Below are 72,089 nucleotides of genomic sequence, written 5' to 3'. Positions count from 1 at the left end.
ATAGCCACAAATGGATGTTATGACATGAATACTTCATCTCCATGATAGAAAGAAGAAGACGTCAGATAACGTGAGTCAGATACAGCTTCTCTCTCTCTGTCTCTTTGGTCGCTAATTTCATCTCTGATGGTTAAATGTCTCTGTGTGGCTGTTGTGTGAATTTATCTCCTTAACAAGAATGCAGCAGAGATCATATAGTGTGTTGTGGGTAGTTTGCTTGTTGAAGTTACAGTGAGATGTCTGGACTCACTCGTTCATTTGGAATTGATCTTGTTTTTAATTGAGTGGTTGTTCAGTCACCTGTTGATGTTGTGTGATTAGTGAATGAGTGTGCAGGAGGTCTGGCTGTTTGTTGTGACAATTTCTTCAGTTCGTTTTGAAGCTGAGTCTATATTGATTAATAAGCTTAAAGTAACTAGAATAACAAGAGTTAACATGTCAGCTTTGTAGATTATATTTTGAATGTGATGCACATAATTAAGAGTGTGTAGGTCATGTATTTGATACATGCATTAATACTTTCTGATGTGAACCCACACTTTTAGATCTGTGAATATTTTTAGTGTTCAGTCTTTCTAGTATTCAGCACTGATCTGTTCCTGTATCACATTATAAGCTTTGTGGTACTTTATATATTTCTGTATACTAAGAAAATACACAGGAAACACCTGTAAATCATGTGATATGTTGTCTGTTTTTGATGAGAACATAAATCCGTTGTCACAATAAAACAAACTATAAAATTAAAGAAGCAGCCTTTTCACCATTCAGGGGTTTATGTTTTTGAAAGCAAATTGTTTTATTGGCATATAAAATTGCCAACGATGTAGTATGATGCAATTTGTTGGTTTTCCTCCTGTCCTCCCCAGTTTTTTGAGTCACCAGCCACCACTGGTGTGGAACCAGACAAATGAAACCAGACACAAAGGAAATAAGTTTGTAGGAGCTTACAGCTGCCTGTATGAAAATACTCAGATATGAGCAGAAACAGAGGAGAGATAAGAAGTTAGGCCACCTCCGGCGTCATGGCAACAATAATCACCACAGAGTTAGAGATATAAAATGTAACTATTCTTCATTAAAATGCTAGACCTATGTTATATATTTTGTTCAGTTGTGTACTTGTTTCCAACAATTTTCAAAGGTACCCCTCTACTAAAGAGTATACACACACAAGATGCATGTGTCGGCCTTGTCTGCCACAATGGTGTCTACCAAAGAGTACATGTGTGCAAAATGATATGCTGACGTTGTGGTTGTCCATCAGAAAAAGTCATAAATTGACTTTTATTCAGTTTAAGCGACATTTTTACAATAAACTTAGATCTTGGTTGTTTTTAACTATCTCATATAAACAAGCTGAGCAAACGTTAGCAACAGACATCTACTGCTTTATTTAGTGTTTTTACTGGTTTTAATAACCAGTGTCTGTTTGTTCTGGAGAGGAAGGGATGTCTGTGGATAATTTGGCTCCCGGTAAAAATCTCCTGAGCGATGAACACTGAAGGAATCCTAACCAGAAAAAGCTGATTGTTTAACAATGAAGACACCAACTCCTATGATCTCATGCTACTTCACAGCGTTGCCAAACTCCATCTTTTGACATTGTTTTGACTGAGAGACCCAGAGTGGCAGAAATTACATATTGTGTGTTTAAGGCAAGCAGCAACCTCCGGGGCTGAAAAATGGAGCCAATGCGGAAGTGCCAAAAACTGCAGTTCCTTGAATGGCCACTTGAGGCTCCAAAAGCGAGTCAATCCCCATAGACCCCCGTGTTAAAATGCCCAACTTTACAGCAGAAATAAACATGTTTACAGCCTGGTACAAAAAATTGTTCTGGTCTCTAAAGCTAATTTCCTCTTTCATGACAACTGTACGGGGGGTGAATTTTTTTACAACTCACCCATTTAAATTTTATTAAGCCGTAAAGTTATACATAATGAAGGACATGGCTGCTTTGAGTGACAGGTCCGCCAGCAGCTAGCTGGCTTGTTTCAGCCATTCGGCCCGCCTCTTTGCCCATTTTTGATTGGCTGAGAGTTAGGCAGAGTCATGTACTGCCAAGATGGTGATGGCCGGAGCGGCTCACTTTGAGCTTCAAAACCGCTCTTCAGAAACCAATGGGTGAGGTCACGGTAACTACGTCCATATTTTTATATAGTCTATGATTCTATCTAATAGCCAGCAGGGGGCGACTCCACTGGCTGCAAAAAGAAGTCAGATTGTATGGAAGTCTACAAGAAAATGACCCTACTTCTCTCTTGATTTATTACCTCAGTAAACTGTTTCCTAATGAGTTTATGGTCTCAATTGCGAGTTTCAAGTCTTCTTCAATACAGCATGATGATCATTTTGTAAATTATGGTCCCATTTAATTTAAATTTGATGATAAAGCAGGGTTTGCTTTAGGGCATGTCTACGTTGTGATTGACAAGTCGCTACCACAGCGACAACATCGCTTCCGTAACGTAACCATTGTGTATAGGCGTAGCTGCTGCTATTTCACAGTGTTTTCAGTTCACTAAAGTTAACTGAACATTGTGGTCACCTAAAAACTCTTGTTTAGCATTTGGTTTTAATAAAAGACTCATCAATGAGTCAGATGATCAGTTTTTCCGGTGAGTACATTTTGTTTTAACAGTTTTAGGCCTGTTTTTTGATAGCGAAAATTAGCATTAGCATGATCACTATTAACCATAGATTGTAAATGCACCGTGCTAACAGAGCTAGCAGCTAATGGTATGGTCAGTTCAACCCTCTCGTCCAAATATGGTCACTTCTGGCTCCAAAAATCAAACATGGCGACGGCCAAATCCAAGATGGCGATGGTCAAATCGCTACATTTGAGGCTTCAAATCAACAGTATTTTTTTTACAGTCTATGGTTTAAGGTCAGGGGACGATCGTAGTTATGCTTTTTTTTGAAAAATGTCCCAACTTGTGGTTGGAAACAGGAAACCAACAGCGTCTCCTGTGGCAAAGTCCACTGTTGGGTTAACGCCTCCATCCACCCTCCTCTGAATGAGGAAATCTGTTCACATATATATATGTAGTCATCTGAACTGCACCACTGCTCCGCCTCACCATTACCACAACCACTAGATGGCAGCTGTCTCCCAAACTAACTATAGGTCGTTTTTGGGTGACTAACATTATGACCTGTTGTGTCGTTTTTCTTGGGAGGACAGTCTCATTTGAACAGTAAACCTGTCTCCTGCTCACACACACACACACACACACACACATCTTCTTTTTCATCTTATTAATGCTTTCAGTTTGGTTTGTTTGGGAGACTCATCACAGAAATGGATGTCTTTCATCATCAGCCAAAAATGCAGTCTGTCTAAGCAATTAGCTTCGTCCCCAAAGGTTTGATCTGACTAATTGAGCTGGCAGACAAACATGTACGGTTATTTCAGACCAGAGTGTACAGTACAGTATGTGCCTCACATCTAGGACTTCTCAGATTTTTCCAATATAGGTATTTGATTATTTTCTGTGCAGAAAAATCAGCGTCTGTCATCCTGCTGACAAGACTCTTAATGATTTATCTCAGACTGACAGCAGAACTTATAGATTTAACAGAGCACACACATAAGTTTGTTTTTTCATTACATTTTTATTCTATTTCAATCATTTTACCACATTGGAAAGTCAACCTACAGACCTGACATGTGGCCTATATGACCTCCTGCCCATTTTTTAATTTGTTCCATTTCTTGTTTCACCCCCTAACTTCCTGTTGCTATTGCTGGCCATAGTAAATACAAGTAAGAAGTCTAAGTCCTGGGAACTCGCATCCACATATTTGAGGAGGTCATGTGACCTGACGCCACCACATCTAGCACAGATATCAGGTTAAAAAGACAATCTGTGTTCAGCATCAACTAGCTTACAGCCAGCTTCCTTTCTGTTGCAGCAGCAGCTCATTTCAAGAGCTGAACAGTCTGATGATGCAGGTTATTAAGTTTTTAACATTATTTATATTCTCATCAGTGATCATTAAACCAGCTGATTTTTACATTGTTGGACTGGAAGCAGATTTATCAACATCAATTCAAACTTTTCACACATATATGTCATATATCTCCCTGCACTGGCTCCTAGTGGCAGTTTGTATCAAGTTCAAAGCTTTGATGCTCACCTTCAAGGCGACTAATGGGATATCACCCTCCTACATTGAGTCACTCATCAGGCTGTACGTCTCCTCTTGTCCGCTCCGGTCTGCAAAATGAATGACGTCTGGTGAAACCACCCCTGCCTGGTATGAAATCACGATCCAGACTCTTCTGGTTTGTGCTTCTGTGATGGTGGAATAGACTACCCAGCTCCACACGGTCTGCCGACTCGGCTGGTGCATTCAAGAAACGCCTGAAAACTCAGCTCTTCTGCAAACATCTCAACACGTGAGCCCCTTTAACCTTTTAGCACTTTATTGATTGTTGCACTACTTTCTTGTTTATGGTATTTATTATGTACTTGTCTACTACTAATTAAAAAAGTCTAGTATCTGATGTTGCAGTTAAATATCTGATGTTGCAGTAAAATATCTATTACAGTAAAATATCTGATGTTACAGTAAAATATCTGCTGTTGCAGTAAAATATCTGTTGTTACAGTAAAATATCTGATGTTACAGTAAAATATCTGATGTTGCAGTAAAATATCTGTTGTTACAGTAAAATATCTGCTGTTACAGTAAAATATCTATTACAGTAAAATATCTGCTATTACAGTAAAATATCTGCTGTTACAGTAAAATATCTGTTGTTACAGTAAAATATCTGCTATTACAGTAAAATATCTGATGTTGCAGTAAAATATCTGTTGTTACAGTAAAATATCTGCTGTTGCAGTAAAATATCTGATGTTACAGTAAAATATCTGCTATTACAGTAAAATATCTGTTGTTACAGTAAAATATCCATTGTTGCAGTAAAATATCTGTTGTTACAGTAAAATATCTGATGTTACAGTAAAATATCTGCTATTACAGTAAAATATCTGTTGTTACAGTAAAATATCTGCTATTACAGTAAAATATCTGTTGTTACAATAAAATATCTGTTGTTACAGTAAAATATCTGCTATTACAGTAAAATATCTGTTGTTACAATAAAATATCTGTTGTTACAGTAAAATATCTGCTATTACAGTAAAATATCTGTTGTTACAATAAAATATCTGTTGTTACAGTAAAATATCTGCTATTACAGTAAAATATCTGCTGTTGCAGTAAAATATCTGTTGTTACAATAAAATATCTGTTGTTACAGTAAAATATCTGCTATTACAGTAAAATATCTGTTGTTACAGTAAAATATCTGATGTTACAGTAAAATATCTGCTATTACAGTAAAATATCTGTTGTTACAGTAAAATATCTATTGTTACAGTAAAATATCTGCTATTACAGTAAAATATCTGTTGTTACAATAAAATATCTGTTGTTACAGTAAAATATCTGCTATTACAGTAAAATATCTGTTGTTACAATAAAATATCTGATGTTACAGTAAAATATCTGCTATTACAGTAAAATATCTGCTGTTGCAGTAAAATATCTGTTGTTACAATAAAATATCTGTTGTTACAGTAAAATATCTATTGTTGCAGTAAAATATCTGTTGTTACAGTAAAATATCTGATGTTACAGTAAAATATCTGCTATTACAGTAAAATATCTGTTGTTACAGTAAAATATCTATTGTTACAGTAAAATATCTGCTATTACAGTAAAATATCTGTTGTTACAATAAAATATCTGTTGTTACAGTAAAATATCTGCTGTTGCAGTAAAATATCTGTTGTTACAATAAAATATCTGTTGTTACAGTAAAATATCTGCTATTACAGTAAAATATCTGTTGTTACAGTAAAATATCTGCTGTTACAGTAAAGTATCTGCTGTTGCAGTAAAATATCTGTTGTTACAGTAAAATATCTGCTGTTACAGTAAAATATCCGCTATTACAGTAAAATATCTGCTATTGCTGTAAAATATCTGTTGTTACAGTAAAATATCTGCTGTAACAGTAAAATATCTGTTATTACAGTAAAATGTCTGTTGTTACAGTAAAATATCTGCTATTACAGTAAAATATCTGATGTTACAGTAAAATATCTGATGTTGCCGTAAAATATCTGATGTTGCAGTAAAATATCTGATATTTCTTGTACATCAAAGATAACAGGCGTGTTTATTGAGTTTCATTTATTTGATTTTTAAAAAATTTTTAAAAAAATTTTGTTCTTTTAAAACTTTGGCTCAGGATCACTTATCTGCTGTTTTATACACTATTAAACAGAAATTACATTTCACATCAGCTTCTGGACAAACAGAAACCAAATATACCCACATAACTAATACGTTAATAACTATAACTAATAAAGTTTTGATTATAGAAGGCATTTTAATCATTATATCATATTTACTCACTATAAAGGACCAGGAACATATTCCCAGAACAAAAACCTTTTTCACAACATCACCTAACAAGTTTTTAACAGCCATACAACCAGAGTCGGCGGGGTTGGTTTTCTAATCTGTAACAGCGCCACCTACAGGCAGAAATAACATCATCATTTATGTGTAATCTGAACGACTCATCATTACAACCAGTTCTAACATATTTCTGTCAACTGCTTCATCTGGTTGATCCTAGAGGGCTTTGATCTTTGAACTCAGGCCTCTCTAGTGACTCGAGGACAGACTAATGGTTGGCTTCCACATATATCAGCTATTAGCTCGCCTGTTCAGAGCTTGTTTATTTCACCTTCTCCTTTCACACATCATTGTCTCGTCCCCCTGAAATGTGAATCACTAGATGCTGTACTCCATACTGGAGAGTATTATCTTGAATAACAAGTTTTACTGTGATGGAATTTAACATTTTACAAAGATTTCCTGTAGTACATCAGAATGAGAGTGTTTGATGTGAAAAGTTTAAACGTTCTCAATATCTCATAGCCTCCGTTCAGATTGCAGATTAAATATCAAAGAAGATAAATTGTTTGAATCATATGAGGAAAAAATTTGGAAAATGTCTCAAGACCTGAGAACCACAAAGGAGCAAATAAGTGAGAATGTGGACAGATTAATTCATTCTTATTGTGCAGAATAATGTCAAACAGTTATGGATGAAAGTTCAGTAAAAAACAAAGATCATTTATTAAGGAAGTGATTTTATTCAGTATATGATTCAACATGGAACATATGAATATTACTAAGAACAATAAAGCTAAGAACATAAAACACAACCTCAGCTTTAAGTTTTAAACTAAAACCCAAAAACATCAACAGCACAGCCAAACTGACTGGAAAACACATCAACTCTACTGGTTTCTAAAAACAGTAAACAGTACTGGAAGGAAGATGTCTGCCAGTTGGTTTGATGATCTTCAATAAGAGTCATTAAAAATGTTTTCCAGTCATTCAAAAGCAATACACAGTGATGAGCAGGAGACAATATGGGTAAATATCTGAGTAGAAGAAGAGCAACCAGAGAATAAAACAAAACTACAACTACATGCAAGTTATGGAGGAAAAGCTAAAAATAAAACTCACGTGAGCGAACGCTACCGAGGTCGACATTTTTCCACCGATGTTCTTATTAAGATCTGAAAATCTTGTTTATTGTGATAATGTTTGTAGAGGGATCCCACGATGTTGAGATATTTTCGGTTTTGTGTATTTTACAGGTTTCTCTTCAAGCTACATTTGATCTTTGTTTCCTGTCAAGGGCCGTGTTGTTGTTCAGGATGAACCAGTCAGGACAGAGTTCAGAGAGTAGACGTCGGCTCGTATCAGGTGAGTCAGAGACTGATGATATTTAGGTGTTGTATATTTACAAATGGTGGAGTTTCATGTTGGAGTCCAGCGGTTTGTAGCTGTATAGAAGAGGCAGAGATACTCTTCATCAGTGGTTCAACACAGCAGCTGCAGACGTCATATCGTCAGTAAATCACTACCAGGACAGATGCAAGCGGAGATCACTGAAAGCGCCTCAACATCTTCCTGGTTCCTTCATCCACTTCACTTGCCATCTTTTCCAGCTTCTGGACCTTCTCTGTGTCTCCTCTCTCCTTCATCCTCTCAATCAGCATATCAACAGATATTAATATCAGATATTTTACTGCAACATCAGATATTTTACACTCCTTCATCTGACCTTTAACATACTTAAACAAACTGCACGTGCTGCATTTAAAGCAGTTAAAACCCTAAAAACATAATGAACTTTGCCGACATAACGTAAAGACTGAACCACAAACTAATGAAAATGAATCTGCAGCAAATTCTGACTGATAACGACAACGTCAAACATTTCTCAGATCGTTATGAAGCCCATAAATCAACAAGGCTTCAATTTAATCCTGTATGAAGCGTAAAACACAAGGACATGATCTGAGTGTCTAAATGAAGGTAAAACTGACCAAAGAACTGATCGAGAGTTCAAAGGAAACTGTGTTTCTCTTAGATTTGATATTTATTAATTGGTTTATTATCAGAGACAGCGCTCATTAATCAACATGCACATGCTGCGGCAATTAAAATACAGGAGTAACGTTTAAATATGCAACAAGACAACGATTAAAACATCTAAACAAGACTCATTTAAATAAGCAGAATAAATGTGATGTCACTTTTCATCGTGTTGGTCTCAGTATGACAAAAGCCTCTAGAGATTCATATTCCCAGATGAACCCACCACCCCTCCCTCTTAGCTTTTTTTAAGCTAACATTAATGTCAACTGGACCTAAATTAGTCCTTCAGGAGTGCTGGCTAAACACTACATTATCTTTAGCTTGCAGCTGATTAAAGGGCAGGTTCACAATGTTTCCAGTGTGTCTTAAACCAGCAGTCAGGTGTCCATATGAACAGTGAAAGAGGTTTTTCTCGGTGTAATCATTCCTCTTGTTCATACTGGATATTAAAAGATCCTTCAAATGTGCTTTCAATGGAAGTGATGGAGGATAAAATCCACAGTGTGTCCACACAGTCATTTAAAAGTCTCTGTGAAGCTTATATTCAGCTTCAGCAGTCTGAGTTAGTCATATCAAGTGGATATCTGACACATTTACAGTCTTTTTAGCATCAAATTCCCTCTTTGTGTTTCCTCGGACAGTGTTTCCCTGTTGAGCTGCAGGTGGAAGTATAGTAACAAAAAGAGGAACTTTAACACTAAAAAGACTGTAACGTTGAAAGATATCTACTTGATTTGACTCATTTGGACGTTGAAGCTTCATATTAGCATCAGATAAACTTTTAAATACATTTTTGCACAGAAGGAGGACTGTGGATTTTGTCCTCCATCACTTCCATTGTAAGGTCATTATGAAGGGATCTTCTAATGGTCAGTATGAACAGGAGGAATGATTACAGCAAGAAAAACAGCTTTAATGTTCATTTGGGATCCTGATTGTTGTTTTAAGACACACTTGGAAAATTGTGAACTCGTCCTTTATCGTTATCACATCACATTCTTTCAAATTCATATTCATTCAGACCAATGTATCTATATGTTTATTCATAAATACTAATAATAACAAAAATAAAGGAGATTCTTATTTTCTATTAAGATTGTCAGTTGTGAGAAACAGAACAAGTTGGTGCGAGAAATAATTTAAGTCGTACCAGTTGACCGTTAACCTTTCCTCCTAAATATAATCAAACAATGATCTGCAGATCAGTTTCCCGATTAATCGTTTTCTCTATAAAATGTCAGAAGACTGAGAGAAATGCCCGTTATAACTTCTTACAGCACAAAGTCTCAACAACAAAATCCAAATAAATTCAGTTTACTATCATGAAAGACACAAAAAAATTGCTGAAATCTTCACATTTCAGCAATTTTTTAGCTTTCTTGCTCAAAAAATGACTAAAACCATTATTCAATTATCAAAATAGCTGCAGATGAATTTTCCGTCAATCAACTGATCGAAATGCGGATCATAAAATATTTTGTTTACGATCACAGAAGCAGCAAATCCTCACGTTTGAGAATTTGAAACCAGCAAATGTTTTGTAGCTTAAAAATGCTTAAAATGATTATTTGATTATCAAAAGTAGTTACATTTACCAGTTTTCTGTCGATCTACTGACCGATTAATCAACTAATCACTGCGTTACAGAAGTTATTATTTTAGTATAACGTTTCATCTTCCATGTGAATCAGTGAGCTGCATCTGTAGCAGTACGAATCATAGATCTAATTATGATTTTTCCCATATTTGATCTGTTTTTCTTTACTATCTATGGTGACATCACTCGAGGCAGTTCATCAGATTTCACAAAGCTCCCTCCAGACACACAGAAGGCTTTATACTAATTTTCACACCTTTAAATATAGTTAATTTGTGGTCTGGAGTTCAGAGGTGAAGGTTTCCTAGAGTGCTGTCATGATCATAATAAAGCAGGAGGAGAGACAATGTGCTGATATTTATCAGGGATTTCAGTTTGAATGGGTCTTCTATAACCTGCGGGCGTTTTTATTGGCCATTTAAAAACAGGTAAAAGGATCTTTATCGGAGCACAAGCGGCAGTCTATAAAATCTTCTGACAGGACCCATTTGGATGACATTAAAATAACGAGCAGTAAAAAGTCCCCACCTTCACCCGCGCGACCTGTCTGACCCGCAGAGGCCCGGCTGTCATCTCACCGATCCACATTCGGTCGGTGGAGTCGAGTCTCTGCTTGTTTCTGCAGGTAAATCAGTCCGAGCGGAGCTGAAAAGGTTGAAAACAGAGACTCACCGGTGAAGAGATAAAATGTTAAACACAAATAGGTCACACACTGTTACTGTTGCTATTCTCAGCTCACACACACACACACTGTATACTACTCTAGGTCACCTCATCCAGTGATTTAGTGAAAACAGGCAGAACAAACAGTTTTTTAGCTTTAGTCAGATTCTACTGTACGCAGCAGCTCTGCATATTTCCTCTGTTTTTTACTCCCACTCGTGCGATTGGCTGGTTATTTAAAGCAGCTGTTGACCTGTCGTCTGCCTCTGTGTCATCCTACAGTGAAGTCTGCTTTATGAGATTTACTTATGAGATAAATTCAAGATTTGTAGGACTCATTTAAAGTTCAAATGAAGTTTATATCTAAAACTATGTGGAAGCAGTAAATGTTCAAAAAGGTGTGGGTTCGCTCACACTCTCCATTCAAATATATGAGCTGCAGTTACTTATTGTCTCTACACACCTGACAGCACACATGTCAATCAAACTTTCACCAGGTCATGTGAGTTAAAAGTCTTTACTTTTCTAAAAAAATAAACTTGGAAATTAATTTGTTTTACACACAAACTCATCAAAAGTTTTCGATTTACTAATTGAAATTCAAGTGAATGGGCCCAAAACCTGCATGATTTTGATGACACAGGTGTGAGCAAGACAGACATGTCTCAACCTGCAGAAAATTCTCATCCTGTCAATCAAACTTTCAAAATAAAAGCACACCACACTTGTAAGAAATACCCCTCATTTTTAAAAAGTAAAATGATCTGATCCCGACGGGCCAGAGTGCGAGGTCCCGACCAACGCTGCTTACAGCTTTAATTTGATTTAATGTTGTAAAGCAGTTTGAAATCTCTGGTTTTGATAAGTGTTATATGAATAAACTGAGACCTTTCAAACAATTAATTTACTATTAAAGTCCTGTTCCACTCAAGAATGTGCTTCTCTTCTTGTTCCTTCAGTTGGATGTTTGAGTTTGACACTAAAAGTTAGTTTTCACGTTCATCTGCTGAAGGTTGAAAGTTTCTCTCTGAGCTCACTGATAAATCTGAGTTTAAAGGTTGAATCTAACAAGCAGGATTTGTGACGTCACAACTCGTTTGGAGCCAATCGTGGTCCAGAATTCAACTTATACAAGTGTGACGTGGAAACTTGAAACACTGAGAATGAACTTTACAGTGAAGGAGGAGAGAGCAGTTAAACTTGTAGAAATTAATTAATTCATTAATATTTGCATGTTCTTAGATTCTTAGATATTATTTATCTTAGATAGATATTTGAAGAGGGAGAAGGAGGAGATGTCATTTTAAGGATTTTATCAAGATATTTGAACTTTTTTGTGGTAAAACCATCTTAGAAACAGATTATTATTCAAAGCAGACTATTTTTTTTTACAAATCTTAACACATGTTTGGATCTTTGAAGTTAAAGTTTGTCTGCTGTAAAGATACAATAACAAACTTTACTGTGTTTTCCTTTATAAAGTTTAGTTTCAGTTTAATTTATTTATTTGCACAAATAACAAGACAAACACACAGAAAACATAAAGCATGAAAGGAGTAAAAATGATTGTAATATTGAGATTTTTTAAAAAATCCTTCAAAATAAAATTTAAAGACATCTTAACAAAATTAAAGTTTATCAAAGGAGGAAAAAAACACATTCGCATGAAATAATAATGAGATCTAAATGTTACAGCAATCAATCATCATATATACTGTATGTACTTCACTAGTGATTGCACAATAGTTTTGTAAGATAAGTTTATTTTTATTGCTTTTTTAAATTACATCTTATTCTCTTTATTGTCTATTTTATTTTATTTATTCATCTTCATTCATCTTCATCTCATTGCCATGTGCACTGGAGCATAATAACAATAATAACAATAATAATAATAATAACAAGAAGAAGAAGAAGAAGAAGAAGAGACACTTTACAGAAGTAGAAAGAATCATAAACAAAACAAAAAAAAACAACAACAAACTAAAAGCAGAAGGAAGCAGACGACATTAATCACATATTAAAGCAATTCTTTAAAGGTGAGAATAATCAAGAATAGTTACACAAATGAAACAAATTACCATAAAAAGCCAGAAGATAAAAATTAGTTTTAGGATGTGAAAATAAAGAAAACAACTTGAACCATGAGCCTCTAAGATATTACCTTTACCTGTTATTACCCTATAAGAATGTTTTTAACATGACAAATATATAAAGTTACAAACAGATATTTTACCACATCAACTGTAGGAGGTTCAGACTCATCGGAGGAATAAACAAGCAACAAACGTTTCCCCAAAAATTTATATTTAATTTATTTAGGTCTAATGTCCCTTTATTAGCATTAAGGAGAAGAAGGGATGGATAAGAATTTTTATTCAGATGGAAGATTATATTCATTTTCATGGAGATATGGACCCAAAAAGAATTAATTACAATTATATTAATTTATGCACAATGAGACCTGGGAATTGAATTTGCTGAATACTGAAGATGTAACGTGGAGCATATAAAAAACCTTAAACTGTGTTTCACGTAGACACATACAGATAAATACAGAATTAATTGAGTTTATGGCTTTATTCCAATCATCTTCATTCAAATCAATTTCCAACTGTCTTTTTTTCCATCTTAACTCTTATTTCCTTTATGTTAAATGTTTTTAACACTTTAGCACTTTGAGATTCACTCTGAATGAAAAGTGAAGTACAAATTGAATGCATTATTATTAGTAGTAGTAGTAGTAGTAGTAGTACAATGCAATACTGGAAGATGTATGTTTTGTTTAAATATTTTTTTTTAATTATATATATGGAGTCAGCCACTCTCTTATCTTTTTAAAAATAATTATTTAATAATAATAATAATAATAATAATAATAATAATAATAATAATAATGATGATGATGATGATGATATTTTTTATATTATTCCTGTTTACACGTGTTTTACTTCATATTGTCTCTTAATTTCAATTGTGGTAGAAAAAATTTTTTATTTTTAAACCGGAAAGCGGAACAAAACCGGAAGCACGCGTCGATGACGTCGTAACGTGGAAAACAAAAACAAATCGTGGTGTTGCGACATCTGTGTTGTTGTGTTTCGCGGTGTTTGTCCTGTTTTCTGCGTTTTAAAGCCTCCACATCGTCTCCAGTCTGCGTGTTCATGGTGAGAATTCACATGTTTATTAATGTCGAAGTAAAAACTGACCTGCAGCCGCGTTTATGGCGCTTTTCTTATCTGCTGCTAACGTGCGTTAGCTACCTGGAGCTAACGTCACAACAGTCATGTTTGTCTCTGTCCTCCGGCTCAGGTTGTCCTTCGGGTCCGGCTGCAGCTGTAGTTTACCGGTAACAGCTCGGTGACGGTGACGGTAGTTTGAGCAGCCATGGCTCAGCAGAGAGGAGTCAACAGCCTGCAGTTCAACCAGGACCAGAGTGAGTTTCAGCTACAGACATCCAACTAATGTAACGTCTCTTTATCTGCTTCAGTCTGACTCAAACCAAACGAGGCTTTTATATAACATTTCTAGAATAATAAAACCATTAAAACATAAGATATTTACAACACTAAGTTTTTTCCAACTGGTGCAAATTACATTCATGGTGAAAGGTTAAAGGGCAAGTTCACAATTTTTAAGTGTGTCTTAAACCAACAGTCAGGAGCCCAAATGAACAGTGAACCTTGCTGTAATCATTCCTCTGAAGCTAATATGAAGCTTCAGCGTCCAAATGAGTCAAATCAAGTAGATATCTTTCAACGTTACAGTCTTTTTAGTGCCAAAGTTCCTCTTTTTGTTACTATACTTCCACCTGCAGCTCAACAGGGAAACACTGTCCGAGGAAACACAAAGAGGGAATTTGATGCTAAAAAGACTGTAAATATGTCAGATATCCACTTGATATGACTAACTCAGACTGCTGAAGCTGAGTATAAGCTTCATAGAGACTTTAAAATGACTGTGTGGACACACTGTGGATTTTGGCCTCCATCACTTCCATTGAAAGCACATTTGAAGGATCTTTTAATATCCAGTATGAACAGGAGGAATGATTACAGCGAGGAAAACCTCTTTCACTGTTCATATGGACACCTGACTGCTGGTTTAAGACACACTGGAAAAACTATGAACATGTTTAAAGTTTACGGGAGATCCGCTCTATAAACCTGTGGCTTCTTGACCTCTCCTGTCACATCTGTTTTATTTCTATTATCTGGTTTTTATGCTGTTATTTTATTATTACAACCTGTTATTATTAGCAGTGGAAACATCTAGAGCTTTAATGCAGCAGTGTGCTGTGAGGACAGTGTTTACACCTGCTTCCTCCTTTGTTTTTATGGCATTTTTCTTCATTATCATTGTTACATATCTTTGCTTTCTTCCCTTCCAACTTTTCCTCATAAGGCTGTTTCTGCTGTGCGATGGAGACGGGGGTCAGGATTTACAACGTGGAGCCCCTGATGGAGAAGGGTCACCTGGGTGAGTAAACGTACCGTGACTGACTGTCTGTTTAAAGGCTAGCTGAATGCTAATGAGACTTTATTTGTGTGTGTTTGTGTTTTTACAGATCATGAGCAGGTAGGCAGCGTGGCTCAGTGCTCCATGCTGCATCGATCCAACCTGCTGGCCGTCGTCGGAGGAGGCGTCAATCCCAAATTCTCAGAAATATCTGGTGAGTTTAGATGAAGTCACTTATTACCATAAAAGCTCAACATTAGAGTTTCCCAGCATCGTACCATTATGAAGAATTATTTTTCCTCATACTCTCTGGTTTACAGTTACTATATTGATAATCGATTCATCGTTTTGAGTCATTTTTTAAGAGAAAAAGTCCAAATTCTTTGATTCCAGCTTCTTAAATGTGAATATTTTCTGGTTTCTTTAGTTCTCTGTGACAGTAAACTAAATATCGTTTGGGTTGTGGACAAAACAAGACATTTCCTGACATTTATAGACACCAAACAACTAATTGATTAAACGAGAAAACGCTGAAAACAAGTTGCAGCTCTACTCAGGTTTGAGACTTTTCTTGTGAAATGCTGAATGTTTTAATCTTTTCATGTGTCTGTAAATCATTCAGTTTAAACAATCTGAAGAGGAAAATTCCCAGGTTGTCCATTGTTTTAGAGTCCTTGAGCAAGACACCGAGTCCCAAATTGTTCCTAAATGTACGTTCATGCGTCGTTTTAGACCAAAGTGTCTGTCAGATTAATGTGTAACGTAATATTTAACTTTTATTCAACTCAAACATGACACAAACTAAATATTGTTCATTTTTATACTTTGGCACATTTGTTACAAACATTCAAGCATCGAACAAACCAATTAAAATTACAAAAATGATTAAAAGAAAATATCTCACAAAGCTGAAGAGGAGCTGTGTGCAGACGCCTTCATCAAGAACTGACGACACACCAGAAAATACACATTTCTTCTTCTACAAGCTTTTGAATGTTTTTTTTTCTCTTCTTCTCCGAGCTTTATTTCAATTCCAACATTTTTATTTCCCACCATTATTAGTTTGTACGCCTTTATTAGATAGCAACAGTAGAGAGATGACAGGAAGTGAGCGGGGGGGGGGGGGGGGGGGGGATATATGTGGAAGGACATACAACACATGGCAACCAATAAATGACACTAGAAACACAAAGATTAGCCGATGAATCAATGAAACGATCAGGAGAAAATTGATCTACTTTGATAATCCATCAACGGAGGAGTTGCTGCTGTTATTTGTCATGTAGGATAGTGAGATGAATATTTTCGGGTTTTTAACTGTTAGTCAGAGAAAAACAAGGAATTTGAAGATGTTGTCTTTAAATTATAACGGCCATTTTTCTATATTTTCTAACATTTTCTAGACTCTTCAATTAATCGAGAAAATAATAACAGTGGATGATGAAATAAGCCCGACTATGTAAAGAATGTCCCTGGTTGTCATGGTTACTGTTTTCAAGTGCTCGTCGTCTCACTGCTGACGTTTGATTCGGATCTTTTTTTTCTTTCTGTGTGAAACAAACATCTTCATATTTCATATTTTCTTTGATCTCAGTGCTGATCTGGGACGATGCTCGGGAGTCTCGGGACCCCAAAGACAAGCTGGTGCTGGAGTTCACCTTCACCAAACCTGTTCTAGCTGTTCGCATGAGGCATGACAAGTGAGTCCACTTTGTCTCTGTGCAGCTACATGAAATAATAAATATCACTGAAGTATAATAAATATAATTGTTGTGTTTTTTTTTGTTTTCCAGGGTCATCATTGTGTTAAAAAACAGGATCTATGTTTACAGTTTTCCAGAGAATCCTGTCAAACTGTTTGAGTTTGACACCAGAGATAACCCTAAAGGTCAGGCTTCCTTCTCTTCTTCTCTTTGTTTGTCTTCTTCTGCTTTTTTAATAAACGTAACTCTAATGTGTCGCAGGTCTGTGTGATTTGTGTCCCAGTCTGGAGAAACAGCTGCTGGTCTTTCCAGGTCATAAATGCGGAAGCCTGCAGCTGGTCGTAAGTCACAAACAAACAGAGCTTCTATTTTAAAGAAAACATCTCTGTAATTTAAAGTAATAAACTTGATTTTTTTCTTTAGGACTTGTCCAACACTAAACCTGGTACATCATCAGCTCCTTTCACCATCAACGCCCATCAGAGCGAGATCGCCTGCGTGGCTCTGAATCAGCCCGGCAGCGTGGCGGCTTCCGCCTCTCGTAAAGGAACTCTCATCCGTCTGTTCGACACGACGACCAGAGACAAACTGGTGGAGCTGCGTAGAGGAACCGACCCGGCCACCCTCTACTGGTACAGTCTGACCGGCTGATGTATGACTGTGTGTGCTTTAAGGCGTCAGTATGCCCCGACAGTAAGAGCAGTAAATCATGATCTCCCCCTTTGTTCTCGAGCCTGGACCGAAGCATTTAACAACTAATGCTTGTTCTCCACTCGAAAACATGTTTTTCCTTCTTCTTCTTGCAGTTGGATGTTTGTTCTTCTTCTCTGTGCAGAATGATGGATGTGTTTGTTTCTCTGTGTTCACCTTAAATCTGTGACATCACAACCAGTTTGGAGCCAATCGTGGTCCAGTATGCGATTTATAACAGTGGAAACTCGAAGCCTCCGTTGCGCACAAACGCAGGAAAAGTTGATAAATCAACAATATTTACAGATTCAGAGATTCTGGATTTTAATGAGGGTGAAGGAGATGTTATATTAAGAATTTTTAACTAGTTAACTGAACTTTTTTGGGGGGGGAAAAACCATATCTGACACAAATTATTAATCCAAGCAGAGGATTTTTTTTTACCTCCTAAAACATGTCTAGAGGGGATCTTTAAAATTTATAAATGTAGTTTTTTTTTTCTCTCAGTTTCAGCTCCATCCAGGAGTTTTTTTTTTCTGAACCTTAAAACTGAAGTTTTCCCAAAACAGTCTCCAGAGTGAATAAATCTTCATCTTGTCAGAACAACGTTGAGATCATAAAATAATCATACGATCAGTTCAGCGGTTTGAGATCGACCGCTGGTTAAAATGTAGTATTAAAGAGCTGCGATCGTATCACCGCTTCTTATTCTTTCACTTGTCTGACAACCGAAGCACAAAAAAATTAGTTTGTGTATTTGACTGAATTATAACACAGTGATGACGGAGAAGCAACTTTCTCTAATCTGGTCACTAATTATAAATGTTATTAAGCTGGTCTTCTTGATCATGAGATAATGATTAATGATGATGTTTGTTGTTGTTGTTCGTCAACTGAAAAGAGAACAAAGAAGAAGAGATGCAGCTGTTTTAATATCGTTCAACATTTTAAAACTAACTGTGATTGTGAGAATTAGAGCTGCGACGATTAATTGATTAGTCAATAATTGTTTTGAACAATTGTTTAAATCATTTGTTACAGCTCGCCAGGGGAAAGAAAAGCAACATAAAACCAGAATGTTGACTGGTTAAACAGTCGTTTATTGCTGGGAAGGCCAAACTACTAACTGAGGGAGAGGAGCCGAAAAAAAACCAATAAAACCAAATGTAGTGACTTGATTTCAACTGGGCTGTTACCCAGATATGTAATTGACGCGTCGTCATGTAGTAAATCAAACATCTTCCGACTTGTGTTAAGATGTATTTATTTACCACCGTGTACCAATAAAGCCTTTGCTATACACACACTTACACCTATAACTTGCATGAAAACAAACCAAAAAAAGGCTTAAAGATTAGCCTTTAAAAAAACGGTGTGCTTCTCCCGGTAAGCAGCACACCTGAGGAGTAATCTCCTCTTCTACATATGCATTTCCATATCCTGCTGTCCAATACGCCACCTAGTGTGGCAACCAGGGAATGACCTTAACACACACATAGATACAAATGGCTGATACAGCAAAAGAGTAGGGACAGAGTGCACAGTGAACTCAGCAGTCACACATTTCTCTGTTTTGTGTCTTCAGGTTATGCTAACCCATTGTTGCTAACTTTGGAGCTAACCGCCTTTACTTTTCCAGCATTTGGGGAAAACAACAGACGTGACTTTTTAGCATTAATTAACTGACAGACTGTAGTCTGTACTGTACATTTACTCCCAGACTGACAACTTACTACTAACCTTTTCCTCTGCTCCGCTCACATCCACCGTGACTTCTCTGCTCCTCGCTCTTTCCCGCTCGCTACGCAAACATACTCCTTAACGGAGCCGCGCGACCAGTGGTTTCCCAGGCAACGACACAGAGGTTGGCTCACGTAACGGAACAGCGCTGCTCAGAGACTCCCAAACGCTGTCGATTTCCGAATGACTGGATATTCATTCGGAAATCAAATATTTAAAAATATATTTTTTGGCCTGGCGGGGGTTCTCGTTGTGTCATTATGGAGAAACACAGATTCAGTAAACGTTCAGTAACCGTTGAGTACAGTTAGACCCAGCAGTCTCCGTTAGGTTGGGCGAGTTCAAAGTTGTGAAAACAACGGGGGTGTTTTGAATACACCCCCGTTGTTTTCACAGGTAATTTGTTAGTCTGTCCCCCCCGCCGCAGGAAATAATGGATTAATCCTGGAAAGCTGTTGATGCAGCACTTTTCTCCTTATGAAAACAACACAGAGATTATTCGACCAATGAGAATTTAGTCAGACGAGAGCATATCGACCAACTAATCGACCAGCAGACTACAGCCCTACTAAACTTACTAACACAAAGAAAACAACAAAAATAACACCTCACTCTCTATGTCTAGTTCTAAGCGGCTTATAAAATATCACACCAATTTTCATACAACAACAACAACAAGAGGCACTCTGGCGGCTGTTCCCTGAGTCCCAGCCGCCCCCGACTAGCGGGCCGGCCAGACATTTATTTTTCTATTCGGCACACACGGATCGAAGCCTCACGATTGGAGGGCTGGCTTGGGCAGGGGGCCGCTCCAATCAGGAGGAGACTTGACATGACAGGACAGGAAAAGGACACTAAAGAGAATGACACACAGACACACACACAAGGCTGTTTGTTGCAGCCGTAACACATTTTTCAGGCAAAAGTGTCAAAACATTTTTCTGGTTCCAGTTTCTCAGATGTGATGATTTCTTCTTTTCCTTCTATATCTTAAAGTTTTGGTTTGTTAATCAGACGAGACGAGCGAATTGAAGACGTCAGGGTGTTCTCAAATAAAGTGTGAATGCAATTCTTATTACTCAGATTAATAAATAATGAAAGTCATTAGCTCCAGTGCAGCTCTAGTGAGAAGCAGCACGCCTCCATATTGTCTAGTGGAGAAACACTCACAGTTTGGTCTCTGACAGCATCTCTTTCTGCTTTGTTTATTGTTTTCCAGCATCAACTTCAGTCACGACTCCTCCTTCCTTTGCGCCTCCAGCGATAAAGGAACAGTTCACATCTTTGCACTCAAAGACACCAAACTGAACCGCCGCTCAGCGTAAGAACCACTTCTACAAATCAGCTGCTTTTACCCCCACTGGGACTCTTCTTCTTTAACATTCTGCCGGTCTAATGTGTCTCTTTATTCCTCTTCCTGTTGCAGGTTGGCGCGTGTCGGGAAGGTGGGCCCTGTGATTGGTCAGTATGTGGACAGCCAGTGGTCGTTGGCCAGCTTCACCGTGCCTGCTGAGTGTGCCTGTATCTGCGCTTTCGGAAAGAACACGTCCAAGAACGTCAACTCAGTCATCGGTGAGGAAACGATTTGTTTTCTAGTGAAGTTTGTCGTCTTCACACTTGGGTCGAGACTGAATTATTTGTCTCTGGGTTGATGTGATGGCTTTCTTATATCATGTTATTACTTTATTTTGAAATAGTATTATTTATAGGGATGCACGATATTGGGTTTTTTGCCAATATGCAGATATTTCCAACTCATTGTGGCCGATTGCAGATGCCAATATATGCACATTTATTTTTTCCAGCTGGCTGAGGAGACTATTATACATGCAGGCATAGATTGTACTAAGTATGATCAAGAAAGACAATATATGAAGGAAGAACTGAGGAAGACTGGAGTTCAGGAGCTCAGCATTAAAACTTTAATGAACCTGCAGAGTGGGAGCAGCAGTAGAGTTTTCATTGAGTTTATTAGACAGACAGGATTAATGTGTAGGATTTAATCTCTGGTCCACACTCCGGAGCAGAAGGTGGCGGTAATGCACCTGATACGCTGGTCGCCAACCACCGTTATAAACCAAAAAGGAGAAGTTTTTCTTTTTTCCAAACAGAGTGATACATCCTGTCAGCCGAGGTGTTTCCTATCTGTGCAGCCGAACATAGCAGCTCCTCGACGGACTGTCTCACCCTGAAGGTCCCGGTGTTTCCTCGCAGGCTGCACTTCACTCAGCTGCCCGTCAGATCAGCTGCTTCTTCCCACTTTAACCTGAATAACAAACCCAGGGCTCGGTACTCCGGTTGGATCCAAATGGAGAACCATGTGGATCCAACCGGAGCACCGAGCCCTGTCGGGGTGAAACAGTCCGTCAATGGGAAGCACAGTCAGGCGGCGGAGGAGAAGACGACATATCGGTCTCTCATAATTGGCAGAATTTGCCGATGCCGATATTTCGATGACGTGCCGATAATGTTGTGCACTATTTAGTAAATTCTCAAATATTAGCTGAGGCTTTTATTTAAGACGCAGGTCTTCATTTGAAACAAGTTTATATTCGAGACAAACCTTTAGTTTGATTTTCTCCCTGTTTTATAAATGTATTTATTCATATTTCAACAGATCTTTCTGTTTTAATTTGCTGTTGACATAAATGAAACAGCACTTTGTTTTATCACTTGTTTCATTAAATTGATTATCGTGTTGATTTCCGCAGCCAGAGTCACATCGTTCACTCCATCGACAGAAAAATAATCAGCCTCTATTTCGATAATTGATTCATCTTTTCAGTCATTTTTCTAGCAAACGTTATCTGACTTCAGCTTCTCAGTTGTGAGAATTTGCTGCTACTCAAAACTGAATTTGATCTAATCGTCAATCTTTGCTATTTTATGAAATATCAGATCATTTTGACTCTGTGAATCTATTCAAATAAGACAATCTGAGAAGTTTAGAGGTCAAAACTTATCTTCAAGGTTGTGAAACACTGATAGAAAACTGTTTATCTTCAGGTTTTGGTCAAAAGAAGCAATTTAATGACATCGTTTTTGTGTCTGAGGAAGTTTAATGTTCCTTTTTAACTATTTTCTGACATTTTATAGACTTGATAGTAGAACTGATAATGATAATAATCATTGGTAGCAGCCTGACTTGATGAAACGCACCACTTCCTGCGCAGACGTGTCACATTGAAAACCTTTTTAACGCATTAAAGGATGACGACCTCCCTCTCAGATCTCAGAGCTTTAATGTGAAGCATCTGAGTGTTGAGCTTCACTGATGCAGGAAAAAAAAAACTGTAAAGTAGAAGCGACTGGAAATGATTAGAGAATAAAAACAGTGTTTGTGTTAAAGTGTTTTCAGCAAAGTGATGAAGATGACTCACTGTTAATCACTTTAGACTTTAATAAAAATCTCCTTTTGTTTTCTCTTCTTCAACTGAAAATCTATAAAGTCTGTTTGACGCCAAATTATCTTTTAGTAACGTTGCCCGAACAAAAGTTTTTCATTCTTTCCTAATTACTCTTATTGTTCTACTGTCAGTTTCCTTTTTTTCTTATTAAATTGTAATCAGCATGTTTTTGTCCCACAAAGACGTGATGACAATGTGTCCTTCATATTGTTTATTCACACCAGTCGAGTCAGTGTTCCTGCTTTAAAAAACACAAAGATGATATTTAACGAAGGCTGCAACTAACTGACTAAATTATCGATTAGTCGTTTGGTCCATAAAATGTCAGAAAAAGGTGAAAAATGTTGTTTCCCAAAAGCAGAAGACGACGTCCTCAAACGTCTTGTTTTGTCCAAAGATATTCAGTTTACTATCATAGACGACTAAAGAAACTGGAAAATATTCACATTTAAGAAGCTGGAATCAGAGAATTTGGACATTTTCTTCTCAAAAATGACTCCAAATGATTAATCAGTTATCAAAACAGTTGGCGGTTAATTTAATAGCTGGCAACTAATCGATTAACTGACTAAAGGTCTTTGCACACCAAGTCCGTTTTTTTCATCCGACATTGTCACACCTTAAAAAATTAATACGACATCATGTTGTGTCAATCACGTTTACACACCGACTCTGAAAGTTTCGTCCGTCATTTAAGTTTTCGGAGCAGGTTCAATTTTCTGCATTTTTTTGCATCCGTCAAAACCACAGACTGTATAAAAATATGGTCGTAGTTACCGTGACGTCACTCGTTGGTTTCTGAAGAGCGGTTTTGAAGCTCAAAGCGAGCCGCTCTGGACGTCGCCATCTTGGCAGTGCGTGACGCTGCCTAACTCCCAGCCACTCAAAAATGGGGCAAAGAGGCGGGCCGAATGGCTGAAACAAGCCACCTAGCGGCTGGCGGACCTGTCACTCAAAGCAGCCATGTCCTTCATTATGCAGAACTTTATGGCTTAATAAAATTTAAACAGGTGAGTTATAAAAAAATTCACCCCCCGTACACTTTAATTTGCTTTAGAGACCAAAACCGTTGTTTGTACCAGACTGTAAACATGTTTATTTCTGCTGTAAAGTTGGGCATTTTAACATGGGGGTCTATGGGGATTGACTCGCTTTTGGAGCCTCAAGTGGCCGTTCAAGGAACTGCAGTTTTTGGCTTCATTTTTCAGCCCCGGAGGTTGCCGCTTGGTCAAAAGCCTTTACAGAGTCGTTTGACCACTCAGAGCCACCGTACACGCAAACAACACAGCCTGGAAACACTGATACTATCAGCTCCAGCAGAGAAGTTACACACAGACTGATCACAGGACGACTATTGATCAGGATCTTGTCTGTATGTTGCAGCGTTTTGAGGCTGTGCCCTGAATATCTGCTGATCCAGTCGAAAGGCCGATCATTTTGTCTCATATTGCGAATTTTTGCAGCGAATGTAGTAATAAAATGCATCGGACTCAGTGTGCAAGGTTTCTGTGCGTAACGATTTTTGTCAGATGACGGATTAAAAAAAGGCATACGAAAAAACGGACTTGGTGCACAAAGACTATAAGCTTTACATTGAATTTTTGCTTCTTTCTCTTCTCGTCCTGCAGCCATCTGTGTGGACGGGACCTTCCATAAGTACGTGTTCACTCCTGACGGAAACTGCAACCGAGAAGCCTTCGACGTGTATCTGGATATATGTGATGACGACGACTTCTGAGGCTGCCGCGGAGAGAGAGAGAGAGAAAGCGGTGGAGAAACATCATCTGGAAGGACAAAGTCAGACGTAAGAACAAGGAGGAAATGTGACGACGATGATGTTGAAGAAGAAGAAGAATGATGAAAACGACTGATGGGTTAATGTTTATTGTTGGTGTTCTGGAGGCAGACGGGCCTGTGTTCAGAGAATCAGAGAGACACGTTTTATAAAGTCCTTTGTCTTTGTAATCAGTTGTATCTACAGTATGTAGCAGTGTGAATAAAAATAAAGTTTTCTATTAGCCTACATGAGTCCGACTGGTCGATTTATGTGACAAATACACTTAAACCTCAGAAGTAGTTTGCTGTATTTATGAGACGTTACCTGTTGAAGTCGAATTGAAATTCATTTTTAACTTCTTTAATTTCTTAGTCTTCTTACTACTAGCATAGTCAGCTAGTGATAAGCTCCTTAGCCTTCAAGCTAGTTAGCCAGACATGCTAACGTTAGCATCTTAGACAAACACACTGCAGTTCCTTGAATGGCCACTTGAGGCTCCAAAAGCGAGTCAATCCCCATAGACCCCCATTATGTTATGCATAATGAAGGACCTGGCTGCTTTGAGCGACAGGTCCGCCAGCCGTTAGCTGGCTTGTTTCAGCCATTTGCCCATTTTTGATTGGCTGGGAGTTAGGCAGCGTCACGCACTGCCAAGATGGCGACGGCCGGAGCGGCTCACTTTGTGCTTCAAAACTGCTCCTCAGAAACCAACGAGTGACGTCATGGTAACTACGTCCATATTTTTATACAGTCTATGGTTTAATCTTCTTCTTACACTTTTGCTTTTTGGTTTTAGAAAGGCGAAACAAAACTACACCATATGATTAAATGAGGACATTAATTTACCTTTTTCTCTATATGAATTAATCCATCACGTGTTTTATGATGTTTCCTAGAATCTTTAATATTTTCTGATATTTTTATGATTTTTTAAGCTCTTATTATAACCCTGTGCTGCAGATCTCATTTTTCCAACGCTGTAATTGGACCATCTCAGTTTGGGGGAAGAGATTTAGCAAACAGTAAATGATCATGATTATAGCTGGAGAATATAAACACTCACACAACACACACACAGTAGATAGCGATGAGTATACACACCAGCATTCATAATAATAAACATGCACCTGGGAGCATGTGATGCTTGGCAGATCACATTCACAGACACTCATTACCAGCTGTGGACAAATCTGTTGTTTGTTTTGTCATCCAAACAAATGTTCCATGAAGATCAAGTTTTGTCTGTTATTGCTTGTTTTATTTGGTCTGAGTGACGCTGATACTGATGCGTTTACAGAGAAAAACACTCTTTAACCAGCGGAGGAAGAATTACTCAGTAAAGTAAAAATACTCTATTACAAGTAAAATGCTGCATGAAAATCGCCTACACTAAAAGTACATAAGTATTATGAGCTTGATGTAGTTAAAGTATTGCAGTAAAAGTACATAAGTATTATGAGCTTGATGTAGTTAAAGTATTGCAGTAAAAGTAGTGGTTTGGTCCCTCTGACTGATATATTATTATATATGACATCATTAGATTATTAATAGTGAAGCATCAGTGTTAGAGCAGCATGTTACTGTTGTAGCTGCTGGAGGTGGAGCTAGTTTACACTACTTTATATACAGTTAGCTAGTTTAGTCCAGTGGTTCCCAACCTAGGGGTCGGGCCCCTCCAAAGGGTCAGCAGATAAATCTGAGGGGCCGTGAGATGATTAATTGGAGAGGAAAGAAGAAAAAACAAAGTTCTGATACACAAATCTGTTTTCAGTTTTTGGACTTTTTCTCTAATCTTTGATTTTTGCTGAAATATTGGATCATTTGAACATTTATTGAAATGAAAGCATGTGAGAAGTTTAGAGGGAAAAATCACTATTTGGTGGAGCTGTTAACAACTCATAGACATGTGAAATGTGACCCCGACTACACACTGCTTTTTGTAAGACGTCAAAAGCCAAAAAGGTTGGAAACCACTGGTTTCATCTTTAACAATGTGTTGTATTTTAAAAGCTTGTTATATTATCCATTGTGTCAAATCTTCATCTGAAAAGTAACTAAAGCTGTCAAATAAATGTAGTGGAGTAGAAAGTACAATATTTCCCTCTGAAATGTAGAAAGTAGCATCACATGGAAATACTCAAGTAAAGTACAGAGTATTACTTTTCGATGACATTCATATAATTTATTTATAAGATGGTTAGCAGTTAACATTAAAGGGAGGAAAGCAGCAGGTAAACACAACTGTCCTGTCGTTCATTTCACTAATATATTTGTTTCAAAACCTGTTTCAGAATACGCTTTACTACAGAGCAGTAGATGTTTGGAACAGGAAAACAGAGCAAGTTTTATTAACAAAAAACTATTTTAAAACTTGAGAAAGTTTGACAAGAACAACTTAAAGTTGAAGTAAACTAACAGCCTCACAGCTGCTCGTCTGCATTTGAACTTCTCAGCCGACCATCTGCTCAGGTAAACAGGACAAACTTAGACAGGTGCGAGCGTTCAGATGTGACCGAGAAAGACCTTGTAAACAAAGACAAGTCACTGTTTGCATTCAGTGTTAGACACCTAAAGGCAAATACGCTGAGTGCATTTAAAACATTTATAAAGCTGATTGTTGGCATGTTACCGCCACCAACTGTTAATCCGCAGAATGGTGTGAAATCAACTGCAAGATGACGTAATCGTAAAACTCCACAGGATACCTTTAAAATGGAAAAGACTTCTCTCATTTCATTAAAAACCCTTTGGAGCCTGTTTGTAAATGATACCTCTGCTATCCAGTGGTCCAGTAAGCTGTACTTCACTGTATAATATAATATAATAAATAAACTCACTTATAGAAGTTGGATTACAGTTTTGTTTCAGTCGCTAACAAGCTAAAATGACACATAAAGCACAGTTATTGACATTCAGACAGCAAAACCTCAGATGAAGTCATCAAAACACATTTACTCATTTCAACACGTCATTTTTTGCAACACGTTTCTCTACATAAGACTGGAAGGAATCTGACATAAAGTCACCTGTTTCAAAACACAGCCGTTCAAAATGCCAAACCCACGGACCAACGAGCCGCCTGGACAAACACATATTTGCTTAATTGTCGACTCATAAATCAGGATGTGAGCACTATAAAGGTGAGCACCTTTTTACAACAATGGAAGCCAACAGAGCAGCAAGAGGAAGAGGTAGAGGGAGGAAGGGGGAAGAGGACAAAGAAGAGGACAAAGAAGAAGACGACTTAATGATGAAATCCAGGGAATGTTAGTTGACCATGTTCTCAATCTTGGGTTGACGATGAGAGAGGACATTTAGACTGGAGCGCAGGTACATGTCCACATCTTCATTCACTCTACATAATTCAGGACTCCACAAATTATACATCAGTTGTTGTGTGTCACCTGTTTACTTCATGAACGGCTGCCATGTCATTCAATCTATAACTGTACAATAATCCTGCACAATATACTGTGGTATGTTATTGTTTTATCTAAAGAACTGAGAGACAAAGACATTAAGGGTTCGTATGTCCCAATGGCAAATAATGCAATTAGACTCCACGTTGACCCGTATTCTCCACACGGAGCCTTTTGAGAGAAATTCTGAAAGAATCAAAGGTTTGAGACATTAAACACTACACTAGGAGTCTACCTACCGAATACAAATACATTATTCAGCAAAGCACAAATAGTGGGTTTTATACGAATATTTGTTTCATACAAATATTCTAAAAATGATTTGTTGGGGGTGTTCCCCAGAGATAAAGCTGAGCTGCTGACACATGCAAAGTGCTCCCAATGGACTCTCCATAACCTGTTGTTCCCCTTCTCCTTTCCACAAAGTTAGGTTGTAAAAAATAGGCAATAAATGAAAAGTGCAAAGCAAGAATCACCTTTGAAGTTCCTCCCTACATGTTACACGGTGTGCTGTCTCTGTGTTATGGGTGTATAAATAGGTAGAGGTCTGTCTGCATGAGGTGATGAGTAAAGTTTTAGTTCAGTAGTCAGCACAGTCGTCTATGATCTGGGAGACTCCAGTTCAAGACCTGGTGTGGGGACCTCCTTCATAAGGTAGTTTATTCATGAACGCTTATTGTAACACTTTAATTTTCTAAAATTAAAAGCTAAGAAAAACAAAAACAGGATTTTTAAGCCTCTTTACACTTTTATTCAAATACAAATACAAATACAAATAATTTTGCTGCCTCAACAAATAAAAATACAAATACTGGGATCTCTGCACATCCCTACACTACACCCAGTGTAGCGTGTGTACTACACCATATTGACTGATTTTTTTTTTAGATATAAATATGTTTTTGTTTTCAGAGAGTACTGGAAACGGATGCCCATGTGATCCCACAGAGATCACAATGTCTGCTGCCATCACACATGAAGGTCTCCTCCATCGCCGTGCCAACCTCGGTCCATACAACGCAGCCTACATACTCACATTTTTTAACAGACTGCACAACATTTGATACCAGCGGACCACACAGATGACACAGAGCAGCACCGATATGTTGCACTATGGGACAACATCGACTTCCATCGTGCAGCTTTGGTCCAAAAATTGGTTTGTTGACCATCCACAATTTCTTGTTCAATACCTTCCGCCCGACTCGATTTCTCAATGCAATTGAAGAGTTCATCTCTGCGTGGCGGTGGAAGGTGTATGACCGTCAGCTCTGTGTGCTGGAAGAGGAAGAGGAATGTGATGAAGAAGCTTTGATGTCCAGCCAGCGAAGAAGTTGTCTGCGATGCTGATGAGGTGCTGTGACCGGACTCAGCTAGGCGTCGAGATGTAGCCTGTATGTTTCTTTCCTCTTTTATTTTTTGTACTTTTTTTTTTTTTTTGTATATTTTTTCCTCAGTTTTCTTTTGTTTACAGACCTCGATAGAGAGCATATTATTTTTGCTAAACGCTGTGTTTTGCACTGATTTGTTGTGGAGAAAAATAAAAAGGTTTTGTTTCAACAGTATATTTGTGTTTCTGTAGACTTTAACAATCTCTCTCTGCAAAAATTCTCCACACACAGAACTATTATTATGACAAAGCCAACCAGAGATGAAAGTGCTTTTCACTGAGCACGACAGCGTGAAGATGGTTGGACAAAAAAAATCTGGTAATATGAATGAAGTGTGGCCGTTTGGTGCAAAAGTTTGATTTTGTTTTTGAAGTGTTTATTGTTCCTCTTTCAGCAGATGAATGTGAAAACGAACTGCAAACATCATTCTGCACAGAGAAGAAGAACAAACATCAAGCTGAAAGGACAAGAAGAAAAAAATCAGCAGCTCTGCTATTCAGTGGTGTCGTCCAATAAGCTGCAAATATAAAAAATGAGGTAATAAATGTAGAAAAAACACACAAAACCTGCCGACAGAAGTTCATTTTATATAAAACAAACATGCAAAATGATCATAACAAAGACAGAAAACACAAAATCTGACTCAGAAATGTCCCAGAAACAAAATATAACATGTTGATTAGTGAGCTGTTTCCCTGTGCTTCCAGTCTTTATGCTAAGCTAAGCTAACTGACTGCTAACTTGATATTTCATACATTTGTTTGAGTCTTTTATGGATTGCTTTGTTTTGGATTTATATTAGATTTCTTTGTTTAAGTACCTAAAGAAACAAACAATAACAAATAAGTCTTGACCTGAAATTATTTACGTCGTGTCTGCAGGTCGTCTCATCCTCATAGTTGTACAAACTGTAGGTTTTAGCAGCTACAGTTCATCACAACGCCCCCTCGTTCATTAAACACTGTTGAATCATACTGAACAGCCCTGAACCGGTTGACCGGGCCTGAACCAGTAGGTGTGCATCAGATCCCACTCTGACATTTTAAATGCTGACCCCTGTTCCTGCCCTCACATTTATTCTGATGTATCTGAGCTTCGGTTTTTAACTTCTACTTCACAGCAGCAGCAGCAGTTTAACGGCGCGCTTTAACAGGCACTTGTCATTCGTGCAAGTGTTTTAAATGCCAGCGATGATGAGTCACTTGTTTGAAAACAAACCCAAAAAAATGCAGTTTTAATATGATGTGTGGCCTCCACTGTCATGGTTTTTAAAAAGAATATCTGTTTTATTGGGTTGCACTAAACTGTATGTTGCCAACAAATCATCACCGCTGTACACACTACCTGCTCAGCACCAAACACACACAGTTAGCTGTAGACTAGCTGGTGAACATAGTGGAGCATTAAGCAGCTAAAGAGCCAGATATTTCCCTCAGGAGTTGGTAGAGAGCAAAAACAGAAGCTTAAAGAGAGTGAATATTGGACTCACATTCACCAGGTGGACAGAAACACGACTCCACATGAATGATAATGTTGATACGTAACTGCTGGATGTTTGCTAACAAGTTCAACATATCAACTTAAAAACTGATGATATTTCTGCAGAAAACTAGTGGACAAAACATCAGTTAATGCAGTAATGAATCATCACATAATAAACAAACCTTTTCTCTTCATGGAGATAATTAAACTTGTTTCTACAGCTGATGATAACGTACCTGCATGTAATGAGAACTTTTGGTGAAATACATTTATAAGTAATGTAGGTTTGTACCAACCTGTGACATTAATATTACTCTGTGACCAGCTGTGTAAAATAATCTTACTATTCAGAATAAAATATCAAGTTATACACTCTTTTTTTTTCTTGACCACATGAGACAAATCCAGCCATTAACATGTCAGCGGAGCGAACAGGAGAAGTGAGATTTGCCATAATCACTCTCTGTAATTCCACCTGTCAGTTAAACAGAAGATTAAATGAAGGAATATGAACTGACTTCTGTGCTTCGGCTCACTGAAGAAATTATGTCTACATTTAGCAAATTACTGCCAGTTCCAAGTAACATAATGCTTTTCTTGTTAAAAAAAGAAAAAGAAAAAGAATAAAGTGAGCGTTTCCAGGAGAAAAGAGACATCTGATCATCTGTGTGTCTCGTCTGAAGACGTTCGAACTGTCAGTCCTGTGACTCACTGTGAAACTTCATTTCCTCTTCACTGTGATGTCTGTTCATTGTTATTCTGTCAGCTACAGAAAGCTGTTCACCTACAGATTAATCAGTTTATGACAACAACTGATGAATAAAATGTTTGGATGTTTGATTCAACCTGTGAAAACGGTTAAGAAGAGAAGTTTCTGCAGCGCTAAACAAATTTAATTTAAGACTTCTTAATTAAACATCACTCTGAATGACTTTAAATGTTTATAATCCACATCTAATCAGTGTTCGCTTGTTGTCTTTTGCCTAAAAACCATTGAGACGATAAATTGAAAATTAATTCTCATCCTTTTGTCATTTTTCAAGAGAAAATACTAAACTTTCTCAAGATGCAGCTTTTCAGTTGTGCCTACTTACCATTTTTCTTCATCTTGTGTGATAATTGATCAGTAACTTGATAATTTGGGGGTTTCAGACCATTGATCAGACTAAACAAGCATCTATGTGAAGAAATCAATTTGTGTTTTAGGAAATTAAAGCGTTTTTAACACCACATAGAATGCAATTTAGTACCTTTTTCATTGGCAGTTTGGTCAAAAAACGACCAAAAGTATGTGAATTTATTGACATTTATATCACATATTTGATCATACTTCCCAGCTGTGTGTAATGATAACTTTTTCTAATATAATCAATCAATTAATGTGACCTGGACCCAGATAAGTGGCAGAAAACTGATGGATAAATTAACCAGTTACAAAATAATTAACTTGTCTTTAGGATGTAATATTTCATGTGACTTTATTATACATTTGATTCATGATCTATAACTGATATTGAGACATATTTGTGTTTTATGTTGTTTGTACTTGTTGTTGCCTGGACGCTCTTAAAAGAGATTTTTAATCTCAGTGGTTAATTAAAAACTAACATATAAATAAATACATTTTTCCTATCAATTAATTTGCAGATTATTTTTTTGCTTCATCATTTGGTTTATAAAATATCATTAAATAGCAAAAATTATCCATCACAATTTCCAAGAACTCAAGCTGATGTCATCACGTCTCGTTTTGTTCGACCAAGAGTCCAAAACCCCAAAAATATTCAGTTTACTGTAAAGACGACGAAAAGCAGCAAGTCATCAGATGGGAGGAGCAACAACCATCAAATGTTTGTCATTGTTCCTTGAAAAATGACTCAAACTGTTAATTATGAGAATAGTTGCTGATTAACTAATTGATTAACTGCCTGATTGCTGCGGCTCTAAATTAAAATTAATTTAAGTTTTCTCTAAAATCTTGTCTCCCAAGATATTACATTTAGAGGGTCACGTATCAACAAATAGCCTCAGACTGAAGCCAGAATTCCTGCACAGATTCACGCTGGAAGAAAACATGTCTCTAGTCTCAGTATCCGTCTCACAGAATCCACAAGTTGTTGTTCTTATTAAATCTTTTATGCAAGAAGTAATCGGATGGATAGAAAGAGATGTGACTACTTGGAAAAAAAACCTACTTTGATTTTTTTATTCTCTCTCTGTCCTGGGAGACGAGGATGATGCTCTGAAACAAAATCAGCAAAATTTAAAGATTTTCAATGATCTAGCGCCCTCTGCTGGTCTGTCAGTGTTACTGGAAGTCACGGCAAGACCAGTTCACTTGATGATAAAAAAAAGGAAATAGTGACCTTGAACTACTGACATAGAAACTGAGGATCATAAAGAAAAGGATCAAACCACATTAAGTATAATTCAAATGAGTTACTGTTGCTGCAAAGAGAACAAGAAGGTTTTAGAAACAGAGTTGCAAATCTTTGAAATTAGGTTTATTGTCAAAAATCTAAATATTCATTGTGTCACTCTTTAAGAAAATGCTGTACAGTACACACATTTAAATCCATCGACCAGCAAACATCCTGCTGTACAGATAACGTCTTTCTGATTTTTCAGGCACTAGAAACTGTCTTTTACTTTTAAACAAAAAGTTAAAATAAAAACCGCCTGAACAATTCACGGTTTAAAACAGCTGCCAGTTGCTCAAATGTCCTTTTTCAATCCTCACAGTTTCAACCTGTGTTTCTTCCAGGCGTCGCACCTGAACCATCACCGAGGATCGGAAGCTTCGGTCCTGAATCCTTCGTCTTGTTTCACTGCGGAGCAGGTGACCCGAACATCTCCATGGTCTCCATAACAAGCGACAGGTGATCCAGAAACGAGGTCACGGACACGCGGAGGATTCGAGCTTCGTCGGCGCTCCACCTCCTGAAACACACGGAGAAAGGAGGCGTTAACGAGACTGTTACATAAAACACAGTAAACAGTGTAAAGATGGAGGCTGAGCAGGTGTGAAGGAGGGACGGTGCTTCTCACACAGACAGCGTGCTGCCCGACACCGTCAGATGTTTGCTGATGCCGCCTTTCCTCGGCTCTCGGTCCGGCGACAGGGAGCGCAGAGCGATGACGGCCTCACGAGACGACGGGAAGGGAACGTCCAGAGAACTGCAGGAGGGTCAAGGAAGACTGCAGGAGCGTCTGATGTTTGACAAGAATCTCACAAATAAAAAACAGACGAGACATCAACAGCATATTTTATTACTAGGTGCCATCAGCCAAAAACTACTTTCACGCCTTCAGTTGGTCCAAATGCAGCAGCTTTTAACAGGTTTTAACAAACGACATCACATAACTCTGGTTCTGGCATCGCTCCACTGGCTGCCGGCCGGTTTTAGAATTGATTTTAAGAATTAATTACTCACTTTTAAAGGTATTTCTGGGCCAGATCCTCTGGCAGGTCTTTACTTACTGTTCCAAACTCCAGATTAATAACATGGGGGGACGAGAAGATCTGAGGCTCACAGACACGTTTAAAACTCTTCTAAAAATGTACCTGATTAGATTAGTATAAATTTGCTTTTATATAACGTCATCTCTTATCGTCTTTCATCTTTGTTTTTACAAAGTGATAAACAATTATTATATTATTGTCATATCACTTTTTCTTGTTATATCACAAACTAAACGTATCTCATTTTAAAAAACTTTTCTCATTGTAACATAAGTTGGTAAGTTGTTATTAAAAGAAACTAATGATTATTATTTCCTCGATTAATCGATCAGTCTATGAATTATCAGCAAACAGTGAAAAATGCCAGTTTTTATTTCTCACAGCTCAAGGAGATCAGTCCAAACTCTAAACATATTCTGTTTACTGTCATATATCAGAAAGAAAAGTAGCAAATCTTCACATTCGGGAAGCTGGAACCTGAGAATTTTGTGTATACTTGCATGAAAAATGACAAACAATTAATCAATTATCAAAATAGTTGATTAATTTTCTGTCGAGCGACTGATCGTTGCAGCTCTAAATAAGGAAATTCCATATGTCCTTAAAACAAGAAAAAGATCCAGTCAGTGCCTGCGAGATGATACTGTAGCATTTATTACGTTTAATTTCATGCTTTGGATGAGAAATGACGAACCATCATCCATCAAGCGTTTAGGCTATCATGCGCTGGGCGACGGGCTTCATTTACTGTCACACAAGTAAAGGAAAAGCAAAAAAATCATCTCAACTGGAAGCTGGAACTATGTCATGTTTTGGCGTTTTGGCATTTTGGCTTTAAAATTATTTAAATTATCAATCAGCTATCAAAATAGTTGATTGATTTTGTATCGATTAACTAATCAATTAGTCGTTTCAGCTCTGATTTCAATATGAAGATCCAGATGAGGTCACAGGTCCAGTTTAGAGATGAAATGATCAGTCAATCAATGATTTTGATAATCGATTTATCATTTTTATAAACAAAAATGGCAAAACTGGTTCCTGCTTCCCAGATATGAATATTTTCTGGTTTTAATCCTTCTCTATGATGATAAACCTTATCTTATCTGACCTTAACATTATCATTTTTAAAAATAACCATGACCTCTGGAAACTTATGGCATTTTTCACAATTTGCTGACATTTTACAGACCACACGAATAATCAATTAACTGAGAGAATAATCAGTACATTAATGTACGATGAAAACAATCATTAGTTGCAGCCGTAGCCAAGTTATTAACCAACAAAGTAATTAGTATTTTTAAGAGGCTATCTTTGTCTCTATTCATGATGATTGATTAAATAACCAGTTGATCGTCAGAAAATTAATCACCAACTATTTTGATAATCAATTCGTCGTTTTGGATCATTTATTAAGAAAAAAATGCTAAAATTCTCTGATTCCAGCTTCATTTTCTGACATTTTATGGACCAAACAACTAATCGATTAATCAAGAAAATAATCAACAGATTAATCAAACTTAGTTAGTTTCAGCTCTACACAACAAACGAGCCGTCGAAGTTTGATGAACACACTGTGATCGATCCTGAATGATTGCATGTGACTAATAAACTTGATTGGTTTGACTGATGAGATTGATAGTAATATCTTATATTAACAGACAACAACAAACCTGTCAGATCAGCTGTGACCAAAACACGGACACGTTACCATCTCCTATCAGCTGACAGAACCACCGACATCAGAGCCCAGAGATCAATATTATTAATTAAAAACCAGAATATTAACATGAGACGCGGTGAAACAGCCGCTCAGCAGCAGAAACATGTCCCGTAAAGCGAATGTTTCACTGCGTTTATCATGAATTAAAGTCAAAAACAGAAAAACTAAACTTTGTCACACAAACAAGACTCAGAAATAAAAACCCGCAGCTGACATTAAAGGATACAACTCCAGTTTGCCTGATCCGTGGTTCGTTTCTCCGTCGGCCGCCGCCATTATGATTGTTGTTGGAGTGAGTGAAGTGACCGGAAGTGACGACTGAAGAAGCAGATGAAGAAGAAGAAGAAGAAGAAGACGCTGTTTTTTCTCCCGTGCAGCGGCTGCTGCCCCCAGCGGCAGATTACTATAGTACACCGCACACATTAAACCAATGAAAAAATACTTCAGTACAAGTTAAAGTACATAGGTATTATGAGCTTGATGTAGTTAAAGTATTGCAGTAAAAGTAGTGGTTTGGTCCCTCTGACTGACATATTATTATATATGACATCATTAGATTATTAATAGTGAAGCATCAGTGTTAGAGCAGCATGTTACTGTTGTAGCTGCTGGAGGTGGAGCTAGTTTACACTACTTTATATACAGTTAGCTAGTTTAGTCCAGTGGTTCCCAACCTAGGGGTCAGGGCCCCTCCAAAGGGTCAGCAGATAAATCTGAGGGGTCGTGAGATGATTAATGGGAGAGGAAAGAAGAAAAAACAAAGTACTGATACACAAATCTGTTTTCAGTTTTTATATCAGTCAGAGGGAACGAACCACTATTTTTACTGCAATATTTTAACTACATCAAGCTCATAATACTAGTATAGTACTTTGACTGTAGTAGGATTTTTCACCCAGGACTTTCACTTATACTTTTACTTATTTATACATTGCTGTATTGGTATTTTTACTTAAGTAAAGGATCTGAATACTTCTTCCACCACTAAAGAAAACAAGTAAAATAAATGTGTTTCATAAGTCATTAATAAAACAAGTTAAGAAGCGTTTCCGGTTTTCTTTCACATTAAACTGTGATGTGACTTATGTCAAACTCAGCTGTGCGCGTCTGCGCATCTGCCGCTCTGCCGCTCCGCCGCTCTCTAAACTGCTCCACCGCTTCTGCTGCTGCTGATTTTTTTTTTTACCAAAAGCAATGACATCGTCTGCACGTATTATTTATGATAGCCTTTAATAATTGATCTATTTATTTATTTTACCACTAGATCGACTTTGCAGCCGCCAGCGACAGATAAGCTCTCTTCTCCTCCTCCTCCTCTCCTCCTCTTCTCCTCCTCTTCGTCCTCCTCCGACTTGTTCCAGCAGCGTGTTGATGATCGATACATCTGACTGAAAAAGTGAGTACATATATTACATATTACTGCCCGCAAATGACAGTTTTATTATGGTCTGTGCATGGAGTATCAATAAAATAACCAGAAATTTGTACACGGAAAGAAGATAAGAGACAACTTAGTGTTTAAATAATGATTTATGAATATATCACACTGTAAGTGTTTTTTAAGTGAGTGATTACAGAGGACAGTAATATTATTACTGGATAATAAGACAGGAAATGGTCTTCAATCGTGTATTGCAATGCAGCTAGGGTATAATGTACTTTAAAATGATGATATACTTACAGAAAAATAACTGGCACAATACATTGTTAAAAGTGTTTTTTATTGTGTATATAAATGTAGTTTATTATTGAGGAAAACATAAAGCTAAGCCTGAGAAGAACTGAAGGGTGCACCTTTCTAAATAAAGTATGGAGGCTTATATGTGATGATAAAATACTGGGAACTAACACTGCAACTAATGATTATATTCATTAGTTGCTTGGTCCATAAAATGGTGAAAAATGTTTCCTAAAGCCCAAAATGACGTCCTTAAATGTCTTGTTTTGTCCACAACACAAAGATATTCAGTTTACTGTCATAGAGATTAAAGAAACCAAAAATATTCACATTTAAGAAGCTGGAATCAGAGAATGAAAAATGACTCAAAACAACTAATCAATTAATCAACTAATCGTTGTGGCTCTAAAATAATTCAGTATGTAGGCTGATACTGTATGTTGATAACCGTTATGTAGTTTTAGGATCCGTCTGATGATCAGATCCTAGAACAGTTTTTATGATCATAACACACAATTCTTATTGAGGCTTATTGGACAACATGCAGTATAAAGAATGTAAATGTAACTCAACGGACGAGTAATTCAAGCTCAAGGAATGTCCATGACTTTTAAGTGATAGTACAAAAGTATAGAAAACGTGGGAGAAAGGCTGATCACACCAGCGTTTCTGAGGCAAAGTCAGTTGTATTTGTTAAGTAAATCTGTCAAGTTCAGCTTCGGTGATCTTTGAAATGCAAATTTACTCTGTTGACCAACAACAAACCGTCTCAACGGAACATTGCTGACTTTTGAGGTAAACAGAGAGTCTAAAATGGGAGAAGCTATTGTCGCTTATTAGCTGCATGTCACCATCAACTTTCATTTAACGTCCTCTGTTGCAGTAAAGTGCTTTACAAAAGATCAATGGTTTGCAGACACAGGAGGAGTCGATGATACAAATTTGTGTTTGGAATAAACTGTGTGAACTTATTGTCTCGTTAGTGACTGCAGCTAACGTTCACTAGCTCAGAGAGCTTTATCGAATGAAATAATGTAACATACAGTTTTCTGTATGGTGAATGTGGGAATGTGTAGTCAGAGGAATTTAATTTGAGGATCTCAGAGTATTTTAACTTTAGAGTAATTTATTGTACTTCTTATCACAGTATTTCATGGCAATGTTGAATTATTTGGAAATGTCCAGCAGCAGCTTTGTACATCAAAGGCAAATTTCCCTCTGGGACAATAAAGTCTTATCTTAAAAGGCTTTAGGCCCAGTTCCCCAACGTCACCATTGTTTTGTGTGTTAAATCATCATTTATTTCAGTCAAATGTTTCCATTAATTTGTTGATTTTCAGTAGTTTATTTTGGTAGATGGGTCAGCCAGATCTCTATGTTTCTTTCAGTTGTTCTGCCTGTGATGTTGTGGTTAGGTCACAGCCTGTGTATAAAGAGTGTCACCCGTTGGTTTTATTGGAGCCAACTTGAAGCCTTGAATAGCGACTTATGTTTTCCATTTGGAGCCAGGACGTCCAAATAAGGAGCGCGCGATGTTGAGCAACAATTTCCAAAACAGAGGCCGTAATGACTCATCGAAAAAAATGATTGACATAGTATTTTTAGAGAGAAGTTGAGGCTTTTTGAGTGGGAGCCAGTTGGAGCAGCTAGCGGCCGTCGGTGGCACTTAAAGGTGCTTCAGCCACAAGACGTGGGAGCTGCTGCTTGAGTTAGATCAGCTGCTAAATCAGGGATAGTGAAACCAGGTTTGCATCATTATCAGCGAGGGACTGGACACTGTTAGGATATGAGACGACAGCTATAATTGCTCTGTAGAAAATGACATTTGGTTGAACTTAGTGCGCTTATGACTGTTTGTATGCTTATACATCACCTTTTTTTACCTCCTGCCTGCTGACCTGCTTCATTAACATCTCTTTAGAAGTTTCCAGTGCCAGTGCGGTGGCTGCACTGGCACTGTACAATCCTGAGACCAAAATGTCAGCCGGGCGTAAACAGTTCACCAAGTAGTCCTGTTTTTAGTCACTAGAACCAAATATGTTGTGTGGATGAATTTTGCTGTGCCTCTTTCTAGTGTGATCAAGCCTTTGTAGTGTAAGTCTGGGATTTGTGGGCTGTAAAATAAAGCAGTAACACGTTGACCCTCTTAAAATACTACATTCAGTATCCTGTGATTTGTAGGCTGTAATCTTTTACATCTTTAGAGGAACTACAATTTGTGAATAAATGTATTGTCTGAATATAGCCTACAGTCCAACTTTATCCAGCTAACACATGTTTGTAATGTTCCTCCTCTTTGTGTTTCCCTCTCTGCTCAGTCTGTTTGTTCATGCATGTGTACATGGCCATGTCCAAGAGCGCTGGCACCCTGCGGGACCTTCAGCTGGCTCTGCAGCTGAAGATCGAGGAGCTGCGACAGAGAGACGCTCTCATTGATGAGCTGGAGCTGGAGCTGGACACTAAGGATGATCTGATCAGACAGCTGCAGATAGAGCTGGACAAGCATCGCAGCGCCTCACAGCACGCAGCCAACCTTGGGGAGACGGCAAACACAGGTGTGCCACCGCAATTACCGTACCTGCCAGTGAAGGTGGCAGGTACGCCATTAGGCGAGGCGACAAAAGTCTGACAAGTCAGAGGCAGACCTGTAGCCAGGATTTTACAAATACTGAAGTCGTACGCCAACTCCCCCACCCCTGAAAACTTAATTTATTCAGTAAATCATTCAGTCACACTGTTCTCAAAACCTCCACACTGCTGGGAATAACATTTTTGTTGGGGAAATGCTGAATCATTTATTTTGGATCATTTATTCAGGTTTAGATCCAACCACTCACATCAGATGTTTTATGTTTTGTCTGACAGTTTTATGTCCTCCTTCTGAGGCCAACTTAATTTTCTTTATAGTGGGAAAGACAAGTAAACTTGAACTTAAACCCCTCTCAGGTTGCCACAAATTACAGATTACCTGAAAAAAATACAAAAAACATGACCTCATACCATAAATAAAAAGAATAATGATACTAATAATAATTTAGCAATACATAAAGTAAAAGAGGCATGCACAATTCAGCTCAGTTGCAGCACATTAAACAGTAAACATACCTGAAAATGTCACTTCGGAAATGTTAGATACTGGTTGTTGCTCTTCAAATCCCCGTTAATAACATGCTGTCTGTCCATGACCTGCAGCTACAGCTCACTGACACGCACACCTCAGCTGCTGTCAATTAAACACAGACACTGACACGCCCCTCCAGCTGCTGTCAATCAAACACAGACACTGACACGCTCCTCCAGCTGCTGTCAATCAAACACAGACACCGACACGCACAACCCAGCTGCTGTCAATCAAACACAGACACCGACACGCCCCTCCAGCTGCTGTCAATCAAACACAGACACCGACACGTCCCTCCAGCTGCTGTCAATCAAACAGACACTGACACACCCCTCCAGCTGCTGTCACTCAAACACAGACACCGACACGCCCCTCCAGCTGCTGTCAATCAAACACAGACACCGACACGCCCCTCCAGCTGCTGTCAATCAAACACAGACACTGACACGCCCCTCCAGTTGCTGTCAACCAAACACAGACACTGACACATCCCTCCAGCTGCTGTCAATCAAACACAGACACTGACACACCCCTCCAGCTGCTGTCAATCAAACAGAGACACCGACACGTCCCTAAATGTGATTTCAGCTGGACGTTAACTCTTGTCTCTCTGGATGTGTCCATCAGGAGCAGCAGCGCAGACTCCAGCAGTACCTGATGAACCTCAGCGCACCAAGCGACAGGCCATCTCAGCAGAGCCCACAGCGCTGGACCCCTCCCAGCTCACGGACGTTACACTCACCAGCTACTGCAAGACCAAAGAGTGAGCACAGAAAACCTTAAACACACACACACAAACATACATGAACACACACTCACAACGAATAATCGTTTTGATCTACCTGTGTATGTGTAGGTCCAGTGAGCTGATCCAGAGGGCTCTGATGGACAATGACTTTATGAAACATCTGGAACATGGGCAGGTAGTAACCACCTCTGTGCATCATCCTTCTCATGTGTCTGATTTTAAAACTAACTTGTTTGTTGGCTGATGCGTGCAGATCCTCACCATCATGGACTGTATGCATCCCACCAGCCTGGCCAAAGGCTGCTGTGTGATCCAGGAGGGAGATGACGGCTCGACAGTCTACGTTCTGGAAGGTACAGCTCCCCCGTTGGGTGTTGCAGCCGACAGTGTAACATCACCTACTGTAGGCTGTAATATTCTCTCCTCTAATATCTCTGTCACATGACCAACTCTCATATTAGTCATTGAGTGCTTTGCTTTAAGAAGTTTTGTAGCATCTAACTTCATGTCAAAGGTCTTTATTTCTGTCACAGTACTGCTGCTGCTCTGATGGATTCATGTTTTCTGTAGTTTCAGCTCCTCTGACACTGATAAATGTGTCTGCTGGTTTCTGACAGCAGCAACCTCAAATTCTTCTTTTTACTCTGGGATTTTATAGACCAACCAATTAATCGACTAATCAAGAAAATAACCAGCAGATTAATCTATAATGGAAATTATCATTAGTTGCAGCGTTACTTTTTTGTGAATGAAACTGACCCACAAATGGAGCGGAACAGGTCCCTTATATTAACATTTTAGGGGCGTCAATGATGTTAATGATTAAATCTCAGGTATGTCAGCTCCTCTTGAACAGGTGACAGATTTACTACACTGGGATGGATGTCATCTCATGACTCATTCGGTGCTTGTCGTAGCAACTTCCAGTTAGCGACAGAGCTAGCTAGCTTACTGTTTGGACAGCTGTTGTGACTGACTAGTTGGCTAGCATGTTAGCAGTTAGCTTGCGAGCCCCCTGAATAGTCACTATATTACCAAGCTTAGATTTAGATATTTCAGTGCTAGAGGAAAAGTGAGAGGATCACCAAAAACTTTAGAATTCATCCTCTGCCTACCATGAATATCCTCATTGAATGTGATCACAATCTGTAAATTAACCGTCAGTATTTTGTGCTCTCAATTGTCGAGGTGTTGTATTGAAACCCTGCGGCTATAGAAAGAAAAACGATCCTCTTTCAGTGGTAAGGCCTGCTGCTCAGCAGGGCTGAACTAATGCAAGGTGAGATGCTGAATTGGATTGATATGGACAGACAGCTCATTTGTCTGAACACAAGGCAGCACAAGATTGCAAAATAGCCTGAACCAGAGTAAACAGAGGCTCCATCAGAGACATTATGTGACATAAGGTTAAATGTGCATGGAGGCGGTCTGGCAGAGAAAATAGCAGGTAGAAGCCACATATTATGCCAGTGGTCGAGGTGATATCATGGTGAGCTCATTGTCTGGTTGGTGTTTTGTGTGTGAAGTAATAAAAACTTGATGGTTTCTCAGTTTTTTTTCTTCTGCTGTACATTTAATCATCTCATACCGTGTGATTAAACGTACATAAACTTGTTGTGTGTCATAGCTTCAGTTCAGTCATATGTTCCTGACACTTTCACTCCTCTCTCTACAAAATCTCTGTTCGTCACTCTCGTTCTGTCAAGGACAGCCAGTCTTTCACACACTTGAACTGAATGGCACTGCGGCGTTGTGTTGCTCCTCGTGACTGTGTGTCTACAAAAGAGCTGTTTAAAAGGCCTCTGATCAACAGACATTGTTCAGTTTAGTCTCTTTCAGCTCTTGACAGTCATCAGTTCTTTTGAAAACATCTCTTTCCTTGAAACGTTTTTGTTTGGATGGATTTCATCTCACCTTGTTCTCATATTCCATCTGTACATGTGTGCATGTATTTGTGGAGTGTATGTATCTGTTTTTAGCCATAATAGCATTTTAGCTCTTTGGGCAGCTTTGTCAGGTAGTCGGTCCACCACTTTGGTTCAGAGTGAAATATCTCAACTACTGTTGGATTGTCATGAAATCATCAGATCCTGTACTTTGATTTATACCTGCTAAACATGTTGTTGCAGTTACTTTTCAGATCAAAACTTTACATTTAAGATTATAAAATACAAATGAAATAAAAGTTAAAGATTAAACCAGCAGTTTCCAGAGTTTTTGGCTTGTAACCGCTGTGTGTAGTTGTGGCTCCTTGTCATGTTACAGATGGTCGGGTTGTCCGCAATTCCACCAAATAATTAACTGTTTGAGGACAGAAGAGGTAAAACTTTCCAGTATTTTTGGAGAATCTTTTTTCTTACGGCTAATATCAGTCACAGCAGCTGATTTTCTGCACAACTTTTAATACTTTTATTAGATGCATTGTCATGAAATTTTGTACAAACTTCTTCTGACTTTCCATCTAGTTTCTCCATGTTTCTCATTCAAATATCTGAAAGACTAATTCATTCTCGTCAGCCTCGGCTGTACTTTGTGTTTAGTGCTAATTAGCGTAGTCAGAGTTGCCAAATCTCATGCTTTTGGTGTGAGACTCCCGTTGTCAGGCTCTGTCTCTTGTTCTCACGCTGCTCAAACAAATCTCGTGCCAAAATAAGATGAAGCCACAAAGCCACTCTTTGATGAAACAAATAAATCTATACTGTAAAGATGATGCATTTCACCTCTATATACATGTCAGGCTTCTTCTACACATTTCAGCACTGATCAATCATCCATAAACATTACAGAGATGTGTCCTGTGACAAAATGGGCCATATTCTGCATAATGAGTACTTTTACTCTAGAAGTATATTTTGATGCTGAAACTTTCAGTGTAGGACTTTTACATTGTGGTACTACTAGTTTTACTTAAAGGACAAGTTCATAATGTTTCCAGTGTGTCTTAAACCAGCAGTCAGGTGTCTGTAATCATTCCTCCTGTTCATACTGGATATTAAAAGATCCTTCAAATGTGCTTTCAATGGAAGTGATGGAGGCCAAAATCCACAGTGTGTCCACACAGTCATTTAAAAGTCTCTGTGAAGCTTCTATTCAGCTTCAGCAGTCTGAGTTAGTCATATCAAGTGGATATCTGACACATTTACAGTCTTTTTAGCATCAAATTCTCTCTTTGTGTTTCCTCAGACAGTGTTTCCCTGTTGAGCTGCAGGTGGAAGTAAAGTAACAAAAAGAGGAACTTTGGCACTAAAAAGACTGTAACGTTGAAAGATATCTACTTGATTTGACTCATTTGGACGCTGAAGCTTCATATTAGCTTCAGATAAACTTTTAAATACATTTGTGCACAGAAGGAGGACTGTGGAAGGAGGACAGCAATGGTTACTTCATTGATTATTTGAAAAAACAAAAAAAAACAAAATTTGGCTCTAACTCTTCCTGCTGTATGTCTCCTCACAGAGGGAATGGTCGAAGTGACGAAACAAGGGAAGAAACTGTGCACCATCGGTCCGGGAAAAGTGTTTGGAGAGCTGGCCATCCTGTACAACTGCACTCGCACAGCAACTGTAACAGGTAGACACATAAACACACACACAGCTGTTCACACCGACAAGATTTTTATTCTGTAGACAGATTTACGATTTTGAAAGAGGTGTGAATGCTCACCTGTACTGACAAGCCAAAATAAAACACTTCATTATCGAATGAAAGAAGACTGTCACATCAGTGACTCCAACAACATGGGTGAAGACTGCAGCAGCTTCCATTAATGCTGCTGGAAAAATGAAAATAACTGAAGGCTGTGAAAACACTTTGATGGAGCAGTAGCTAACGAAAACATGATTCTTATTTTCCGCTGATTTAACGCTAATTAAAACATACTTATGAATATTATATTCCATTTCTGCCAATATATCCCCTTAAATCTTTACACACTGGTCCTTTAATGGTGCAGTAGTGTTTATTCACCCAGTAGCAAATGGAAACTGTGATCAAGGTCAAACACAAACATCATCCCCGCTCAGTTTAATTTTCCACTTCTGATTAATAAACTCACAGCTTTTTTTAAAACTCCTCCTCACTGCGGCTTCAGCTGACAAGTACTTTTAAAAGGTTAGTTCACCCAAACACACACACACACACACACACACACACACACACACACACATAAACATACACACAAAGACAAAGATGATTTTTCACATATTGCTTTTAAAAAGACGTGTGTCTGTGCTTCTCAAATGTGACCATTTGCTGTTTTTGTTATATATGAATGAATTGAATATCTGAAGGTTTTGGACTGTTAGTCAGATAAAATAAGCAAACTAAAGACATCACTGTAAGAAATTGTGAATGCAATTTATTCACAATTTTTTAACATTTCATAGGCTGAAAAATAATGAAAATAACCGTTAGTTACAGGCCTAATTGATACCATTAGTGTGTGTGTGTGTGTGTGGTTTGGGTGAACTAACCCTTGTAAGGGGACATATTTTGCTTTTTGTGATTTTCTGTTTTTGTTGGATGTTAAACATGGTCAAAGTTCCAAAACTTGAGGTGAAAGTATGTAGAAATGCTGCCTGCAAGTCAAAAGTCAGGGCTTCAACCTGCTCTGAACGCTTTGCTTGCAAAGTTACCTCTACTTCCTCCTCTTGATGACATCACATTGTTCACACATGCCCACAAATGGCCATCCGTTCCGTAAATCATTGTTGCTAAGGTGGTTGCTAAGGTGTCTCCTCTCATATTTCAGATCTGATTCAGCTCCGACATGTACGGATGGATTTGAGAAATTGAATGTTCAAGTAAAGAAGGAGAAAAAGAAGTGAAATCCTGCTACTATAGTTTGTTTACGTAGCAGGAGGAAGCTTCCTGAGGCTGACCAATCAGAACAGAGTGGGCTCATCAGGAGGGCGGGGCTTAAAGAGACAAGAGCTAAAACAGCCTGTTTCAGACAGAGGCTTAACTGAGGGGCTGCATAAAGGACCAGTAGAAGATAAATGAGGAGTTTTTAAACTATAAATCATGCAAAGATATTCCAGTAGAGCCCCAGAATATAAATATGGAGCTAGAAATGCACACACAAGCATAAACAGTTTTCTTATTTCCATGTATTATTCATTAGGGTGGACGGACTTTACAGTCAACTGCAGCCAGCTATAGCGCTGATGTGTTGTTTTCTTTTTTAAACTCTGGGATATAAAAGCATTGTAAATGCTGCTCAATCAGAGATGAGAAAGGATCTTGAATCAGAACCGAAAACATCCTGTTGAAGTCGTGAAGACCGGCCAAAATGTCTTCCCAATGCAGAATACAATGGTTTCACACTAAGTCCTCACAAAGATAGCAATACAAGCACACACACACACACACACACACACACACAAACACTGATTGTTTTACATCCTGTTACTTTGCTTCACAGTGAGAATCAGTTCACAATATTTCACCATCTTTATCTCACAAAGAACATGTGTTTAGATCCAGTAAAAAGGTGAAACTGAACAGGTTTTCTCTGACCGGCTTCTTTATGAGTTTTCTATTTAATTGACTGTCTAGCTTTATGTTACTAGGCAGCATCATAGCTCCCTTCATCCAGCATGCTTATTTACATCTGAACCCATTACTCCTGGTCCTCTCCTAACGCTGACTCTGTACTCACCTTCCCCCCACGCTCCTGCTCATCCTCCACTGTTCTCATTATCTACCTCTGTAAGGCCACGCTGCACACCTCTTCATCCACGCTGAAACCTGAAGCCTGAAGCCTGAAGTGCTTTTCATGGTGCTCATGGGTTCACTTTACAATATAAAGGGGCACTCCATCAGTTTAACACATGACGATCAGTGAACCGTCCCTGGAGAGAGCTATTCAGCCTGTGGAAACTGTTTTTATGCCAATTTCTGTGGCTCTGGAGGAGCTTTCTACTTATTCATTATTTTTTAGGAAGGTTGCGAAGTCAGAGCATAAAAACTGCCTTTTAATTTTACACATAGATGGTAAAAAAAAGTCACCTAGCGGCTACGAAACGGCTAGTGACCTGTCACTCAAAGTGGCCATGTCCTTAATTATGCATAACTTCATGGTTTAATAAAATTTAAACATGTGAGTTGTAAAAAAATGTCCACCCCCTGTATGGTTGTAATGAAAGAGGAAATTAGCTACAGAGACCAAAACCGTTTTTTGTACCAGGCTGTAAACATGTTTATTTCTGCTGTAAAGTTGGACATTTTAACATGGGGGTCTATGGGGATTGACTCGTTTTTGGAGCCTCAAGTGGCCATTCAAGGAACTGCAGTTTTGACACTTCCGCATTGGCTTCATTGATTTTATATTTAAATGTAATCATCTTAAACACTTAAGCAGGCAGCAAAATCTTATATCCTTATATTCTTTTTAGGGTGATTTTGTAACATCTGTCCAAGGACTGCAGATGAATGTAATATTTATTAATGTGCATGATGGTCCCTGTTAAATGGAATAAAAAAGAAATGACACCAAAACGCCCTTTTCTAAACCAACATTGACCTGAAAGACAGTTTCAACCCTTTGAACCCATGTACAGGCGTATAGCAGAGCTACTAAACTGTCATCCAGGCATTTAATATATTGTTAGGCTATTCAGAAATGCCATCATTTTGCATGTGAGTAGTTCTACATGTAGTTAGTCTGACTCTGCATTGTGTAGAAGGTAAGGATCACACTTCCCAGGACTGTCTTTGGGCAATTTATTTCCCAACCAGCAGCAACAGCAAATGCAGTTGTGAAGAAACAAAGCGTTCAGAGGCAGAAATGCTCTTTGCACCTTCCTGAGAAATGTCCACAACAAAAATAAGGTGATGACTATACTTCCTGTTCATAATAATTATGTACTTTTACTGTAGTAGGATTTTTGGAGTATTTTTACATTGCTGTATTGTTACTTTTACTTAAGTAAAGGATCTGAGTTCTTCTTCCATTACAGCTTATTGAAAGGTGAAAGATTAAAGCAAATTAAGCGTCTCTGCAACAATTTTCCCTCCAGTATTTCTTCCTCTATCACACATACATTCTTCTCCTGAACTCTAGATTGAAGTTTTTAATCACTCAGATATGTGATGGAAAAAATTTTTCTTTTGTGCTTATAAATGTGCCTCCTCTTTTTCTCTTTCACTCACTTGAATGATACTGAACGACACAAGGACGCTGATTGAAAGAGGCAGAGGGGAGGAAAGATGAGCTCAGAACCTCTGCGGCTTTAAAGATAAATGGCTGATTTTTTTTTCTCTAAACCACACAGAGCCAAGAAGGGAAGTGCTGTAAACAATTTTTTGTCAGATGTGCCACAAACACAGTTTTATTAGTCGAGGTTTAGGCATCCCTCCAGCACATCAAAGTGATCTCTGCACACACACACACACAGGGAAATGAGTTAGACATCGTACTCAAAGCCAATCCATCATCTGAAGAATGACTGTCAGCCAGGAAAATTAAGGGATTTAAATTATAAAATGTAAACATCAGCAGAAAGGTGATGGAAACAGGGTAAACAAGGGACAGAGCTGAAGTGAAGATTTCCAGTTCCGAGAGTTTTCTCTGTTAAATTTGAAGGAATAAGTTGACATTTTGGGAAATATTCTTATTCGCTTTCTTGCTGAGAGTTAGCAGAAGTCACTGCACCCGGACAAGAAATAGTTCTGCACGTAACTCGGTTCTTGTGTGGATAAAACAAACATGTTTTCGCCATTTAGTTGCTCTCTATCCTCTGCTATCCAGAAGTGTCACCAAATAAGCTGTGCTATATGGTAAAAAACGAGAAACAAGGTAATGAATGTAGAAAAAAACACAAAACCTGCCTGTAGAATTTCTTCGTGTCGTCCATTAATTGTAGGGTTAGTGGTTGGATCCTCCTCCTGTCCACATGTCAAAGTGTCCTTAAGCAAGACACTGAACCCTAAATTGCTCAAAATGTTCCGCTGCTGAATGGGTGAATAAGAGGCAAATTGTAAAGCGCTCTGTCCATTAAAGACAAATACAGGCTAAAATCCAAATCAGAAATGTCCCAGAAACAAGACACAACATGTTAATTAGTGAGTTGAAGACGGTGGATGTATTTGTTACTGTTGGACAGAGCCAGGCTAGCTATTAACAGTCTTTATGCTAAGCTAACTATCTTGAACAGATATATGAGTGGTGTTTCAATCTTCTCATCTCTCTGTCAACAAGAAAGTGAATAACTGTATTTTTCGACCAATAAGTTTCAAGAAGTCTTGAAACGTATGGTGATATGGTATGATGATACTGTATGTGTCTTGGGATGTGATTGAGATTGAACAGTACACAGAGTTTAAATGACCAAAGCAGAAGAAGAGAGGAGAGGAGAAAAACTACACGTAGTCTCACAGTGTGCTACTTTACTACTGCCAAGGTTACTGTCACTATTGTTTTTGTTCCTCCAGCAATGAAATATTTTTAATTCAATCAGCGGTTTACATTCCAGAAACATACTTTTCCACAGTCTTTATGGACAAAAGACAGCTGCACATTAGTCACCATAAACATGTCAGATGAAAAGGCTGTAATAGTGAAGCACCTGAGTGCTTTGAAAGGTTATATTGTCTCATTTTAAGTTTTAAAGCCATTAACGGGAACATATTCTGCACATTTCCAGCTCTATATTTATATTCTGGGGCTCTACTGGAATATCTTTGCATGATTTACAATTAAAAACTCCTTATTTATCCTTTACCTTAGCAACAAAGATTACAGAATGGACACACGTTTATGGACACGTGCAACAAGCTGACATCATTTTGTCGGAAAAGTTTAAAAAAAACATTGCAAACGAAGCGTTCACAGCAGATTGAAACCTGGGTTTTGACTAACCTGAAGAGTAACCTACAGAGACTGGACAGGCCATACATAAAGATTCTTTCCACTAACTTGCACCATTTTTTTAGTGTTTGACAGTCAAGGGGAAGCATAAACCTTACTTCTGAGTACAGTAACACACTGAACCACTGCTCAGTAACTCCTAGAGTTCTGGTAGTTGATGACAATTCGCCAATTGTCATGTTTTCTTGTACCCAAACAAACATGGGGCGACAACCAGCTGCTTGTACTGTTTATATACAGAACAGTTTGAGCAGAAAAGGCAAAAAAGGAATAAAAAAGGTGAGAGTTTGTGTGAGATCCTCGATGGCGAGGTGTGGATTATGTGGACTGTAACTGGAGGTGAGTAAAGTTTCAGGTTCTGGTCGACTGTAGCTCTTTGATTTGATTTGTTGTGGAGACATTCATTCTCTTTACAGCTCAGTCAGATTTTCCTCCATTTCAATTGTCCAGAGCTCTCTCACACTGTGGTTCTTGAGATGGTGCAACTTGGACACATCATCGGTGATGAAACCAGGGTCATAGGGTGTTTTCGTGTCTCACCCGGGCGACCCAGCTGGGGTTGATCAGTCCCCAGCTTGTGTCCAAGTGGCCATGCTTTCAGCTCCGTATGAGTTGACTGGACTGTCACAGTGTCTCTCAGGGTGCAGTCAACAATCTTCACCAGGTTCTTCACAGGCTTCTCAGACACCAATGGAATTTGGAAAGAAACTCTTCCCCTTTCTCAGGACTAAGGACCTGGATTTGGCTGGCTCGAAACTCATTCTTTCCCGTGTAATGAGCCTTTCCAGCCATTGGAGGAGCCATCGGCATCCTGGCACTGATGTTGCTGTGACAGTCAGGTTGTCCATGAAGGCTCTGATCAGACGTTAATGCATGCCAGATCTGGACAGGAGGCCCCTACATTCCACTTTGCCTGCCTTGACAAGCACGTTCAACGCCAAGGCAAACAAAGACACTGATATGGTACAACCAGTGATGATGCCATTTTCTAGGCAATGCGACGCAGATGTTGTTGTCCCAGAGATGAAATCTGTAACTGAACCTATTGTAGCAGTTCAGTATGAGGTCTTTGATCCTCTCTGGAACATAGTATCTTGTCAGCGCTGTTGCCACAAGTTCATGTGGAATGGATCCATGGACATTGGCAAGGTCCAGCCAAACAACTGCCAGGTCTCCTCTATTCTCCCTTGCCTCGTGGATCAACTGGATAACCAATTCTGCTTGCCTTGGACTCCTCCCTTCTGCACTGTGGTGTCAATGTAGGAATTCCTCAGGAGGAACACTGTAATGCAGTTAGCAAGAATCTTGAAAAAGGCTTTGCTATGTATGGCACTCCACTCGACCCTGGAGCTGAGCTACTCGGCGCTGCATTGACAGTATTCCTTACTTCTGCCACGGTGGTCTCCTGGATGAACAGGATGGAGGGTTCAGGTGGTGTAATTAGCTCTTTGCAATGGGCCTGGTCTTCCTCCCTCCTACTTACACTGTAAGTGTTGCTGAGATGTCGATTGATGTCTTCTTCTGGGGAATGCAAGGGTCCAAATCTGCTTCTGCCTAAGCAGCTCTTTAGTGAATCCAAAGGGATTCATGCCAAATCTCTCAGCGCCGATGCTGATAATCAGGTCGCACATCAACTACAAACCTTTCTTCTTTTCCTGTTTACTAGTTTACCGGTATGTCTCCCTCAGGGGACACACAAGTGGCAGCGATTGGATCTGAAAACTTCAGATGAGAATCCAGCTGACCCCGACTGGAATGGACCTGCTCCAACTTGAAGCCATCAGTCGTCACAAACGAATCAGATTCAGATTCAGTTCAGAAGTCTTTATATGTGTCCTCGGGTATATAACAGTATATACAGGAAATGACAGGAAATCACAAAAAGCAGAATGTGTCCCCTTTAATGAGATAATTAATTGTGTGTTTTGAAAACTATTCAAATCATCCACATGGTAATCACAGCAGACAGTCTGTCTTTCTCTGTCCGTCTGCAGCTCTGACTGATATCAAGCTCTGGGCGATTGACCGACAGGGTTTCCAGACCATCATGATGAGGACTGGTCTCATCAAACATTCCCAGTACACAGACTTCCTCCGCAGGTACAGCTCATATATACAGTATACTCACCACCACATACTGTAAGAATGACTCACATTTCTCACTCTAAACTCTCCTTTCTCCCAGCGTTCCCTCCTTTCAGCTGCTAACTGAGGATGTTCTCAGTAAACTGGCTGATGTTTTGGAAGAGGTGATGATTTTTTTAAGCACAGACATACAGTATCTATTTCTGCCATCTGCTCCTTCATCTGACAAATACAAATCGTCAGAGAGCTATGTTAAGTAATCTGAGGTATTCTCTGCCCTCTCTCTCAGACTCATTACAGCGATGGTGATTACATTATCCGTCAGGGAGCCACCGGAGACACATTCTTCATCATCAGTGAAGGACAGGTGAGGAAGAAGGATGAAGGTCTTTATTAGGAGGTGTAAAGTGGAGAAATATTAACAAGAGAGGGAAAGAAAAGGGGAAAAGGTGATAACAGAGCTGAGAAGTAAGGTGGTTTCTTGGCTTCTAGAAGGTTTCACATTCACAAGCTCTAATTTTCACTTGCATATAGAGTGAAATGCTGCATTTTAGAGCCCGAGGACGGCAGCTTTGCAACACTAGCAGGCTGAGGTAAAGTACCCACAGGAGAACAAAAGAAAAGAACAACATTTTATTGGCTTTATTTTAGCTGATACCAATCCTCCAAAATATGCCAGGATCGGCCCTGATACATTCCCGGTTGAATTGACTTTTAATCAAATCGTGTAGTGAAATCCCCTCAGGCAGAGCAAAGCTGTTGTTGTGTGCCAACCGTCAGTCCTCAACCCAAAGATATTCAGATTACTATCATAGGGGACTAAAGAAACCGGAAAATATTCACACTTAGGCAGCCAGAACAAAGTAGTAGTATCACAATTTGTAGTTAAGGGATCTAAACGTACAAAACTAAATTTTTCTAAATGTTTGAGATTTCCAAAACACATCTGTCCATTAGTGTAAAATATGTGTAACCATCATCGCACTGCAGCCTTTCAACACACTCAGTTTCATTGCTACCTAACTGGTGTGTCTCTAGAGCTTTTGTGCCTCCAGTCATCCAAGTATTTGAAGCATTTTTTAATTATATTCAGTGTTGACTGAGTGAGAAGCTGAGCTGTAAGTCTTCTTTTTATTTTTGGCTGGCAGAAATGAAGATTGTGATCTTTTCTTTCCACAGGTGAACGTCTCTCAGCAGAACTCAACTAGCGAGGAGCCAGTGATGGTGAAGACTCTGTCCAAAGGGGACTGGTTTGGAGAGCAGGCTCTGAAAGGGTGAAACACACAAATACACAAACAAGACTTCACTGAGAAATCATACGTCATCGTTCATGCTGTAACATGCTATACATATGTGTTTTTAGATTGATTTTCTACCTTTCAGACAAAGACTATCCTTAAAAATGCGAGTGTTGGTGCAAAAGGCTTAAATGAGCTTTGTTTTCATTCACCTGGCAGGGAAATTATGTCTGTTGTTTCTGACATAGAGGTGTGACGTTATAGACGAATCTGGGTGAACTTGCGTCTAACACTATAATGTGTGTATAATTGTACATGTGTTAGCTTTAAGCTAGCTACATAGCCAGCTACCTTTAACTGACAAGACTGTGAAGTTTTAACAGAAATGTGAACTGTGACTTCAAGAAGCCCGTGTCAACAAATGGCTCTTTCTAAGCTTATAAAAACACTAACCTGGCTCTGTCGAATGGTGCTACCTACCAGCACCCCTAAAGCTCACTAATTAACATAATATTTGTTTAATCTGCACAATAACAAGCGGAGTGTAAAAACATTATGATTGTACTGGGGATTATGTGCAGGACAAAAGCCACATTCTACATGATATTCATTTTGAAAAGCCAAACAAGTTCCAAAACTTGAGGTGAACTCATGTAGAAGTGCATACGTTCAAGTCAGAAGTCAGGGCTTCAACCTGCTCTGAACGCTTTGTTTGCAAAGTCACCTCTTCTTCGTCTTCATGATGATGTCAGATTGCTTAGACATGCCCACAAATAGCCGTCTGTTCCATATCCTTTGTTGCTGAGGTTGTTGATTTCAGCTCAAACTTGTACATGTGTATTTGAGTTTATATTACATATATATTACCTGCTGCTATAGTTTGTTTACGTAGCCTCCGGAGCTGGAGGAAGCTTCCTGAAGCTTCCTGAAGCTGACCAATCAGAGCAGAGTGGGCTCATCAGGAGGCGGGGCTTAAAGAGACAGGAGCTAAAACGGCCTGTTTCAGACAGAGGCTGAACTGAGGGGCTGCATAAAGGACCAGTAGAAGATAAATAAGGAGTTTTTAATTGTAAATCATTAAAATATATTCAAGTAGAGCCCCAGAATATGAATATAGAACTAGAAAATGTGCATGATATTTTCCCTTTAAAAAAAAAAAGTCACTATAAAACATGTAAAGGCAGAGATGTGAGGGTTTAAAGGTTTATGTCTTTGCAAGCTTATATTCATTTAATTCTGAATGAAACACAAACAAATTTTAATTTAGGATACTGTATTCCATGTGTGTTGTTTATATTTCTTAATGGTATACACAACACACAAACACAGATTAAATGTCAGTCGAACCAATTTAAACTTAAAACTGGAAGTTAACTTTAAATCAGTGAACAGTAATAAACCTGCTGCAATTCATCTCTATTTTCTTTCTCTCTCTTTTTGCAGCGAGGACGTTCGCACAGCCAGTGTCACAGCTATAGGAGAAGTCATATGTCTGGTCATTGATAGAGAGTGAGTGCTTCTCTTTGTATACCATAAATAAATGACTTTGATGTGGCTGTGAAGCCTATGGTTCACTTTGCAGTTACTCTTTAAAGGCGCCTTTGTGTTACTCGTTGGGTATGTTTTTGTCTCAGGTCCTTCAAACAGCTGATTGGAGGACTGGAGGAAGTCAACAACAAGCAGTATGACAATGATGAGGTCAAGGCAAAGTGAGTTCCCTTCATGCTTATGTATTTAGAGGCTTACGTAACAGCTGTTGTAGAAGGTTGCATGAACATACTGTCTGGCAATTTAAATGTATGAATAAATCACATACGTAAAGTCACAACATCAATCTGACGAAGTCTGTAACACCTTCACACACAATTCTTGTTAGTAGATCAATTCATTCTTTTTTTATGGAATTTGTTGACTAGAAGAAAAATATAGAATATTGCCAGATTTAACCTTTAAATTCACAGACAGTGCAAGTGTTTTGTGTAATAAATGAATCACTCAGTTATCATCTATGATGCACCAAAGGAATAAAATCAGTTCAGTGAACCAGGAAACACTGTGACCAAGCCAAATTTAGATTGTTGTCTGTCTAAGCAAAGGCCTGGTCACCTTTTCTGACAAGTTGAGATTTAGGAACCATTAAACGATCCTTGCTAGAGGACCTCAAGCCCAATCACGCTCACATGGGGTGAGTAGGTCACAGACAAAACGACAAACGTACGAAAACAAGCTAAAACTCACAGGCAATCAGTGACGGGCAGCAAGGATCGGTGTGATGTGATCGTTTCTCTTGGAACGTGTTGAAAGTGGCAGCAGAGCTTTGTATAAGTCTTTGGATGTTTCTTAGTTGTGCCCTGTTCTGTATGCAGGAACAACTTGGACATTTCTGGCTTTAAAGGAACACGAGAAATATCACTTCATTTCTTTCTTTCTTGACATATTATCTACTGTTCTCTGCAGACTGCTGGCAGAGGCAGATTTCTTCTCCAGCGTGTCGCTCAGTGATTTCAATATCATCTGCACTCTGGGGATGGGAGGCTTCAGTCGTGTAGAACTGGTGAGTGTGAAGATGCTTTATAGCAGCTGAAAAAAGGAGTAGATGTATGTTTTTCTTGTCTGTCTGTACTTAATGTGTGTCTTTGTATGTTCAGGTTCAGTTAAAGAATGATTCCAATCGATCGTTTGCCCTGAAAGTGTTAAAGAAACGTCACATCTTGGACACCAGCCAGCAAGGCCACATCCTGTCAGAGCGCCACATCATGATGGAGGCTCACAGTCCTTTCATCATCAGGTCAGACGGCAGTTTTATAGCCGCTGACTTCAGGGTGAAATTTATTCAGGTGTAATTAAAAGTGCACAACTCTAATTCACACTCTAGCGGATCTGAATAATGGTGAGAGGCGATTTTATCTTGTTATCTTTTGGTGTTATGTTGCCACCCTGTTCAGTCTGTGCTCATTTTATGGCAAACAATACTAAACAGACAAGAAACACAAAAGACCCAGTGTTCATGACTCCAGCTCTCTATGAAGAACTGCTGCATTCAAAGCTGCTGCAATTATCTCATTTCCTATTAGTAACAACGTGCAGATATGTGGTAATTACTTTTTTTTTCAGATTTTTTTGGGTATTTTCCCAGTTGTAGGTATTAGTAACACTGGCAGTTATTTAAAGGAGATGTTTGTATAAAGTTTCTATCTATTGAGTCTCAGTTACAGGAATTGAACGCTCTCCTTTTTTAAACACAGTCTTTGTCATCCTTTCAGGTTGTATCGAACTTTCAGAGACTCCAAATATCTCTACATGCTGCTGGAGGTTTGTCTCGGGGGAGAACTGTGGACACTGCTGCGAGACAGGTGTGTGATAGTGTGTGTGAGTGTGTGTGTGTGCGTCCGACTATGAAAGAGCAGAAATCATCAGTGTGGGCATTTGCTTTTGCTTCAGGGGTTCATTTGATGACGGCATCACGCGGTTCTACACAGGCTGTGTCATCGAGGCTCTGGCTTTCCTTCACTGCAGAGGAATCATCTACAGAGACCTCAAACCTGAAAACATCATACTGGACCACCGAGGATATGCCAAGCTGGTGCAAACATTTGTTTTCCAGATGTTTAATGATGTGAATTAAAGGAAAAGGCTGGTTATTTTCTACATTTTTCTTATTGTCAACAAATCTCATGTTTGGATCCAAACCAACAATGAACTGATCTACTAACAAGTATTGTATGTGTTTCCAAAGCCTGATATATCTTAGACCTCCGTTGTTGTCCAGAAACTATTAAAAACACATCAGTGAGTCACACCGCTGCACTGGGTGACATGTTCCTTCATTATGAAGAGTTTGGTGACGTTAGTTTCTTTAGAAATGGCTCCAAAGACTAATAACAGCATCAAGTTTTCAGTCTTTTCAGCATTGACCTCGTACTAAACTTCTTTGCGTGGTTCAGAGTCTGATCAATACAGTGAGCGTGAAAAAATAGCAGCTAAAGAGAACAGCATCCTTGTGCATTCACAGTGGCCTCTTCCTGCCATGGAAATACATTCCTGAGACTAAAAACATCATCGCTGTTATTCGTCTTTGGAGCCGTTTCTAAACAAACTAATGTGACCAAACTCTTCATAATGAAGGAATATGTCACTCAGTGCAGCGGTGTGACTCACTGACATGTTTTTAATAGTTTTTGGACAACAACAGAGGTCTATGGCACAGTGGAATAAGATATAACAGGATTCTTGAAAAAGAGGAAGTGAAGTCATAATGGAAAGAGCTACTGCTTTTTATTTCCTATCAATCTTTGTATCCAAAGTCAAAGGGAAAAACTCTGATGTGATGTGATGGAACAAGAAAAACAGAAAAACATCAACATTAAACACAGTGTACAATGCAATCATCACAGTCCCAGAAGGAAGCAGGTGCAGAATTATATCACAGTATAATCACAGTAAAGACAATGTTAAGAAAAAAAGACTGAGAATCAAGTCAAGATATTTAAGAAAAATGTAATTTCCAGTAAAATACTATGAGAAAAGTTGTAATTTTATGGGTAAAATTGTAATATTTCCAGTAAAATACTATGAGAAAAGTTGTAATTTAATGGGTAAAATTGTAATATTTCCAGTAAAATACTATGAGAAAAGTTGTAATTTTATGAGTAAAATTGTAATATTTCCAGAATAATGTTGTAAATATACAAGAAAAGTCATTGTTGAGAATAAAGTCATACTATTTTGAGGAAGAAAGGAACATTTCACCCAGTGCAGCTGTGTGGCTCACTGACGTGTTTTTAATAGTTTCTGGACAACAACGGAGGAATAAGATATAACAGACTTTAGATACACACACAATACTTGTTAGTATACCAGTTCATTGTTGGTTTGGATCCAAACATGAGATTTGTTGACAAGAAGAAAAATATAGAAAAATGCAGCCTTATACTTGAAGCTCAGGCTCAAATATGTCACAGAAAACATTCAGTCATAGTGTGCATTTCTCTCACTCAGGTGGACTTTGGCTTTGCGAAGAAGGTGGGTCTGGGGAAGAAGACGTGGACGTTTTGTGGGACTCCTGAGTACGTCGCGCCTGAGGTCATCCTGAACAAAGGCCACGACAGCTCGGCTGACTGCTGGTCTCTGGGAATACTGGTTTTTGAGCTGCTCACTGGCAGGTACAGCAGTAAACATCAGCCTCGTGTCGGAATGTTTTGCAAAAGCCCAGATTTTGTTGGCCTATGTCTGTAAGGATGGATGGCCTGCAGAAATCTGACTTAATAGTACTCATTTAATCTGTCCAATCATTTACTTATTTATTTCCTAATAAGTCAGGTTTGATCCTCAATTATGTCGGAATTAAATTAAAGAAAAAAAGACTGAAATTTGTGGCCCCACACCAGTGTGTCTTCATCAAAGTCAAAATCAGTCAAAAGACTAAAGGATAAGGCTGGTAATTTTCCATATTTTTCTTCAAATACTCATAACAGCGATCACATTTTCAGTCTCCAGAGAGTAGTTCTGTGTAATGCAGACGCCACTGAGCATGTGCATGGAACGTGGTTCTTTTTACAGCTGTGTTAGCTTGTTGTGCTACATATCACAACCTCTGGACTTTGTATTACATTATGAATTTCTCAAATAACTTTCTCAAAGTTTAATTGGCTTTGGCATAAAACATACTGTAGGTTGCTTAATGTTCATCTGTACATACATCACATAATTTCCTGTTAGTACAGATGAATTCTGGAGAATATTTATTTCTTGTATATTAAATACAAATTACATTATTTGTATCTTGTATTACACTATGAAAATGAGTATATAGTACACTCTTTATACAGTTGTATTATGGAGTTTACAAAGCTTTAGTCTTGTTTTCCCTCTGAAGATTGCTGTCATTGATCTTACAAACGCCTGATTCAGCTGCACATAGAACCTCTTTTCTCAATAAATAAGCTCTGTTTGGGTCCTGGGTTGAATCAATAAAACTGTTTAAGTCTTTAGTTTCTGCTCTCTGTCTCCAGTCCCCCATTTTCAGGCTCTGATCCCATGAAGACCTATAACATCATCCTGAGAGGCATCGATATGATCGAATTTCCCAAGAAGATCACCAAGAGCGCTGCTAATCTGATCAAACGACTCTGCAGGTTGACCGCGCACTTTAGATTACATCTACATAACTAAATTAAAACCAGTTGTGTCCACACTAGTGTTTCCAGGTGGTTTTAGGAGAGACCTCTGCTCACAGAGTATTACTGGCAATACTGACATTTAAAATGAGTGATCACAGACAACATTAGACTCTTCTTGACTTTGCAGTCTCCTCCTGCTCTCTGTGTCACTTATACTGTCTTTTAATGCAGCCAAATTCACAATATAGTTGTTCTTATTTATACATTTTCTGTTTCTGTTGTCATACAATGGAACAAGTATAAAATAGTGATTTAATTGCATCTCATAAACACTACATGTTAACCAGCAGTCATTCTCAGCTGCTGCAATGCAGTGAAAAACTCATTATTTTATAATCGTGATGTCGTCTGACAAAATCAACATAAAACATGTGTTCAGCAGTATACTGACATTTAAAATGAACAATCTCAGAGAAAGTTAAAGGTGACTTGAAGTTGCCCTCTTAAATTTACTGGCACACAGCTTGAAACCTCACTGAGCAGCTTACATCATCATTTTGCAAAAGATGAAACACCAAGCTGGTGAGATTTAAGAAGGAGAATGTTGTTTTGGAAAAACTCAGTTTTGAGGCAAGAAAAACAGATGGAAAAGAAAAGAAAAAGATGTGAGAAGGGGACATATTCTGCTTTTTCTGGTTTTCTGTTGTTTATATCCTGTTATGATGTCAGATGTTAAACATGGTCAAAGTTCCAAAACTTGAGGTGAAAATATGTAGAAACGCTGCCTGCAAGTCAAAAGTCAGGGCTTCTTGCTGATGAGCTGATGTCGGATTGTACCGTTATGTAGGCTTGGTTGATAAGGTCATTGCTGAGGTTTTTCTGTGTATTATTTGCGTTGTTCACTCTCATATTCCGGATCGGATTTCAGCTCCAACATGTACAGATGTATTTGAGAAGTGAAGAATGAGAAAATAAGTGAAATCCTAGTTTGTTGTTTGTTGATGTAGCCTCCGGAGCCGCTAGAAGTCAGCCCTGATGCAACTTCCTGAAGCTGACCAATCAGAATAGAGTGGGCTCATCAGGAGGGGGGCCCTTAAAGAGACAGGAGCTAAAACGGCCTGTTTCAGACAGAGGCTGAACTGAGGGGCTGCATAAATAAGGGCCAGTAGAAGATAAATAAGGAAATTTTAACTGTAAATCATGCAAACATATTCCAGTAAAGCCCCAGATTAAGAATGTAGACCTGAAAATGTGTAGCATATGTCCCCTTTAATCGGATTAGTGTGGGCATACTCTCACTTGTACAGATGAAGTAGAATAGAAGGATCTTCTTCTTTGTAAGCATCTTTATTATCTGTGTGCTTTTTACAGGGACAATCCCTCAGAGAGGCTGGGAAATCAGAAAAATGGAGTGAAGGACATCCAGAAACACAAGTGAGACAGTAACAATGCTTATCATGAGATTTCACTCTGAGTGCTTTCTGTGGGAGATAAGGCTGTAGTCATGGCAACACATCCTTGTCCTTCAGGTGGTTTGAGGGCTTCAACTGGGACGGCCTCCGGCAAGGAACCATAGACTCTCCGTTCACTCCCACAGTTAGTATCCTTCAGTATCTGTGATGTAAGAACACCCAGAGGACAGCATTAACATCCTGTGTTTTTATCTCAGGTGGACGGGCCACTGGATAACAGCAACTTTGACTATTTCCCAGAAGACACGGATGACCCTCCTCCTGATGAAGAGTCTGGTTGGGATGCTGAGTTTTAACAAGACATGAGTAATATCTGAGTGCTGACTAAACAAGAAATAAAGTGGAAACAGGATACTTGAAAAAGAGGAAGTGAAGTCATGATGGAAAGAGCTACCACTTTTTATTTCCTGTCAATGTTTGCATCCAAAGTCAAAGGGAAAAACTCTGATGTGATGTGATGGAACAAGAAAAACAGAAAAACATCGACATTAAACACAGTGTACAATGCAATCATCACAGTCCCAGAAGGAAGGAGATGCAGAAATATATCATAGTATAATCACAGTAAAGACAATGTTAAGAAAAAAAGACTTTGAGAATCAAGTCAATATATTTTAAAAAAATGTAATTTCCAGTAAAATACTATGAGAAAAGTTGTAATTTTATGGGTAAAATTGTAATATTTCCAGTAAAATACTATGAGAAAAGTTGTAATTTTATGGGTAAAATTGTAATATTTCCAGTAAAATACTATGAGAAAAGTTGTAATTTTATGGGTAAAATTGTAATATTTCCAGTAAAATACTATGAGAAAAGTGCTGACTAAACAAGAAATGAAGTGGAAACAGGATACTTGAAAAAGAGGAAGTGAAGTCATAATGGAAAGAGCTACCGCTTTTTATTTCCTATGAATGTTTGCATCCAAAGTCAAAGTGCAAAACTCTCACATGATGTGATGGGAGAAGAAAAACAGGAAAACATTTACATTTAACATAGTGTACAATGCAATCATCAAAGTCTCAAATGGAAGGACGTGCAGAATTATATTACAGTATAATCACAGTAAGGACAATGTTAAAAAAAAAAGACTCAACAGAGTCAAGATATTTTAAGAAAAATGTAATTCTGAGTAAAATATTATGAGAAAAGTTGTAATTTTATGAGTAAAACTGTAATATTTCCAGAAAAATGTTGTAAATATACAAAAAAAAGTAATTGTTGAGAATAAAGTCATACTATTTTGAGAAAGAAAGTCATAATATCTCAAGAATTAAGTTGTAATTTTATGAAAATAATTGTAAAATGTCAAGAGTAAAGTCCATGATTTTATAAGAATTTAGGCTCCGACATGTACGGACGGATTTAAGTTGACATTTTGAGTAAAGAACAAGAAAAAGTATATAAATCCTATTACAGTAGTTTGTTGCATGCTTTGTTGACGTCAACTCCAAAGTGGAGGCACGTGTCAAGAATAAAGTTTTACTATTGCGATAATAAAGTAATAATCTTACAAAATAGATATCGTAATATGTTGAGAATAAGGTTGTACTATTTCTAGGAAATAGTCATAACATCTAGTAGTTATTTTGTGGAAAAAAAACATGTTGCAAAAAGAGAAAAAAAGTCATAATAGTTTGAGTAAATTGTAGTATTGTGAGAATAAAGTTGTACTACTACGAGAAAAAAATATTTTAATACTTCTTTTGCTTTAATTTTTGAAATATTTTCACTTTATTTTCTTTTTTTTTCAGTAAAGCTGATACTCCGTCATAAAGAACATCCCAACAAATATCATCATATTCATTATTTTCAAACATGATTGATTCTGAAAGGGGACACTATAAAAACTGTTACATGGATTAAACCTCCGTCAGACTCTGCTTTATAAATTATTACACGAAGTTATTTCTATTCTTATTAACCAACTGGGTTCATCTAATCCTGAATGTCCTGGAAAAGAAGGATTAATTACCAAATTCAGTTTCCTCTTAATTCTGTCCTTGTTGTCAATATTATGCTTTTTTTCACTGTAATGTGTCTGAATCTGACATGTTCTGTGATTCTAAGATGGTACGCTAAGTTGTCGCTCAAGGGTTCCTTACTATTTTTAAGGTGTTAAAGGAATAGTTAAATGTTTTGGGAAATACATTTAATGCATTCTCTCTGAGAGTGTGATGAGTCAATATATTGATATTGACTCATCACACTCTCAGTCAATATGAGTCTTATATCTGTGTGTTACGTACGGACATGGTGTCAGAACGGGGTTAGCCTAGCTTAGCATAGTGAAATTAACAGTAAATATGCTGTAAAACCAGATAAAGGAGGCTAAAAAGCACCATAAAGCTGGAAGGAACTGTCTGTGGGATCATCATCATCATCATCATCATCATCATCACACTGAGCTGACACTGACTGAACTAATGAGCACTGTGCTGCCTTCAGGTACCAGGCCTGCTGGGACATCAGTGTTGCAGATTGATTCAGCCTGAGCAATAAAACCACCGTGACAAATATGATAGAGACGGCTCGGCTTTTCTTAAATCCCCAAGTTACCAAGATGTGACGTTTATGAGCAGAGAGAAGCAGGGAAACTGTTGTATTTTCAATTTAACACTCATCACTCATACTACATTTTCCTTTCAAATGTCCCCAGTGAGTCACATCCTCACTAAACCAGTTGGAGTTTATCAGCTCTTTAAACCGAACAGGGATTGTCCAATTATAATTTAGCAACACTAATTAATTGTTAGTTTATATTGAAGTGGTGTACATGGAGCTGTAGGAAGAGAGAAAATCTGTATACAAAGAGTTGAGAGGATGGTGTCTTTTTGTATCACATTTCGAAAACCAGTGTAAGTTCTAACCTACTCTGCAAATATACCCGACTAGTTTACTACGTACAGTAGTTACGTAGAGCGTAATAACAATGAGGAGCATATTATTAAGTAACTGGATTACATTTGTTTGTGGGGTTATAGGATATGTTTAAAAAAAAAAAAAAACACTTTGACATAGTGGCCAAACCAAGTAATTACAACTTCTGGGTCTGACAGAGGCCCAAAAAGCATTTTTCCCACACACAATCATGGGAAAAGGAGCATTTTTTTTGATTGTAACCACCAAATGACTCACATCACTATCAGAATTTGATCCATTCGGTCCGATAACATTTGAACAATCTAGAAGAGCCTCACAATTTAATTGTTTTATCCCCATTCAAGTTAGCGGAAGGCTAGACTGGAAGCTAGCCAGCTCAGCAGTCTCAGTACGCATCAACCAGGTAAAGTCTTTACGGTGGCTTTTTTGGCTTCATGCGCCACTGAGCAACTTTCATAGGACTGAATGGAGCCCCGCTTCCACTGCTGTATCCAGTTTTCTTCATACATCAGTGGTTTAGAAGCTGGGATGTTATCAGTTTAAGCTAACGTCAAACTAACTAACTGCTAACTAGCTAACTGTCCTGCTTTTTAATGGATTTGGGGAAGTTTACACTGCAGCAGAGTTGGAAAGTAACCAAGTACATTTACTCAAGTACTGTACTCACAATTTTGAGGTACTTGTACTTTACTTGAGTATTTCCATGTGATGCTACTTCCACTCCACTACATTTCAGAGGGAAATATTGTACTTTCTACTCCACTACATTTATTTGACAGCTTTAGTTACTTTTCAGATGAAGATTTGACACAATGGATAATATAACAAGCTTTTAAAATACAACACATTGTTAAAGATGAAACCAGTGGTTTCCAACCTTTTTGTCTTTTGACGTCTTACAAAAAGCAGTGTGTAGTCGGGGTCACATTTCACATGTCTATGAGTTGTTAACAGCTCCACCAAATAGTGATTTTTCCCTCTAAACTTCTCACATGCTTTCATTTCAATAAATGTTCAAATGATCCAATATTTCAGCAAAAATCAAAGATTAGAGAAAATGTCCAGAACTTTGTGTATCAGAACTTTGGGGTTTCTTTGTTCTTTATCTGATGACCCTTTGGAGGGGCCCGACCCCTAGGATGGGAACCACTGGACTAAACTAGCTAACTGTATATAAAGTAGTGTAAACTAGCTCCACCTCCAGCAGCTACAACAGTAACATGCTGCTCTAACACTGATGCTTCACTATTAATAATCTAATGATGTCATATATAATAATATATCAGTCAGAGGGACCAAACCACTACTTTTACTGCAATACTTTAACTACATCAAGCTCATAATACTTATGTACTTTTACTGCAATAGGATTTTTCTTACACACTATTTATCTGATCTGCTTTCATCTGCTTATTTGTGAAATAAAATCTTTATTATTTAAAAAGTCCCAGAGACTCTCAATAATAAATCTGCAGCTGTTATCATATAAACTGCATGCGTGCTGTGGAAGAACAAAAAGACCTTCCACTGTTGTTGACTGTTCAACAAACCTAAAACGGTGTTTTTCAGTACTTCTGCACTCGAGCCACGCATGTGAGTATTTTGGTTTTGTTTTGTTTCCATTTTTAACAAACAGGACGACTTAAAACTGACCAAATAACCATTTTCCTTTGAATCCTGCAAATTTCCTCCTCCATGGTTTCTCTCTGTGTTATGTGCACTTCGGTACTGCAGTGGTTTGAATTCCTCTCATAGTTGTTATTGTGGTACTTTTACAGAAGAACTGACAAACATGCCATTGTTTGTGGTTTCTTGTAAGTAACTGAAATGTGTGTTGAAGATTTCACATTCATCACGCTTTGCAGTGAATCAGGGAACTAATTTAAGATTAAAATTATATATATCTGACCATAAATAAATGAAGCTAAGCTGCTTTAATAAGCCTCAGCGTGATTATTTTTTTACATAGTTCTGGGTCTGTAGGGGTGAGTGTGTGCTGGAGGGGAGGAGGAGTTAATGAAAACTAAAGCGTGAGAGGTTGGAGATGCTTATCAGCGCCTGTTGACCTCCAGGCTAATGAAGTCATCGGAGTTCGACGAGGTTCACCGGTTCCTGTTGTGAATCAGCCCATAATGGAAACACAGCCGCCTACATTAATGACTCTCTCACAATTTACTGATAACTCACACACAGATAAGACACACTAATTTTTCCACATTATCTAACAACAACAACAACAACACATCTGTTCTACAGCTGGTTTTGCGGCCTCAAACTTTACATTTCACAGAAGAGTCTCAAATTAAATGCCAGTAATGTAACGTTAGCTTTAGCATAATCTGACAAAAACACATATTTGTCCACATATATAGATAGAAATAAATCAAAGACTGGCCTTCATTTATAAATAATTGGCAGTTAAGTTTATTTTTTGGCTCCTAAAACTGTTATATTTTTAGAAGTTATGTCACAGCTTGTGGTTGCCTCTTTTTGAACAGGGCTACAGATGTTTCTGAGCCACTGATTTACACATTACTGGTGTTTACTAGCAAAGACATTGCTTAAGTTTTAATGGTACAACCCTCGCAAGTCGTCACTAAGAACTTTAAAGGCTCAGTGAATTACGACGAGCTGGTGCAACCCATCTGTTTTTTTTTTTCCACCATTTCTCTCTCAGAAGTAGAAAATTGTGGTTAACACTGAATGGAAATTGAATGATATGCTCCATTTCTTCGTGCATAACTTCCCAAAAGTACTTTAACCCTGGGCAAGATGAGAGGATATGACTAAGAGCCACATGAGTTTCTCCGCGGTCCTGCCAACATTTAGAAAGACTCTGAAGAGTATTTAATAAAATCAAGAAGGCACGAGGATCTTCCATCCTTCTTCCCTCCAAAAATGAGAAGCTGAGCTTAATTCATTTTCCTCCCTCTCTTTATCTGATATATGTGCATCCAGTTCTGCCTCCCATATTTCCTTCAGTGAAAACTCTTCCCATGTGTTGTTTGTTCTAATGATTTACATAATAGAGATATATATCATGTCTTACAATAAGAGATGGCGACAGAGGATACTCTCTAAAGTCTCTCTAAACCGAGTCCTCCGCTGCCAAAATCCAGTGAGAGAAACGTTTTTAATGTCTGTTTTTATGTATATATCTACATTTTGATTTACAGGTGACTGTGTGTAATTTTATTATTCTAATGAAAACATTTTACAGCTGGACAAATAGACGTAAAGTGACTAAAATGACTATATTCATTTATTTATTTTTATGTATATTGTTTTATGATTTGTGGTTAGAGCTGTATTTCAGGCTCATATAAGTGAAACTAAATATAAAATTCATGATTAGTGCACTAATAATAAACGTTTTAGGCCGCTCAACCCTATTTATTTGTAGTATTTGTATTTTTTATTGCTTTTATAGCTTGTTGCTGCTGATTGTTAGCAGCATGTTCCTGTGAGTTGTGTGTTTAAAGGGAAACTTTGGTATTTTTCAACCTATTTTCAACCTGTTTTCCCATCATTTTGTGTCTAAATGACTAACGATGACAACAGTTTTTGAAACTGGTCCAGTATTGAGCGAGAAAGCTGCAGCCGCCACTAAACAGGCTGTAATGTAATCTGACGGGGCAATAGTCCTCCGTCAATGTCCGTCCACTCAGAGTGTTTGCTGCTGCCGCTGACAGGCTCAGATTACATTATTGAAAGGACCAAACAGAGAAATACAACTTTTTTCTTTACCTTTCACTTGATCTGACCTGTTTGTTATTGTGTCTAACTAAAGTGTCGCTCAAGGAGAAGTCTCGCTCTGAAATCTCACGAGAGTTTCAGCCATGACAGAGCTGCAGAGAGGAGTTTGTTGTGTTGGAGTACAGAAAGCGCAGCTTACTGTGACCTAAAAGATTTCCAAAGTCGTGGCTGAATTACATCGCAGCCCGTTTCACCGCCGCGTTCTCACTCAGTACTGGACCGGTTTCAAAAACTGTTGTTGTCATTAATCACTTAGACACAAAACACGGGGAAATACCAAAGTTTCCCTTTAATGTCAGGCAGATAATAATTTATTTATTTTATCATTTTTTTATTTTAGAAGAAACTATGATTTGATTTGTGCACAACGACATTCACTTATTATAAAAACACACTTTTACCTGCATACGCTCACATGAATTCAAAGTGAACAAACGTGATGGTGAGAAGGTCAAAATTTATGCAAAGAACTAAAAGCTCAAGACAAGATGAACAGAATTACAATGAATATCAACTAATGAGGGAGGGGAAGGCATCTACAAAGCAAAAGAAAACAGAGAAAAATACAAAACAGAAAGAGAAAAAATAATGATTAAGTCCATATATTTGTGCCTGTGGTTTGTTTATCTGGCAGCGAGACAGACTCGTATTGAAATGATTCAGAACAGAAGGGAACGGCGGGATTTAAGGATCAGACTCGGAGGAACGTCTGAATCCAGACTTATTAAAAAGTCAGCTGCGGCCTTTGATAGAGACCAGAACCAGTATTTATCAAACTTTAAGAATGACATTAAGAATGCTCTAAAGAGCCAATAACAGTAAAACAGTTCCTCAATGAGTGTGAATCACATGATTGATCACATGCACGTGCAGCGTGTTGTTTATTTCTGTTTTAAAATGCAATGTTTAATGATCGTATTCTGGGATGGCGGTTCAATGTCAGCATCATTGACGAAGACAGAATCAATCGAACTTCCAAGAGAGCAGACAGAGGACTCAGTGTACTCAGTGTACTCTGTGTACTCAGTGTACTCAGTGTACTCTGTGTACTCTGTGTACAATGTTGTGTAGGATTATGGAGGATGAGGGACGTCCATTAAAGGGGGACACAGTGACAGTTTAAGATAATCTGTCTCATACGTTAAACTGTATAATTAAAGCTGCAACGATTAGTCGATTAGTTGCCAAATATTAGATTGTTCACTAACTATTTTGATCATTGATCATTTTGAGTCATTCTTTAAGAAAAAAAAGTATAAATTCTCTGATTTCAGCTTCTTAAATGTGAATATTTTCTGTTTTCATTAGTCTCTACGACAGTAAACTGAATATCTTTGTGTTGTGGACAAAATAAGACATTTGAGGACGTCATCTTGGACTTTGAGAAAAATGATCAATATTTTTTCCCATTTTCTAACATTTTCTGACCGAACGACTAATCGATTAATCGAGAAAATAATTGACAGATTAATCGATAATGAAAATGCATCACTGCTGTATTTGTTTTATCCCGACAGAACAACCAGAACTTTAAGGAAGTAAATTGTGATTTTAATCTATTTTATTTTCATATTGTTGTTTGGAAGTTTTTTGTTTGTTTATATGAAACTTGTATTTTAAATGTTGTTTTGTATTGATGGTTTACATGATTTATTTACTGCATGTTGTTAATCAGTTAATTGGTTAATTGGTACAGGAACGCTGTCATTTGCTCTAATGGATGAATATGTTGAAGTCAGTTTCAAGTTAATTTGTTAATTAATTATTTAATTAATGGACATGCCAATATTGCACTTTACTTCTTAAATTATTTTAAATTATTTCAAATGATTTTTTATAAATCAAGTCTTTGCTTCTTTGCTTTTACAAAGTTGCATCTATTATAGTATAAAATGTTTTTTACTTACTGTGTTTGTGATGTTTGATGTGAATGATGTCATATTGATGTTGATCGTCATGCAAGCTGAAGACAAATTTTCTACTTTTGCGCAACAAAGGTGGACAATAAAGTTATTTTGATTTGATTTTTATTCATAAAGCCTGACATCACAAATTAGAACTCTGCCTCAGGGGGATTTACTATCTGTACAGCATAAAACATCATCTCAATTACAATAACAGACAAAAAACAAACAAACAATATTTCAACATTAGAGCAGGATTAGCCAATCAGAGACAAGGATTATCTCTGCCATATTTGGCAAAAAGGTTTAATTTATATGTATGGCAACCAGCAATTAACACATGAAATAAACAAGAATTTAATATTTAATATATATGTATAATATATATATATATATAAAGGGAAATAACAGGTCATTGGCTGAAATGGAATTAAAAGAAACTGAAGCAGGGAAATTATTTTGCTGCTGGTTTTCATCAGGTAAATCAATTTAACACATTTGAACATTGACACGTTCAGACTGAGGAGCTTCATGGAAAAATAAAATCAAAACTTTATTCCAGTGATATTTTGTTCAATCACTGCAAAACATGTCTGAGAAATCATCAGTGATGTTAATAAACTCTTTAATACACCTCTGGATCTCTGACATGAAACAACATTTTTTTAAGATGCAGAAACTTTGATAAACAGCTTTTAATCTTAAATTTGTCAGTAAAAATGAAGGATTTCTACTTTTATCTTTCACTGAAGTTCACATTTTTACTCTCAGCAGGTTGATAAGTGTACTTCCATCTCTCTGGAAGTTTTTCTGTCACTTTTTTTTTTTTTGTTCACTGCTTAAGTTCACTGAGGACATTTGAACTGTCCTGCTGTGTTCACAATCACTGATCAGCTTTTTTCTGCTCGACTGAGCCACTACACAGGAAAACAACCGACGTGACTGGAATCAGAAATGACGTATCCGTTTTTCCTCATTCCTGCTATTTATAGAGTTAGACATTATTACAGATAACAACTGTGCCAAGTGTCGATCAAAAAATATCCCAAAACACTAACTACACTCATTAATTTGTGTTGTTTTCATCTGATTAGTGAATGACAGAACAAAAATTATGGTTATTATGTTTAAAATCACTTCTTTATGAACACATTTCACCTGATTAACTGCTGATTTTTTACTTTTATTCAGGTATAAAACACTTTCTTGTTGCACAAATGATTCTAATGATTAAAGTTTTTTCATTATTTAATTCCAGTAGTAGTAGTAGTCTAGTAGTAGTTGTAGTAGTATTAGTAGTATAAATGGTATGCAGCCCTTTAAAAGAAAACAAATAAAAAACTCAAAGTCTAAAATTATTCCTTGAGTTCACTCCAGCTCGGAAATTCCGTCGTGTCTCCTGTTTAGTGTGGAAATATCCAATTAGCGCTGTGGGTTAATTACCTGCATGAATAAACCATTAACTGCGCGCCCCCGCGGAAATGGCGCGCTCTGATTGGACAGTCCCAACCGCACTTTATATAAATACCGGCTGAGGACTGTGAGGCACGACAGGCAGCAGCAGCAACAACAACAGGAACCACAAAACAAGTCAACATCAGACCAGACCAGAACAATCCGTCATCATGACCGCGCTGCCCGGATCCGCTCTGCTGCTGCTGCTGCTCCTCTCGCTGAGCTCCGCCGCCGCCGCCTTCCAGCTGCTGCCGGAGGAAGCTGCTCCCCGCCGGGCACGATTCTCCTCGAACAGTCCGAGTGAGTCCCGGTTCTATTTCTCTTGTTTCTTTCTTTTGGTTTGCAGGTTTTGCAGCATGTAAAGTCAGACTGCAGTGTTATGCAACTTAGGGCTGAACTTCTCTCAACTGTTTTAACTTTTAAAGGGACAAAGTTTTTTTTGTACATTTTCAGTGTATTAGACTTTATTACAGAACATTTTGCAAACGTTTCTGTGATGTTTATTGCTAACACAGCATGGCCGGATTAACCTCCTATGAGGCCCTGGGCCAAAAGTCTGTTGTTGGGCCCCCTATTGACCCCCCACTAGATCTGAATGATTAATAATACTAATAATGATGAATTGATTTGTTGATTGACTGAATAATAACTGGCAACAATTCTAAGTCGCAAAAATGCCAAAAAGTCTCTGGCAGCAGCTTCTCAGATGTGAATATTTGCTTGTTCTCCATCAACATCAGTGGGTTTTTTTTTTTTTTTTT

General features: G+C 38.1%; 4 protein-coding genes across 8 annotated transcripts in view; 3 read left to right on the top strand and 1 right to left on the bottom strand.

The window, feature by feature from the left end:
* Positions 1-13,767: 13,767 nt before the first annotated feature.
* Positions 13,768-24,768, top strand: wdr45 (WD repeat domain 45). 2 transcript variants are annotated; one of them, XM_042395634.1, is made up of 11 exons: positions 13,768-13,914; positions 14,060-14,183; positions 15,152-15,226; positions 15,315-15,419; positions 16,800-16,905; positions 16,999-17,093; positions 17,170-17,249; positions 17,332-17,540; positions 20,558-20,659; positions 20,765-20,910; positions 24,374-24,768. In XM_042395634.1, the coding sequence occupies exons 2-11, from the start codon at positions 14,135-14,137 to the stop codon at positions 24,481-24,483; spliced, it is 1,077 nt and encodes a 358-aa protein (XP_042251568.1). In that variant the 5' UTR covers positions 13,768-13,914; positions 14,060-14,134; the 3' UTR covers positions 24,484-24,768. The 2 variants fall into 2 exon arrangements, with proteins under 2 accessions (XP_042251568.1, XP_042251569.1); XM_042395635.1 differs by having other exon boundaries at positions 14,032-14,183.
* An 8,528-nt stretch (positions 24,769-33,296) lies between these two features.
* LOC121886014 (EKC/KEOPS complex subunit Lage3) lies at positions 33,297-36,337 on the bottom strand. Its single transcript, XM_042395893.1, has 3 exons — positions 36,230-36,337; positions 33,863-33,991; positions 33,297-33,754 (listed from the first exon to the last, which is right to left on the bottom strand). Exons 1-3 carry the CDS (start codon positions 36,277-36,279, stop codon positions 33,640-33,642), a joined length of 294 nt encoding a protein of 97 aa, XP_042251827.1. The 5' UTR covers positions 36,280-36,337; the 3' UTR covers positions 33,297-33,639.
* A 638-nt stretch (positions 36,338-36,975) lies between these two features.
* On the top strand, positions 36,976-62,395 carry LOC121886012 (cGMP-dependent protein kinase 1-like). 4 transcript variants are annotated; one of them, XM_042395889.1, is made up of 21 exons: positions 36,976-37,399; positions 40,000-40,236; positions 41,430-41,565; positions 41,659-41,725; positions 41,804-41,903; positions 45,007-45,120; positions 52,414-52,519; positions 52,605-52,668; positions 52,794-52,871; positions 53,684-53,778; positions 55,186-55,251; positions 55,377-55,451; positions 56,200-56,296; positions 56,391-56,530; positions 57,006-57,095; positions 57,184-57,325; positions 58,741-58,904; positions 59,754-59,876; positions 61,233-61,295; positions 61,391-61,457; positions 61,531-62,395. In XM_042395889.1, the coding sequence occupies exons 2-21, from the start codon at positions 40,011-40,013 to the stop codon at positions 61,627-61,629; spliced, it is 2,112 nt and encodes a 703-aa protein (XP_042251823.1). In that variant the 5' UTR covers positions 36,976-37,399; positions 40,000-40,010; the 3' UTR covers positions 61,630-62,395. The 4 variants fall into 4 exon arrangements, with proteins under 4 accessions (XP_042251823.1, XP_042251824.1, XP_042251826.1 ...); XM_042395890.1 differs by lacking the exon at positions 36,976-37,399 and adding an exon at positions 39,362-39,426; XM_042395892.1 differs by lacking the exons at positions 36,976-37,399; positions 40,000-40,236; positions 41,430-41,565; positions 41,659-41,725; positions 41,804-41,903 and adding an exon at positions 42,327-42,383.
* An 8,857-nt stretch (positions 62,396-71,252) lies between these two features.
* stc1l (stanniocalcin 1, like) overlaps positions 71,253-72,089 on the top strand; it is a 4,524-nt gene continuing 3,687 nt past the window's right edge. Inside the window, exon 1 of the mRNA XM_042395369.1 lies at positions 71,253-71,628. Coding sequence (XP_042251303.1) covers positions 71,499-71,628 — 130 coding nt within the window. The 5' untranslated portion in view covers positions 71,253-71,498. The remainder of the gene's footprint in view (positions 71,629-72,089) is intronic.

The sequence above is a fragment of the Thunnus maccoyii genome, chromosome 19, assembly GCF_910596095.1.
Source record: "Thunnus maccoyii chromosome 19, fThuMac1.1, whole genome shotgun sequence".
Taxonomy (NCBI): domain Eukaryota; kingdom Metazoa; phylum Chordata; class Actinopteri; order Scombriformes; family Scombridae; genus Thunnus; species Thunnus maccoyii.
Note: the sequence above shows the minus strand (reverse complement) of the source record. Positions and strands in the feature narration are given on the sequence as shown.

Bases quoted from the DNA above. Each gene is read 5' to 3' on its own strand.
- wdr45 (XM_042395634.1), top strand. From the start codon at position 14,135: ATGGCTCAGCAGAGAGGAGTCAACAGCCTGCAGTTCAACCAGGACCAG. The intron at 16,906-16,998 runs GTGAGTCCACTT...TTTGTTTTCCAG, and splicing joins GTTCGCATGAGGCATGACAA to GGTCATCATTGTGTTAAAAA. The intron at 20,660-20,764 runs GTAAGAACCACT...TTCCTGTTGCAG, and splicing joins AAACTGAACCGCCGCTCAGC to GTTGGCGCGTGTCGGGAAGG.
- LOC121886014 (XM_042395893.1), bottom strand. From the start codon at position 36,279: ATGGCGGCGGCCGACGGAGAAACGAACCACGGATCAGGCAAACTGGAG. The intron at 33,992-36,229 runs GTATCCTTTAAT...ACCCTCCTGCAG, and splicing joins GGATCAGGCAAACTGGAGTT to TTCTCTGGACGTTCCCTTCC. The intron at 33,755-33,862 runs GTGAGAAGCACC...CGTGTGTTTCAG, and splicing joins TCGGGCAGCACGCTGTCTGT to GAGGTGGAGCGCCGACGAAG.
- LOC121886012 (XM_042395889.1), top strand. From the start codon at position 40,011: ATGCATGTGTACATGGCCATGTCCAAGAGCGCTGGCACCCTGCGGGAC. The intron at 41,904-45,006 runs GTACAGCTCCCC...GTCTCCTCACAG, and splicing joins GACAGTCTACGTTCTGGAAG to AGGGAATGGTCGAAGTGACG. The intron at 57,326-58,740 runs GTGCAAACATTT...TCTCTCACTCAG, and splicing joins ACCGAGGATATGCCAAGCTG to GTGGACTTTGGCTTTGCGAA.